Source organism: Dipteris shenzhenensis, chromosome 32 (genome assembly GCF_047967505.1).
Source record: "Dipteris shenzhenensis isolate YYH24624 ecotype China chromosome 32, Dip_SZ_1.0, whole genome shotgun sequence".
Classification (NCBI taxonomy): domain Eukaryota; kingdom Viridiplantae; phylum Streptophyta; class Polypodiopsida; order Gleicheniales; family Dipteridaceae; genus Dipteris; species Dipteris shenzhenensis.
The window spans coordinates 31,324,203-31,396,291 of record NC_141627.1 but is presented as its reverse complement, the minus strand read 5'-3'; the positions used below and the strand labels follow the sequence as shown (position 1 = coordinate 31,396,291).

Here is a 72,089-nt window from a genome sequence, read left to right as displayed (position 1 = left end):
AAATGTTGTCTCTGTTTTACCCAAGTGCAAGTTCCGAGGGTGTTGGTCACCTACAATTGTGTCATTGCTCATTGTAGCATAGGTGTTCACAAGTGTAGCATAGGTCCTCCGGTCGTGTTCTGGTGAGAGGTGTAGGCTAAAGTGTGGAAAGCAGATCTCATGAGAAAGAGGGCTTGATTATAACGATTGATGGAGGCTCTCACCTCCACATGAGTTCAAGGGTTTAGAAGGGGATTTTAGGGTTTAAAAGGGGGACAGGGTTGAGAGAGCTAACTAGGAGTTCCAAGGTTCAGAGGGGTTGCAAGGTTTAGGATTCCAAGATTGAGGAGTGGAGAGCTAGTCTCCTCCGCGGATTCGAGGGGTAAGGGTTGAGGAGGATGGAGGGAGGAGGAGGAGGAGGGAGGAGGAGGGAGGAGGAGGAGAAGGAAGGAGGAGGAGGAGGGAGGAGGAGGGAGGAGGAGGACAAGGGAGGAGCAGGGAGGAAGAGGAGAAGGGAGGAGGAGGAGGAGGAGGGAGGAAGGACGAGGAAAGAGAAGGAGATGGGAGGAGGAGGAGGAAGGAAGAGGAGGAGGAGGGAGGGGGAGGAGGAGGGGGGAGGAGGAGGTAGAGGGAGGAAGAGGGAGGAAGGAGGAGGAGGAGGCAGTACAAGGGTAGAGAGTGTAAGGATAAGGGCATGCTAGAACACGATAGTGTAAGAGAGCATGGACGCAATGGAGATCAATCACATTACCACAATAGTGAGCTTGAACACTGAACCCCAAAGAGTGGGAGCTTCATTCCATTAAGATATATTTATATATGTTGGTCTCTACACAATCCGTAGGTACCTCCGTGGTGGGACCTCTTTTGTAGGAGACCTTTTGGATAGGAGTCCCTCCACTTTTGGGGGGGACCTTTTGGGTCTCTACACAAAGTGGAGGGACCTCTGAAAGTGTAGGCTTTCAGTCTTTCTCTCTCTAGATTTAGTATTTCTCTCTCTGGATCTTGATTTTGCAAGTATGATTGGATCTTTTCTAGAGAGGATTTTTGATATCCTCATCCTTTAAGATTTAGCATACTAGCTTTCAGGCTCAAGACATTACAAGCGGAGCTTTGCCACTACTCTACATACACAATGCTCTCATAGTTGTTGTCCTAGACTGCACTTCTGGCCCTTGTTGCCATAGGGTTAACATGAATCTACAACCATTTTTGGGCCTCTACAGCTATTTTTGGGCAACAAAAAAAGAGGTTGTAGACAAGGTCTCCACCCCATTCTCGAGCCCAAAAGAAAAGTAATTTGGCCCAAAATGTTTTAGAACAAAAATGGTGTTGGAGTCCCTTGGAGTCATGTTCAAAAAATAAATTGTATTAGATTCACAAGATCATGACATGTGGCAAGGAGACTTTAGGATGGAATCCATAGGAGGTTGACAGCTTTCATATCACAAGATGAAGGTAGCTTCACCGTAGTACATGGAAAGTTTATTGGACAAAGTATTTAGATCTGCTTGATGTTTAATTAATAATTTATTGTAGCACGCAATGTCATATATGACCTTTTCGGAAAATTTATTTAGTCATATCTCAAAAATTTGGCAAGCTTCTCAAAGAATAATTTTGCTCAGTAAATGGTATATCTCTTCATTTCATACCTCCACACCATTATTACGAAAAAACACTAAAACAATGCAACAATTCTAATAATTGGTGACTTCAATATATATGTGTCGACAAACTCCAGAATCAACAAATATGCATAGAATGATGCAAAGTTTTAACTTACACTTGCAATTCAAAGAACTTAGATTGATGTATGGGATTCAATTATACCAGAAGACAACACCATTGCTAGAACTAGGTTTGCATATTCAATTGATTACTCGATTGTGTACATACACATATAGATACCATTCCTTCATCACATCTCTTTTAAAAACCAAGGCCATAGTCTCACCATAGTGGAATTTCCACCTTGTTTAATTTGCTTCCGCCCAAAAGTCTCTATTCTGCCCACATCAAAGATTCAAAACTCAGAGCCAAGTTGCTCTAGCTTGTGATAGTATCTACTCTTTTTTTCTTCCTTTCTTCTTTGTTTTGTACTAACATTTAAAGTGCCAAAGACTTCGTGACCTAGATAAAGCATTGACCTACCCCTAGGGATTAAAATTAGGACACACACATACACACCTACATGTTTTAGTCTAAACATTGTTGGTTGATATCTACTCTCCATCCATGAGAGTTCTATAGTCTAGCAAACAGATGTGGGGGTTAAAGGTCACTGTGCCTTAACCCCGGTTATGTACAATACTCAAACACATATATAAATGAATGAAAAAGAAGATTAGGGTGGTTCTGCACCCACCAAACTTGTGTGGCTCTCTGTCTCTCTCTCCTTCTTCCATTCTTGCTTCCGTTGAGAGCACTCTCAACTGGTATCAGAGCCCGGGTGATCTAGCTGAGCGTGCGTGAATGCTTGGAAGCTCAGCAGCTCTGTGGGAGGAAGGAGAAGCTCTGTGGGAAGCTTTGTGGGTGACTTTACTTGCATCTGAGTGTGCAGAGATCTTGGAGGAACCTTTGGAAAAGTCACTTTGGCTTTGCGAAGTGGTTTTGAGAGCCTGTTAAGAGCTTTCAAAGAAAAAGTCGTTTTTTGAGCTTTTCCTTGTTCCGTTCGATGACAGAGACTCCGTATTGACTTGTAGAGGCAACTATTGCTTGCTTTTGGTGTCCACATTACTTCAGGAGCTTGGAAACACCTTCATTCTTGAATCTGGGATCATTTCAGTGGATTTCTGACTCACTGTATCAGTTCCTGCGTTTTTTGCCCGGGTGTTGGAACTCAAGTTTGGAGCAACCATTTGCAGATCTGTCAGTTCCGGTGGACTCAGGAGGTCCTAAAACTTCTATGTTGCTCATCATTCGCACTCCGGTGGAGTTTACAGATAGCTCTGTTTCAAAAAACGTTTTTCAGTCCGTGTGTTGGACCCAGTGATTGAGACCACGGTTTCCAAAACCGTCTGTCCCATTGCGTTTCGGACGCCCAAAAACCCCTATCTATCAGTTCTTGCGTGATTCGGTGGAGGATTTTCAGAGTTATAGATCTCTGTGTATTCGATTTCGTCTCTCTGTTATGCATTTTTCATACTAAGGTTTTGAAACCTTAGATTTATGCCACATGGCAGTGGATAAGTATTGACTCCCATTTCTCACTCATCGGTTGGGATTTTGGAGTTCTGGCAGAAGAGAGATATTTGCAGATTTTCTTGCTGAGTCCGATTATGCAATGGCGCCCATGTTTTGAAGCATCTCAGGTTCTATTTTCAGTAGCGCTCATCACTGTGGGACTATGATTTCTTGAGCATACCTTATGCAGATCACTCTGGTTGCAGTTTGAGCAGTGTGCGCTCATTCGTGGTATGCATTGGGTTGCAATGGATGATTTATAGGCCATTTGGATGCATTGCGATCCTTGTTGGATGCGCTGATAGGCCCAAATTGCCTTGTGGGATGCTATTTTTTATGGACGCTTTGCACATAGATGCTATTTTATGCTGAGGGACAGCTTTGAAATATTGCAGGTGATGCACTGATAGTGCTATGCTCTCTTGGATGAGACATTATTGATGCATATGCCAGTGGACAGTGTTTATGCTTGAGTCATTTGGCACTTATTGGCATTTTCTTTTGGACCAGATTTGCTCATATGGATGCATAGTATATGCACATGAGTCAGATGCTTTGAGTTTTGAGTTTTGGTGATATTTCACTCTATTGTGGCATACACATTTGGGTGCACCTGGTATTTGGTGTGATTCTCTCTTGCAGGCACTAGCATTTGGGATTTTGCTTTATTTGCATCATGGCATCCTCTTCCATGTCTGAAAAGGAGTTTTTTAGCATTAAAAAGTTTGATGGGACAAACTTTTCTTTGTGGAAAGAACAAATAAGGGATGTGCTTATTTAAAAGAAGCAGATTAAACCCTTGGCAGGTATTGAAGCTAAGCCTGCGGATATGTCTGAGGATGATTGGAATGAGTTGGATGCATTAGCAAAGTCTACTATTAGACTTCATCTTGCAGAGTCAGTTTATTTCACAGTAGTAAATGAGCAGACTACGGAAGATTTGTGGAAGAAACTGTGTACCACTTATGAAAAGGAAACTGCCTCTAATAAAGTTTACCTCATCAAGAGGTTGTTTGAGCTGCAGATGAAGGAAGGGGTCTCCATTGCTTCTCACTTGAATGAATTCAATATTATTTTCAGCCAACTTCAGGCTCAGAAAATGAATTTTGATGCGGAGACTAAGGCAATATTTCTCTTATGTTCATTGCCATCCTCATGGGATACCTTCCGTACAGCTGTCAGTAACTCTGCACCTGGTGGAGTACTGAAATTTGATGATGTTGTGGGTAGCTTGTTGGCCGAGGAGATTAGACGGAAGTCTATGGATGGCAACAAGCAGGATGCAGCCTTAAATGTGCAAAGGGGCAGATCACAGTTCAGGGGGAAGTCCCAAGAAAGAGGGAAGTCTCGTAGCAAATCCAGGGCACGGAACATTGAGTGTTACCACTGTGGCAAGAAGGGCCATATGAAAAAGGATTGCTACAAGCTGAAAAGAGAGCAAAAGGATAAGAAAAAAAATGCAAATTGGGGTGCAAATCAAAAGGAAGAGAGTCCAAGGGAGGACAAAGGAAAAGTGAAGATCGAGGAGATCAATGCAGTCACACATGATAGTGACAATGATGTTCTCTTCATGTCTAGTTTATCTGCAGAGTTGCTTACCACTTCAGATGATGCATATTCCCAGGATTGGATTTTGGATTCTGGTGCTTCATTCCATGTTACTCCCCATAGGGAATGGTTCTCCACTTATGATAGTGGAAAGACAGGTTGTGTGCATCTTGGAAATGACTATGCATGTGACATAGTGGGAGCAGGTGACATAAAGTTTTCTTTTGCAAATGGGTCTGCATTTGTTTTGAAACATGTGAGACATGTGCCTAAGTTGACCAAGAGTCTTATTTCAGTGGGTCAGCTAGATGATGCTGGTTTTCACACCACTTTTGGCTTTCAGAGTTGGAAAATTCAAAAGGGCTCTATGCTTTTGGCTAGGGGTGCCAAGTGTGGGACTTTGTATCCCTTACATGTATCAGGGGTATTTGATCATGTTGTTGCAATAACCGAGCAGCCAAGCACTTCTTTGTGGCATTGCAGGTTGGGGCACATGAGCCAGAATGGAATGAAACTCTTATGCCATTTGGGTTATGTACCGCATTTGAGTTTCTCTGATTTTGAATTTTGTGAGCACTGTCTCTATGGGAAGCAGACTAAATCAGCCCATAAAAGAAGGGGAAAGAAAGAGTTTGAAATGCTTGATTTGGTGCATTCAGACGTATGTGGTCCCATGCCTACACGGTCATTAGGCGGGGCTGAATACTATGTGACATTCATTGATGATGCAACTAGGAAAGTGTGGGCTTATGCTATAGCTCGGAAGAGTGATGTGTTCCAGGTATTTCAGAAATGGCTGGCCTTGGTTGAGAATCAGTCAGGTAGAACGCTTAAATGCCTACGGACTGATAATGGTGGAGAGTATCTCTCTCATGACTTTCAGCATTTCTGTGATACACGTGGGATTAAGAGGGAGCTCACATCCCCTCGTACTCCAGAGCAAAATCTAGTTGCGGAAAAGATGAACCGTACCATTCAAGAAAGGTTGCAATGCATGCTTTCCAATGCAAGTCTTTCTGGTGGTTTTTGGGCTGAGGCAATGAAGACTGCAGTGCATGTGATCAATAGATCACCTAGTAAGAGTTTGGATGGTGGTATTCCTGAAGAGGCATGGAGTGGCAAGAAGCCCTCTTACTCTCATTTGCGTATATTTGGGTGTGAGGCATATGCACATGTGCCAAAAGAGCTTCGAAAGAAGCTAGATCCTAAGTCTAGGAAATGCATCTTTCTAGGTTATGGTGAAAGTGGAGAGATGGGCTATCGTCTCTGGGATCCAGAAGCAAAGAAGATCATACGCAGCCATGATGTGGTCTTCAATGAGAAGAAGATGCATAAGGCACCCATGAGGGATGTGGAAATGAGGAGAATCACTTTCCAGGATGTGAATCCACCTGCATATGTTGATAGGCAGCAAGCTGTCCATGCACCAAATGTGCAAGAAATGGTACAACCAAGTACTCCCACAGGTATACAATCAAGGGTAGATGATGGATCATCTATTGGTGGAAATGATGAGCCAAATGTGGCTGATATGCAAGTGGGACAGCAAGCTGAAATGCCCTTGAGAAGATCATCTAGAGTGTCTAGACCGCCTGATAGGTTTGTTCCAAGGGTAGACTATGTGATGCTTACTGATTGCGGGGAGCCTTCTTGCTATAGAGAGGCTATGATGCGTGAGGATCAACGCAAGTGGGAGTATGCTATGCAATCAGAGATGAGTTCACTTATGAAGAATAAGACTTGGGACTTGGTTTCTTTGCCACATGGAAAGAAAGCATTGCCATGTAAATGGGTCTACAAAATGAAGGTCACAGGTGATGATGTGCCTAGGTACAAGGCCCGTTTGGTTGCTAAAGGGTTCAAGCAAGAGAAGGGTGTGGACTTTGATGAGATATTCTCTCCGGTTGTGAAGATGACCACACTTAGATGCATGCTTGGACTAGTGGCAGTAGAGGATATGGAGCTTATGCAAATGGATGTCAAGACAGCTTTCTTGCATGGGGATTTGCATGAGGACATTTACATGGTGCCCCCGGAAGGCTTTGAAGAAAAGGGCAAAGAGCATTTAGTTTGCAAGCTGAAAAAGAGTCTCTATGGTCTTAAGCAAGCACCTAGAGAATGGTATCAGAAGTTTGATGCTTTCATTCGGTCCCAGGGTTTTAGAAGGAGTGAAATTGATCACTGCCTCTACACTAAAAGGGCTAAGGATAATAGCCTGATAATCCTGGCACTATATGTGGATGATATGCTATTGGCTAGCAAGAATACTTATGAGCTAGATGCATTAAAGGCCAAGTTGCATGAGGCCTTTGATATGAAGGATTTGGGACTTGCAGGTCATATTCTTGGTATGCGCATCACGCGTGATCGGAGTAGGAAACTCCTTTGGCTTTCACAAAAAGAGTATGTTACAAAAGTATTGCAGCGTTTCAATATGGAAGGGGGGAAGGCAGTGAGTACTCCATTGCCTCCATATGTGAAACTGAGTCATACAGATAATCCCAAATCAGATGAGGAAAGGGCCATGATGGCCAAGGTTCCTTATGCATCAGCAGTTGGGAGTCTTATGTATGCTATGATAGCTACTAGACCAGACATTGCATTTGCAGTGGAAGTTGTTAGCCGGTATATGGCTAATCCAGGAAAGAGGCATTGGGAGGCAGTTAAGTGCATCATGAGGTACATGAAGGGTACCAAGGAGATGTGCATTTGCTTTGGTAAAGGAGACATGCGTGTACTTGGGTACACAGATTCAGACTATGCAGGGCATGTGGATAGTAGGAGATCCACTTCTGGTTATGTGTTCACCTTTGCAGGTGGTGCAGTGTCGTGGATGTCTCGTGCACAGAAGTGTGTTGCTTTGTCTACCACAGAGGCTGAGTATGTTGCAGCCACAGAGGGTTGCAAGGAGGCTATATGGCTTGATCGGCTAGTGGGAGATTTGGGGATTCATACAGGTGTACCGACATTGCATAGTGATTCCATGAGTGCTATTCAGCTAGCACGGAATCCGGTCTTTCATGCAAAGACCAAACACATTGAGGTCAGGTACCATTTCATCAGGGAGGTACTTGAGGACAAGCGCATAGAGCTTGTCAAGGTTCATACAGATGATAACCCTGCAGATATGCTGACGAAGAGTCTACCTAGTCAGCGGTTTGAGTATTGTCGTGTATTGATGGGCATTGGATAGTATGCTCACTAGTTATTCTCCCTTAAAGGCACATTGTCCTTTAAGTGGGAGGTTGTGGGGGTTAAAGGTCACTGTGCCTTAACCCCGGTTATGTACAATACTCAAACACATATATAAATGAATGAAAAAGAAGATTAGGGTGGTTCTGCACCCACCAAACTTGTGTGGCTCTCTGTCTCTCTCTCCTTCTTCCATTCTTGCTTCCGTTGAGAGCACTCTCAACAGATGGCCTTGAGAATACTTTTTTTGGACAATGATCTTCGTGAAGGCAATCAAAAGGTATTTGGTGAGGACATGGCAATTCTTGCTCGAGATGCCAGGTATCTCCACATAGCTACATCATTGTTCCATTGGCTAGGAATTTTGGCCCAAAGAGCACCAAGTATCTTTGAGTACCATGAGGGGATGCAAGCTTTTCGAGACAATATCATTGCTAGAAGTGAGCATGAAGGAATGAGTGGTGCAATCGTGCTAGAGGGTTTGATTATTGAGGTCATTTCGACAGATGCCATTTGGGAGTTTGATGATGTAGCATCCAATGTCAGTTCTATCTAGCAAGGATGGGCATAGGATGCCAGTGCCAAAGGGGGTGATGGTGGTATGCATGGATGCGATGCTTGTATTATCGCTAAGGGGAGTGAATTATGCAAGGAAACGATGCCTCAAATCTAGTACTTCATGCTGGATCGATGAGGGAAGGAGGAAGGCATGGCTAGCAAGCCAACTTTCTTGTTCTCCCAATTCTGTCAACTAAATTGATGTCTAACTAGAAGCATGCTTGTTGATAAGAGAAGAGTGGAGGGTGTACTGGACTGTTTTGGAGATGTGGTTGAAGACTCAAGGAAATCCTTGATGACATGCTTAGAAGAGAATGGAGACACTGAAATGACGTGATCTACGAACTTGTTTGTCAATGTAGCTAGGTTTTCAAGAAGCGTAATTGACCTGGTGGAATTGGTATGTTTGAAAAAGTATCTCTAAAAGATTAATATCAGGAAGCGATAGTCCATGCATGGAATGGCACTAAGCCCAAGAGGGTACTATGGTTGTCAATCGATATCATACTAGGGCTACTTTGCAAAGAATATATGATAACTCAAGATTGTGGTTTGTTCATTGTTTTTCTAGGAAGGGTCCCTCCTATCAAATTAAGTGTAGCCTAGTGGATTATTGGTCCATCGGCAAAGGTTTCTATCAAGTGTTAGTTAAGAATGTGGGTGAAAGGGACTGGTTGGTTTCTAGCTTGGTTGGTTACAGAGGTAATTTGGTGTATGCCATACTCTGGAGTGTGGACTTCACTCTTAAGGAGGTTTTGTAGCCGGAATGCTCACTATGGGTTCATTTTCCTAACATTAACAAACTTTTTGTCTTTGAGCTGGAGAAGATTTCCTCGCTTCTTGGGAGAGTGTTATATGAGCCACCAGTTCAAGTGAAAAAGTCTTCCCTGAGAGTTTGTTCTTGTGGGATAAGAGGAAGGAACCTCCTAAAGGTTTGGAGTTGCTACCTCCAAATGGATGGGAGCCATTTGTAGAAGTTTGTTTTAGTAAGTTTCCTAATGCTTGTTATTTGTGTAGATCATCGGGCTACTTTGTGAGGGAGTGTCCAACTTGAAATGCAGAAGTATATGAGAGGTTGTCAGCACTAGAGAATGTTTGCATGCAAGAGGAAATCAAGGGCACTGTGCATGAGGGAGTTGTGATCATATCATTACATAAATGTGTACTCTCTATAGGAACAATTGGTTTTGGAGATAGACCTATGAAAAAATATTTTCTAGACCATCAATGATGATGGAATCTTAAGGTAATTTTGTAGATGTAAAATACTTCTTGTAATCCAATAAAAAGACACGTGTTTTGATGAAGACATTCATGTGTGGTTAGGCATGAAAATCTAACTAAACGTATTTAGTCTACTTTAAAAAATTTCATTACATGAATTTGCACTCTCTTATAAAATCGATTATTTTTAGAGATATTATGAAAAATAAAGTAACTTTTAAAAAGGCCAATAGTCTAAATATTTTAAATGCAATCTATTTTTGATAACCCATGCAAGATTCTCACTTCATCCACTATTGAAATATACCTAGCCACCTCTGCCTATACAACCTATTCCACCAAACCCAGGTGCTCATGGATGGTTGAGAGAAGATATGGTTGCCAGGAGGTATGGTTTGTCAAGTTCACAACGAACGATAATGTAGAGGCTCTTAAGAAACATTAGAAATGAGTGGCCAAGTAATGTGGTCTGTATGGATAGAGGGGACTTTATTAGATTCGTGAATGCTATTGGCAAAGAGATCACTAAGTGCTCTTTAAAAGATCTAGTTATGCCAAGGGGAAGCTGGGTAGTAGAGTAGATTTTTGTTTGAGGTGGAAGAAGGAAGCCCCCATGGTCAGAGTGAATGCATGGAAGAGAAGATTGGATAGATTTTGGGTAGCCACTCTCTCTTTCAGGTCTATTTTGCTACTGTGGAGAGTTCTAATAGGAAAGTTGCCTATGAAAAATAGAGTTTCCAAATGGAATGCCAAAATATCTTCTTTCCATGTGTGCTATAAGTCTAGTAAGGAAAGTGTAGAACATGTGCTATGGGATTGCATGGCAGCCTTTTTGTTATGGAGAAGAACAATTTGGTGGGGTTTAGTATGACGCAGATTTTCTTTCGCTTCAATTGGAAGGTAGCACTTTTAGGTGATAAGGGCAGTATGAATGAAGAGGTATGGAAGGTGTGGCAAGTCATCAAGTCTACACTTATTAATTGCATATGGAGAGGGAGAAATAAGCTGAATTTTGACTACAAGTATAGACATGGGAATTGTTTTCAAGAAGTGGAAGTTTCTTTGAGATTAGCTCTCAAAGCCATTAGATCGAAAAGCATGCAGGTCATAGATCATCATTTTAACTGTCTCTTATGAGACTGATCTTGTTTATTCCCCATTATATCAATATATAGAAAGTATTTCTACAAAAAAAAAGTACATGCTAGAGTAAATATTGTCTTCAAGCCCACTATTATCAATCAAAATACTCCAACCTGCTTCCTTGCCCACAAAGAATCATGGCTAAGCAAAGAACAGAAAAGTCACTGGGTTCCCCCACTTATTCTAATTTCTAGAGTAGCTTTGCACCTTTGTTCAACAGGATGGCCATGCTTTGGGACCATCGTTTTTGCATCTACTATTGGGCATAGATGCCAAGCTCTTGACAGGATTTTAGGCCTTAGGGAGAGGACCCATTGCACTTGAATTTAGTCACGAACATATAATCCACGATACCCACATTTTATACTACATTAACAAGCTCCACAATGTCCAACTAGAATATTCCCATTCTGTTAATGGACACGAGTTCTCTTGGTTGTTTCCTTTGGATACGAGTGCTTTCATTCAAATTTTTACAAAAAAGGAACGGAAAGAACCTATCGCGATTACCATCACAGTAAATGCGAGTACTGATCCTTGTAAATATTAGACCTACATGGGATTATGTTCACAACAACAAACACAATTACGGTTTCTTCTAGGTTAGTAACTACTTTTGATGTAGAGGTACTATAGTTAATAATTCTATTTCTACATACCTCTAGCTCTATATATCTCTATTTTAAATTTAATAGAGTATCCTCTATCAACTAGTTTGATGCTACCCTAATCAAGGAGTGACATAATATTTGGGATGTTGAATCCCTAACATGGATGGGAGGAAAAGCCAAGCCTTTGATCAGAGAGTTTAGATGGGCAGGGCAAAAACAAATCTGCCCAATTCCTATCATTTAGGAGCACCAAGAGGACCTAATTGCACATCTCAATCGAAATGGATAAGACAAAAGACTTGGCAAAGTGGGAAAGGAGTTTTGAGAAGATGTGGGATAAGGAAATCTGGAGAAACAATCTTGCTTGCTATGGCTCATTGTTCACAGAGGAGTTTGGACAACCAACAAAGCCCAAAGAATTGGGTGTGGGGATGGAAAATGTGCACCTTGCAAAAGGGAGATAGAGGATATTCCCCATCTGTTCATGAACTGTACACACTCAACCAAAGTATGGAACCTTACGAGAAGCCAAATAATGGGTGTCCCTATGCATTATGCATACCTGCTCTTGGGAGACACTCCATCCAAAGCATCGAGGCACTGGCAAGTAGTGAGAGCGCAAGCACTATGGCTATGGCATCAGGGTGTTCTATTATTTTCAAAATGATTTCATTGATTCTTCTCTCATGTTAGTAGTTTGGTGGCTGAATATAAGAATAAAGACAAAATTGGGAGGCACTTGATAGGATGACGAAGGAGATAAAGGTGGGCCTTGAAAATGACCAGACACTCATGGACCAACAAGACCAGCTTATGAGGAAGGAATGAGGCTTCATGGCAACTATGCACACAAGTAATAGGAGAGAGAGAAAGCGCAGGAACTCTCTCAAACATGACACACGACCCCCCCTCCCCACAAAGCCAACAGCAGCCCCCCAGCCAACTGTACCACAACTGGACCAACCCCCTCCCCCATCACTCCAGAAGGAAACATCCATACATGTAGTACAAGTGACCTGTGGCTTTTGATCCGATCCAAGAAGTGCTACCTACAAAGTTGGAATGAAAGTAACCTACAGAGCCAACATCTACTCAATGCATCGGCTCAAGAGATGCCTCAGAGATAAAGTGAACCCCAGCACAATGCAAGGTTAAGAAATGCACAGTAGATACACCGCCCTTCTGACACTATTGTTGTATCTGTTACCATTCGTCTTGGCAGGTTTGTCCCAAAGGAAGAATACTAGATTCTCTAAGCACTGATGGTCATAGTTTCTAAAGGGAACAGTTGTATCTTCAATAATAGTTCACTTGACTTATTAATATAAAACCCTCATTTTTTATGAAAAAAAAGAGTATCCTCTAAATTTTTGTAGATGTTGAGGGAAAACTTGCTATATTTCTATTTTTAATTTAATAGGGCATTCTCTAATTTTTTTGTAAAGGTTGACTGGACATCTGCCTCCCAGCCCTTTTTAGTGCTTCTTGCCCCTACCTCCTATTATGTTCTTTGACCTCCCATTCCTTGCCCTCTCCATCTCCCTAGCCTCCTCCCCTCTCATCTCTTATAAACCCTTGGAATAGAGTGCTTCAAGTTTTATTTTAATAGACTACTCTAACTTTTATTTAATAGAGTGCTCTATCTTAATTTAGTAGTGGCATCCATTTTGGGTAATTCTAGAGGTACTTTTGTGCAGAGTCTCCTTTCACCATCTTGATGGCTCCATCTACAATGGAACATCTAGCTACTAGCTTGTTTGCACCCAAGAGGTCTTCAAGCAAGGGTAAGCAACTGAGGTTGCAAAGGAAAATCATGGACTGGCCTCTCAAGAATGACAACTCAAAGGTCCCTTGCCTAAGGTTGCAACATCCCAAATAGAGCTAGAGCCACCCCATCTCTCATACAATGCACGATGCAAGATTAAAGTTTATTATGGTTTGAATGTATGGGCAATCAAAAGTGTAGTATGGATTAACTGTAACAATGCTTTTTTTTAAAATAAAAAACTCATTTGCACATATTATTATCTTTATGCTTTTTTATACATATGTCCACATAAATGAGTACTTGTATATATGCACAATTCACTCACCTTAGCAATTACAGAGATTAACTAACCTGGTTGTTGTCATTGTAGAGCCATATAAGAGGTTGCGAGGTTCGTTGATGGTGGCTGGGCTATTGAAGCCGCTGAGTGTCTAGTAGTGGCATATCAAAATCGAGAGTTTGACGAGCTCATCCCAAAACCTTAAGCTTACCAATGCTTTGCCCATAGTTATCATGTGGATGTGCCTTGAGTTCTCTCTCCTTTTGTGTTTCCTTACTACACCTTTGCTTGCAAAAACCACTGTCCTTCCATGGCTGCTCTGTTGCTATGCAGCTTCTTGATTTAACATGAGCGATAATGGCATACTACAATAGAAGGCGGCTCCTTGTATTTGTCTCTTTCTCAATGTAGAGAACTATCCCTATAAATCTAAGCTTTTAAAGATCTCTTTTGCTCTGTCAAAAACGTCACTTGAAGAACTCTCTCTCTCTCTCTCACACACAATAGATATATCTCAAGACTTTCAAGCTATGAAAGGAGACGAATGATGAAGACAATGACGAAAAGATCTATCAAAAACTTCTCTTTCATCAATGGAATGATAGAACACTAAATCTCTCTCAATCTCTCGATCTCTCACACTCTCACAGGAAGGATGGCGCCTCAGCGGAAGGTACATCCATGCTCTGATACCATGACAAAATATGAAGAGGGGAGAGGAGAAGAGTGGAGATGAGGAGAGAGGGCACAGCTAGAGAGCACACCACAAATGACTAACTATACACTAGATTTAGTTGAAAATGTAGACTATATCTAAACCCTTTTAGGATTAGGGTTAGGACATCTAACCCTTTCCTTTATAGCACTCTATTGGGTTAGTGCTATGCACATATCATCACATGATATTGAGATGGTTTCTCAACACACAAACCATTCATCGTCCTCGACGAATTGAGCATGGGGTAGTTCCATTACACAAAAATATGACTAAAATTAAAGAGATACAATATGTCCCACCGTGATTGCCAAAAATTGGTGGAATTGTAGTCCACTTTGTTAGTCTCTTGGTGACGATGAGTATCAAGAGACATAAAGGAGAGAAGGTGTCCTCTTGGTGACAATATGTCAAGAGCGAGCGAACACACAATCAATGGTAATTCAACACAAAACCAATGTCCTATGATGAAACACACATCAATAGATAGTATCACCTCATAGAAGAAAGATATCAATGTAATACCACAGAAGAAATATGCCAACATACACAGGAACTCCCACACTACTTGAGACAAGAGGAAGAACCTCGATAAGAAAAGAGTTAAGCTCCATTGTTGCCAACAAGAATACAACAAGCTCTAAGGCACTCATGCTTGTTGAATGCACAGATGAGTCAAAAGCACACAACTACACTCCCTTACTGTCACTAACCAACACCCTTTATTCCTCGAGCCTCTGCAATTTCCCTCACAAGTCTAAACTCAAGCTCTAAGAAGAGGGATTCTCTCCCTTGCTCACACACTTTCAAATTCTGCTTAATGGAAACCTCCACATCCGTATCAAGGTTTCTCCCTCCACTCTCCTTGACCATTGCAATCTCAATCTTGCACTTGGGGAGTTGGGGAGGGCACCTGAACAACCTAGGATGTGGGCACATGGTATAGCATGGTATATATACATGTGTGTGTGTGTGTGTGTGTGTGTGTGTAAATATATATATATACTCAACCAAGATGTGCACATATGGGCCTCAACCATTTCTTCAAACATGTACAATGGCCTCAAACATGTACAAGATGATATCATCTAAGGAGAATTCCTCTAAACCCATGTACAAGCATGTTTGGCTCCTCGCATTTGCAATGGTATCCTATATTGGACCCATAAAACATGTATAATGCCACAAGAAAAGCCTAATTTTAGTTAAAAGGGTCAATTACTTCCTTCAAGGTAAGGAAAATATAGCCAATGCTCCTATCAAGTTCAATATCTACTCAAGAAAGCATAACAACAATAACAAACACTCACAACAAAGTTCAAGGTCTACTCAAGAGCAAGCATAACAACAACAACAAACACTCACAAAACAAAGTTCAAAGATGACTCGGACATTGAAGGTCATGTATGTCAAGATTTCTTGGACCCTTTGCAAACTAATTTGTGCATACTTGAAAGTGGCTTAGAGGAACTTATTTGCTCCACCACTATCATACATTAGATATCTAGGTACTAGTGTGGCTTTGGACTAGAGGACAAGCAAGCAATCTCTCACCTAGTCTTGGACATGGAGAACCATCGTTCATCAGGGAAAGGAAGTTGTCCACGGGCCTCTAGTGGTGACCACTCTCTTGGGTGTAGGTGCCATTTCATAGTACAATGCTTATTTCATTTCCCCACATCACATCCATCACATATGTAGAAATGCAACATGTAAATAAAAAAGGTGAAATCACCATAGAGTGCACTATGAAGCTGAAAGTCCTAGAGCCACCAATCCTAACTATGCCCTTTGGTTGTCTTGTCAAATGAAGTATGGTCCCTTTAAAGATCTAGCTAGGGGTTTTACACCTTAATAATTTTGGGACCAACACATTCAATTACTGAAAACAATCCTGGAGTTCCAACGAGGGAATCGGAACCAAAGGCGAAAGCATACAAGTGATTTGGTGCCACAAAGTACGATAATGAGAACCCAAACCATATTGTGTGGCTGCCAAAGAAAAGGGAAGCATAGAGCCAGTATTGATCCCTTTAAAAGAAATAAAGTAAGAACAGCAAGGTTCTTGTAAAGCAAGCGGAGGCCGAAAAAATTTTAGACCAGTGAATGCTTTCAGCCCACAAAGAATTACCCATCAGAGACTATCGACCATGCCATTCCAGGTGATACAGAATATGCTTCCAGTCAAGAAGCAAGTTGGAGACCATAGGGCAGCCATGCAAAGTGTCATCAATGCATCCAAACAAGAAATCCCACTAATGGGTTGCCAATGACCAAAAGTAGGAGTACTAATGTGTGTGACAACATGGGGCACATGTGTCATATATTAATCATTTATGAGGTAGGTACATATGTACAGACACTTAACCAAATGCAATGAAAGCTCATATGTAAGTACATATTTGTGTGTAAGTACTTGTGTGAGTACATATGCTTATGTACATATGTGTGCATCTTATAATTGAAAACATCAATCAATCCAATAGCAAGTACATATGTATGTGTTTGTAAGTGTTAGTACATATACGTAAGCGTGTGTGTGTGTGTGTGTGTGTACAAATGCGCATGTGCCTGTGTGAAAGTACATATGTATGTGTGCATACGTGTTAGTACATAGTAGATGATCCTAATATTAAAAGAATACATATAATAAAGCAAAAATGCAATCAAATAAATTTAGCTACATGAGAAAAACAACTAAATTGAAATGAAATCTCAATAACACATAAGGATTGGTTACATAAGTCAAATAAATCTAAACATATGAGAGAAGTGAAGGACTTCAAATGAAATCTCAAAACATCATTAACAATGCGGGGCATATGTACATAATACCTATATTCATTGTTGCTGACATGGGACATTTGTATGTGCATACATATGAAAATGCATAAGTACATATGTGTAGTTACATATGTATGTGTACATAGTGTGAGTGCATACATATCTGTTAGTACATACTATAACTACATATATATATGTATGTGCATTGCCTATGTGAAAGTACATATGTATGTGTACATACGTGTAATTACATATGGATGTGTGTATCCGTGTTAGTGCATAGTACATAGTACATGATCCTAATATTAAAAGAATACATATAATAAAGTGAGAAAGCAAACTAATAAATTTAACTACATGAGACAAACAAATGAATTGAAATGATATCTCAATAACACATAAAAATTGTTCACATAAGTCAAATGAATCTAATTGCATGAGAGAAGTATACATCAGGATTGTTTACATAATATGAATAAATCCAGTTACATGAGAGAAACAAATGAATTGAAATGAAAGTCTTAATTATAATACATCAAGATAGTTTACATAAGTCAATCATCTTCAAAGCTCTCCTCCTCAAGATTGAGACCTCTTTTTCTTTTAGGAGGCAAAGCCTTTCATCTCTTCTCTTCTCCACTCATTCCACAATCTTTCTCATTGTCTCCTCTTTACATACATACCATTTTTGCATTTATATCTCCACCCTTTCTACAATCCAAGAGTCTCTCTCAAACTCGTGCTTGTCAAGAAGAGCCTCCCATGTCACTATCTCTAAGCCATGCTTGGTGGCAAGAATTTTTATAGCTAAGCTTTGCACTTTGAGTGGAGTGCTCCTGACGTCTAGGATTAACTACATAACCTGAAATGTCCAACCTTAGGGATGGGTCCTCTTGGGAGATCTTGCATGCGACATAACATATGTTTTTGTGCCCTGTGATTATTAAATGGGTGCTGATCATGAATCTCAACACTCTTCATGGAGCATTTTTGAACCAAACATGTATACCCTATCAAAGGCATCATGATGCACCTTAAACTCCTTTGTTTTAAGAATGAACTATGTAAACATAGACATGAATCAATTGCAAAAACTCAAATCTAGTCATAAAATTACAATATAAATATTGATTTGTTTCTATGTAGCAAAACTTTATGACATTTGTGAAGTAGATTAAAGATGTATATATTAAAAGAGCATTGTTATTCTCATGTCTTTACATCCTTCACACGTATAAAACCTAAGGTAAGATTACGACCATGTAGGAGAACTACCAAACTTGAAAAAACTCAATAACCATTAGCAAGAGCAAAATACGAACATCAAATGTCAACCTTTTATCATATATGAAAACTATTTTAAAAATGTATTCCACCATAAAAAGATGCTTTTGACTTTGCACAAAAAAGATAACTAAAAGACATTTAATTTCTTTAAAATTAAGCTCAAATGATGGTACTCTCAAGGTGCACATATAGAGGTATACATTCAAAGAGCACATTATTATCACACATCTTTACATCTTCTTTAATCAGTTTCATCAAATTGAAAATAAAAATAAGATAACACGTTACGCAGTTTGCTTTTCTCGGTATGAAAGTAATCAAGAGTGGATCTTCTTCATTAAAGCATGGTACAAAGGGTGTCTCTCAAACTGAACTCCATATTCATGCATTGCACATAAAAAATCTCATGCAAATTAGTCAAGCTATGCATAGGTAACATGCACTCGAGTCCGTAATGCAATGCTCTCAAAGGTGATGCATTACGCTTCCTCCCATGCATGTGCATCTCGATATCCTTTGGATTGTAGGTCAACTTGGGAGAGTGTGAGTAGTGTATGTCACCTATTCCCATGAGGCATAGTGACATGTGTACTTCCATTATATCGGTACTCTCTTGTGGTGCTCTAGCCCCAAGGGAAAGTGGGTCGAATCTCTCAATTGAGCAAGAGAATGGAAAGACATGCACCAATGTAAGAGAAAATGACTTAACCCACCACTGAGGTGCCATTTGAAGATGTGTCTCCTTGTCATAGTTGGATGCAAACAATAAGGAGACTGGAAATGAATAACAAAAACATATAGATATTTATGCACAATAGAAAACAAGGTAAGGTAGTAAAGAATGAGTACTTGGAGCCACAATATCAATTTCCTTGCATGGGGACTCGCAAATCCAACTCTACCATAATACTTGCACAGCTTTCCACATATGGTCCCAATGGTGTTTCCCTAAAGTTTCCTCATTAAGCTTTATTTTTTAAATTCTAGATGGAACAACATCAACCTCCTACATTTATGATTGTTGACTAATACTATGAGCATGTTTCTCTGGTGTCAAATCATTTTTTGGTTTGAGTGTTGGTATAATCTCTCCCAACAAATTTCTTGGAGACGCACGATCAAATATTATTTGGAGGGTAGGTTTGGATGATAAGGTCTCAATCATCTACATCCTTAAGCCACCCCTAGCCTTAGTTGAATATTGATTACGTAACATATGTCATTGGGATACCTAGAATCAACTTGAACAACTTTGAAGAGAGGTACTAGACAACCTTCAAACCTCAGGATGACCTTCTCAATATCCTCAATGAGGAAGGGATCAAGATTGCCCAGTACAATCTAGAGTGACCAAGTTGTTGGATGGTGTATCTAAGTCCATGCATTGTCAAAAAGTTTCAAACTCAAGGCAAAAGGCACTCACCATGTCGATTATTTGATGACTTCTTCTTTTTAGAAGGCACATCCTTATCAATATCTTGATCGTCCTTTCTAATGGTCATCTTGTTCGAACATCCTTTTGGACCAATTGGAACTAGAGGCAGTTTGTGTGCAACCTTCCTATGGTTATCCATTTTTGGTTTTACAGGTCGGCAATGCTCCACATTGCTTTCGACATGACCATAACTTGCAAATCCATGTCTCTAGCATGCCTATCCTTGCAAGCCCTCTCCTATGCTCTTGCAAGCCTTCTCCCTCATCTCCACTCTAGCTTCTCCCATGCAGCATGTGGCACTCTCCTACAATCTCCTATGCACATCTTCCTCCACTCCAACTTCTCCTTCACTTCTCCTCCACACAACAACTGGCACATCTCCTCCTCCTACCACATGGCAACCCTCCCTTAGAAATAAAATCGATGTCTTCAGTATTCAAGACCTCCACCATGAGACTTTGATGAGATCTTCTCTCCAGTTGTGAAGATGACCACACTTAGATGTGTACTTATACTTGTGGCAGCAGAGGATATGGAGCTTATGCAGATGGATGTCAAGACAACTTTCTCGCATGGGGATTTGCATGAGGAAATTTACATGGTATAGCCAGAAGGCTTTGAAGAAAAGGGCAAAGAGCATTTGGTTTCCAAGCTGAAAAAGAGTCTCTATGGCCTTGATAAGCAAGCACCTACATTAAAAGGGCTAAGGATAATAGTCTGATACTCTTGGCACTTTATGTGGATGATATGCTATTGGCTAGCAAGAACACTTATGAGCTGGATACATTGAAGGCCAAGTTGTAGGAGGCCTTTGACATGAAGGATTTGGGACCTACAGGTCATATTCTTGGTATGCCCATCACGCGTTAGGAAACTCCTTTGGCTTTCATAGAAGGACTATGTTACAAAAGTTTTGCAGCTTTCAATATGGAGGGGGGGAAGGTTGTAAGTACTCCATTGCCTCCATATGTGAAACTGAGTCAGGCAGATAGTCCCAAATCAGATGAGGATGGGTCCAAGGTTCCTTATGCATCAGCGGTTGGGAGTCTTATGTATGCTATGATAGCTACTAGACTGGACATTGCCTTTGCAGTGGGAGTTATTAGCCAGTATATAGCTAATCTAGGAAAGAGGCATTGGGAGGCAGTTAAGTGCATCATGAGGTACATGAAGGGTACCAAGTAGATGTGCATCTACTTTGACAGAGGAGAGATACGTGTACTTGGGTACACAAATTCAGACTATGCAGGGCATGTTAATGATAGGAGATCCACTTCTGATTATGTATTCACCTTTGCGGGTGGTGCAATGTCGTGGATGTCTCATGCACACAAGTGTATTTCTTTGTCTACCACATAGGCCGAGTATGTTGCAACCATAGAGGGTTGCAAGGAGGCTATATGGCTTGATAGGCTAGTGGGAGATTTGGGGATTCATACAGGTGTACATGAGTGCTATTTAGCTAGGACAGAATTTAGTCTTTCATGCAAAGACCAAACACATTGAGGTTAGGTACCATTTCATCAGGAAGGTGCTTGAGGACAAGCGTATAGAGCTTGTTAAGGTTCATACAGATGATAACCCTGTAGATATGCTAACGAAGAGTCTATCTAGTCAACGGTTTGAGTATTGTCCTGTATTGATGGGCCTTGGATAGTATGTCCACTAGTTGTTCTCCCTTAAAGGAACATTGGCCTTTAAGTGGGAGGTTGTGGGGGTTAAAGGTGACTGTGCCTTAACCTCGGTTATGTACAATACTCAAACACATATATATATGGATGACATAGAAGTTTAGGGTGTTCTGCACCCACCAAAACTTGTGTGGCTCTCTCTTCGGGCTCTCCCTCTTTATCACATTCTTCTGTTCTGCTTCTGTTGCTGAGATCTCTGAAACTTTTCTCTCATTCCAAGTCAAGGGTGTTGGTCACCTATAGTTATATCATTGCTTGTTGTAACATGGCCATTCACAAATGTAGCATAGGTCATCGAGTCGTATTCTCATGAGAGGTGTAAGCTAAAGCATGGAAATGAGTTCTAGTATATGCTTAGGTTGAAAAATAAGGATTGATCACAAGTATTTACGGAGGTTCTCTCCTCCATGGGAGTTCAAGAATTTAGGATAGGTTTGTAGGGTTTATAAGCGGGTAGGGTTGAGAAAGCTAACTAGGGCTTCTAAACTTGAGAAAGAGTCGCAGGGTTGAGAATGGGGATTCAAGGTTGATGAGTGGAAAGCGTCTCCTTCATGGGGTGAAGGGTTGAGAAGGAGGAACAAGGTTGAGGGGGAGGAGGGAGGAGGAAGAAGAAGGAGAAGGGAGGAGGGAGGAGGAGGAGGAGGAGATGGGAGGAGGGATTGCAGGGTATTGCAAGGGTAAGAGCATGCTAGAACACGATAGTGTAAGGAAGCATGGACACTAGGAGATCAAGCACATGAATACAAAAGTGAAATGAACATTGAGCCCCCAAGAGTGAGAGCTTCTTTGCTTTGAGTCGTCTTTGACCAAAAGCGTGGATGTGTATGGAGTTTGTCTCTAAAACACGAAGTGTGGATGCTTCTCTCTCCCACAAAAAGTGTGGATGTTTCTCTCTTTGCCGACACGAATTGTATGGAGTTTTCTGTCTCCAACACAAAGTGTGGATATTTCATTGCCAGACCACTATCCCACTTTGCCCAACCAATCTGCATGCCCCACCCTAGCATATGACGCCCTTGGTCTCATACAACATACTACCATATGTGGGCTCCGACCTCCTCTTGGGCTTCCAAGATTTGCGGGGTCTTTCCTAAATTTGAAAGAGATGCTAGTAGAATAAGGTAGCCATCTCCATTTGCGAAGTCCTCAACTTGAAAGAGTTGTTGGTATAAGGAGGTAGTCATCTCTAGGATCTCTTGTGGATGCGAGTGCATCTAGTCCCCCTCATCTCTCAACCATTGTAATTGGTTCCCTGTTGACCTAGGACTCATCGTGGCTCGGAAGAACTATTGTGTCATTGTATCGCCCTATTGCACTCACCTTGCTTTGGAGAGGCAACATAAGTTCTCTGCATATTTTGTCATTTGTAGGGCAAGTCTAGCACCCTTGTATCTATCAATTAGCTATTGAGAAGCTAGCTCCTTCTATTTGAGCCTCTCAATAGAGGCTAGGTCCCTCTTGAAACATGAGACATAGCTGTGCATTACTCCTCTGAATAATGGCATCATCCAACCATCTGGCCCACCCATCCTATAAGAGGGAATTGGCCCATCCATCCTATGAGGGGACATCCTCCACTCGTCATATCTATGCCATGCCCTATTGGACCTCCTCCTCCTGAAACACTACATTTGGAATCATCGTTTCTTTTTGGGGGAGCCCTTGACATGGTTGTTCCATTTGTAATACCATGAGGGAGTGCTCCAACAAATTCTAATACACTACATGTTCCACTACGTGATCACCATGCTCAAACACCTCAGAGGCCATGGCCTAACCCACAACGATGTAAACACCCTCACTCTATCCCACTATCAGGGACCAAATTTCCAAGCCCTTTCTTGGAAGAATTTTCCTTCTCTATGAAAATTCAAGGTTGTAAACTTGTGCTCTTGAAGCATGAGAATATCAACCATACACCCAACAAGGGCTCTTTGCACTTCTTGATATAAGATCAAGTGTTATAGATTACTGACATGCACAATCATGGAGACCGTGCACATTCCAACTCAATAATGTTTTAACTCATGTACAAGATGGGGCATTGACAAACCAGGCCTTTTGATGCCTTAGAAGCTTGTGTGGCCAATTTTGAGCAAGTGAGCTGTGGTGGAGGCTTAGAAGGGCACGTACAAGATCTATGCGGCAACATGCAATAGGCATCACTAGCTCCAGATCTAAATTGAGGACCCAAGACATTGGGGCATGCTCTCACCCGAGAAAACGAAAAGCAAAGTCTAGCCCTTAGGTCGGCAAAATGGCAAAAACCTACACAAGGATAGGAGGGGAGGGGCAGTAATGGACAAGGTTGAAGCAGCTTTGCCATGGCAAGAGACAAAGAAGGGATACAAAGGGGAACAAAGGGCCATTTGTGAGAAGGGAAAATGAAGAGAGGGCATAAACACAGGGGCATGGGAGAAGGAAGGAGGATGATGAGGAGAGGTTGGTTAGCAATCAAGAGGGCATGGACAAGGGGGCGTGGGAGAGGGAAGGAGGATGATGGTGAGAGGTTGAACAAGGGGGCATGGGAGATGGAAGGAGGAGGATGGGGCTCTGAGGTTGGTGGGTAACGGTCAAGAGGTGATTAGCTAGAAGATGGAATCCTCCCTAGAATGCAACAATGAAAATGAAGTACAAGTCATGTGCTTGCACACTTAACTTTCAGATTTGATTCTTGATTTCCCTTCCAGGTTCTTGATCACCTCATCACCTCTTGATATTGCTTGATCTTTTTAGTACTAAAGTTGCTTTGCCTTGGTTCTGCTGAATATGAATGATTAAAATCCCCCTAGGTTCTTTGGCAGTTTCTTGGCATGCGCAGCTATTCTTTTTGTCATGGTGAGCATTGGATACTATTGCTTCCATGTCGTTCGCGAAGTCCTATACTAAAATGACTAACATGCAAGCAATATTGTCAAACTAGGAGCCTGATCTTTTTAAGATGAGCACCACCCACATATGCATGGTTTGTGGTCATTGGAGAGGTGTCTCCATTTGTAGCATATCCAATCTCACACTATCAAAGACATTGGGTCACTTTTAGTGACATGCTAGTAGGTCATCACCTCTACACACCCCAATTTAAGGTGTGCAAGGAAAAATGGGTATCGGTCAACTTCATGAAAACTCCCTCACATTGCAAGTCGTCCCTTTTCAAAAATTACCCACCCGATCCCCCCCACAGATCATCTCTTTGTGTTATCATCACATATTTATAGAGCATCTTGGAGATAAGTGCCTCCCAAGCTGCCTATACAAGTCACAGAATGATAAAGGGTATCGGATCTTGTTAACACTGTGGCAACAAGGGTCAAAAGCACAGTTCAAAGCAGACAATGTGAAATCAATGTGCGTGTGGAGTAGCGGCAACATTTCACTTGTAATATCTTGAGCTCAAAAGTAGGTTTGGTAGTATCTAATAGGATAGGGATAGCCAAAGTACTCTCTAGAGGAGATCTAAATATACTTGCAAAATCATGATCTAGAGAGAGAAATACACATCCACCCCTTATGTCTCAGAGAGAAACATCCACACTTTTGTGTTGGAGAGAGAGACATTCGCACTTTGTCAGCTGCACTCAAAGAGAGCACTATATGTTGGAGCAACAACTCAAGTTACCTAAAAATAGTCCATCAGATTTTTGATATCATTTGTGACCATGTCCAACTAAGTATGAAGAATGGGAAGAAAGAAGCAAGGAGATAAGGAGCTACGCTCAAAGAGAGCACCATATGTTGGAGCAACAACTCAAGTTACCTAAAAATAGTCCATTAGATTTCTTGTATCGTTTGTGACCATGTCAAACTAAGTATGAAAAATGTGGAGAAAGCAGCGAGGAGCTGCATTTTTTTTTTTTTGTAGACCCCCCTTTGAAAACAGAGTGCCCGAGTGGGCTATCCTACCATCCTCACCCTTGAGAAATGATAGCCTAAAATCGGTGGCCATGCTCTAAACTTGGTGGAGCATTAGGAGTGAATTGTCGAATTTTGTAAAGGCCTATACTAAAATGCACACATCTAAAAAAATTAATGAGATCAAAGCGTGAAGGAACCAAGAAATGCAGTCAATGGTCATTTCTCCAAGGCTTGTCATTAAGGGATAATCCCATCTACTCCGTGTGTTACGTTTTAACCATCCAAAAAATATCATGACCTTAAAAGCCTTTACGCTAAGTAGTGCTAAAACCCTTCTACACAACGCACACTCACTTTTACGATACAATTGCTGCCAAGGGTTGTTCTGCGTACATTAATGGGCTATAAACTAACTCTCAAATTACTGCTAAGCTTGTTTGTGCTTTGACTACAGGAACACCATGCCTAACTCAAGTTTATTACTCCACAACAGCTTGAAGAAATGTGTGCAGTCAAGTATATGGGATAAACAGGTGCCTATTCGTAGTACTGGTCATGTATGCTTTGGCTATTTCTTACCTTTTGCCTTCAATCCATGCTATGTCAATTAAGTTCACAGAGCGTGCGACTTTCAATTACTCTCTTGCCTTTGAAATTCGACCTTACTATTGCAAGGATCTGACTTTGCTCTAATATTGCAAGGATCACTCTCTTGCCTTTGAAATTTGACCCTTAATTTTGCACGGATCTGTCTTTGCTCTAATTGGGCTGGCCTAGCATCCTTCGATTGATAGGCTAGGTATACAACAGTCCAGCACAACATTGTTTTTCAACTCTTGTCTTTGCAATTTATTCTTATCATCAAGATAACCTCTTTTTGGCTAATACTCAGCTCACTCCCCTGCTTCACATCCGAACGACCACAATCTTAAGGCTTTGTGCCATTCTAATCCTTACACCACCTTCAAGGTTAGGTGAATATTGAAACCCTTCCACCACCCTCTACAAGGTGTCCCCTCCATGAAGGAGTTCGTACAAAAAAAGAGCAACTTTCACATATCAGCCATGCAATGCGAGTGGCTGTGTTACATCCGGCATTATGCAGATTTACTTTACTCCAGATCTCTGAAGTTCCTCCCACAAAGTCATGCTACCATCAAGAAAGGTCCAATGGAATACTTCCTGATGGATGAACAAAAAGTGTCTCCCATTTTCAGGGTCTTCTGTTCCTTGGCATATGTTCATTTCCAAGACCTCCAAAAAATTTTCCTTCCTTGATAGTGGGTACCATCCCTCCTCTTAGTGAAAGTCCTCCCACCCAGCCAGGATACCACTGAGGAAGGTCCATTGGTATACTTCCTAACGATGTACAGAGTGTCCCATTTTAAAAAACTTCAGTTCCTTGGCAGATACCCTCCTGAGTGGGCTTCCTCTACCCTTGCAGAATGAGTTTCCTTTGAGGACCAAACCTGAACCAAATCTGACAAGTTGCTGAGCTATGACCGAGTCCTCCCAGTCAGCGACTCTGCCATCGGGGAAGGTCCAATGACATACTTCATAGCGTACAGATGATGTGTAAGTCTCCTCCATTTCTTGGCACATCTTCAGTGTTGCACTTCCTATGGAGTTTCCTTGGAAGACTAAAACTGAACCAATCTGGCCAGTGGCCATGCACATATCACATCCACATCTGTGCTTTGTAGAGTTAATCTTCCCTAATACTCGGTCTGACCCTTCCTCTGAGAGGCAGCCCTCCCACCCAGCAAGTCACCATAGGACAGTCCAAGGCCGCACATCCTTGAGTTTAACTTTAATCAAACTGTCCTCTCCCTTTAGACTGGATACCCTTGCCTCCTAGTGGAAGACGTGGAGGGCTTCAATTCCCTTCCGTTCTTCTGTACAAACTTTGTGCAGTAACACTTCTGGCAACAATACTCATATGAGAGCAAAATTTCCCTTTGCCTGCTAGGTGAATCTTTCACTGCAAAAGGCATACAGACTTGCTATTATTGATTGGCGTAGTGTCTGAAACTTACTGTGGCAAATGAAGCCACATTTCACCATTATTGCTGCTTGAACTATAGATGAAACTATTGTGCCCTAAGATTGTCGGAACAATTGTGTTCACATGAATTGATTGATTCTCCATGCAACTTTTAAGGTATTGATTCTCCATGCAACTTTTAAGGTATTTACTGCTGCAAGACGAATAGTGATAACCAAAAACCTTTATTCATCCATTTGGAGAATTCTTACATAATGGAAAGCACATGGAACACAAATTGTTCCCCTTGACTCAATACCCTTCTGGAAGTTGGAGGGTGAAAAAATCAATAAGATAGGATCAAAATTTTGCTAGCTTAAATACCTAGAAAATTGAATTCAATTCAAGGGTTGAGAAAATTTGTAAAATTCAAGCTGATATCCACTAAGACAACAAGCCCAGTCACCAATCCAAGCCAAAGCAGCACCATTCCTGTAGTAAAAAACATATGATCATTTGTTAGTTTCATAACAGACATGTAACTTCCAACTGTAGAAAGGCACATTGTAGCTCACTCAAACGAACGTTTCATTTAAGTGTTTTCACAGTTCTAATACTATTGACTTATCAAATCAACAAGCAAAGAGCTAAAGACAGGGGAAACACTCACGTGCAGTGGTCCTTTCTGATCCGCCTGTTGAAGGTGTCAGAGAATTTTTTATGCTCCCATCATCAGTTTCATTTTTCTTTCCTACCTCTGTGACTCCGAAAACTTCTACTCTCGAAGTCCCATCATTATCCATTGCTTCTACAACCTCTGTGGTATCAGAGGAATGTTCAAGAACTCCACTCTTGAATTCTGCTGTCAGAGCTGTAAGTATGTCATTAATATATTCCTTTCCCTGAACTGAATGGATGGCTTTGTTGGCCACTTCGTTGACCAAAGATAATTTGTCTGCTTTCTTATTTAGATGTGAGTAATGCTGAGTAGAGGGCAGCGCTCTGTCTCCTTTCCTGTCTTCGTCCTCATCTTCAACATAAGCGGTGTATGTCAGCCGCAACAAAATTTCTCCGGCAAACCGTGTCTGAAATGGACCCCAACTGCCTCTAAGGGTGACAACTCTGTCAGCTGGAACAGTATCTTGGAGTGTACTAAGATCCACCTGCAAAACGGCAACAAGTTAAAACAGAACATAGGTGGGATCATAACAGATGGATTAGATCTAGCAATATTCATACAAGGATAACTTAGCCCATCTAACAGGGTTCAAGTGCTTAAACTTAAGAGTTTCATGTCATCTTTAGTCCCTTAACAAAGGAGTAGGCCTTGAACATTTGAGATTCTTTTGGGGACTGATGCTGAGTCCTGTTCAACCTCTTTGCCTTGACACCTCACCTTTCATTTTCTCTCCCTAGGCACTATCTATTCAAATCTCTCTCTCTCTCTCTCTCTCTCTCTCTCTCTCTCTCTCTCTCTCTCTGTGTCTCTGTCTCTGTGCGCTCATGTGTTTACAAAAAAAAAAAGTGTGTGCGCGCGCTCGTAACATTCGATTGTACAAGCACTCTCGGTTGGATGTTATAACTTCTTCCAATCCTCCTTCCATCAATATCTCCAAGATACGCATTTCTTGGAGACCCTCTGGCCCAGTTGGAAGTCTTTTACTACTGTTTTCAGTTTAAGTAGTAGCTGTCTCATTTTGGGACATCTATGACTGTAAATTCTTTCTAATGAATACTGCTTCTTACAAAAAAAAAGTGTGTGTGTGTGTGTGTGTCTTTGGGACTGTTTCTTGTCCCTTTCTTCAGGATTGTTTCTGATAATATGATAACTGGATTTCACCCAAAAAAAAGTGTGTATGTGCAGGCAGTATGCATAATCAACATGCTTGGTCGTGCTCATATCCCTTGCTCAATGCACCTTGGTTGGAGAAGGTTGTACTCAGGATAACTACATGCACCGTACATGCATGCATGCGTGCGTGCGTGCGTGCGTGTGTGTGTGTGTGTGTCACACACACACATACATACACACACAGAGAGTTTAGACCCTGTAGACATAGCTGAATGACATTAGTTAGGCCAACCCAACTCCTAAAATCACCTGTTGTAGCCAAAAAAGTGTAATAAGTCGATAGGACTTCATTAAGACCAACCTAGGCCAATTTGGCATGAGAGAGAGAGAGAGAGAGAGCATGCATCTGTAGGCATGCTCTAGATCTGTGTGTCCCAGTGACGGAAACACTCACCTCTTACATAACTAGAGGGCTATCATTTTGTAGCACATGCTTGTCTTTCATGCAAATCAAGATACTTTCTGACTCTATATAATAGACTTAGTGATTCCTTTAATTTGGGAAGGGTATCAACATCATTTTCTCTTTGAGGCTGAGAGTCAAAGCATCACAGGCTCATAACCTAGGATTTGCAGATGATACTAACTGAGCATCGTTTCATGGGGTGATGCTTTATGGGATCACTTGGGCAATCCTTATTCTAGGAAATTGAGCATCTAATTGGAGTTTCTTCAACCAGGAAACTTTGCAGCCATGGGCTAATTTATCTCAATGTTTCAGTAATAGCCCTTTCCATCTTGATCCACCACCATTTCCTCTAAAGGCTTTTTTGTGGGAGATCAATTCCCGCAAGACACTTCAAAGGACTTGGGGTGGGTATTGCCTAACTCTCATTGGGACAGGTGTTCAAGCTCTCCAACAGGATGTCTCATGTTTGGGTTGAGTTTACTTCTGACTTTCACAGATCATGTATTCTATATGGGAAAGACTTGCTTTTTCACCTCTCCCACCCTTTTTACTTTCTTTCCCACACTGTAACATGGTTCACACTTTCAAATGCAGAGGACAACACTTATATCGCTCACAAAGATAGAAGACTGAAGAACCCAAAATCAGATACTTGCATTCTTCAGCTCCAATTCAATCTTGAGTGGATTGAGGCAGATCTGTCCTTTGCCTTGTCTCATTGATATGCTTTAAAAAGTATTTTATTGATGTCTTCCTTTTTCCCAGCTATTGGTACTTAAGCTCTTGGATCATGCCCATAATACGAGGAATTATATCCTGTTAATGAATTTTGCCATCTAGCCTTACAATTTGTTTCCCACTTGCTCTAAGTATATCTTTCATTACTTGATTAACCCTCTCATTTCGGTCATCTGAATGAGGATGATCATATGCACTTTTGCTCAATTTTGTACCCATGTTTTTAATGGAACTTTTAAAGGTACCATAGCATGTGCTCTTCTGCATGTCTAGCTCGGGCAAAGAGATTGACAAAACAGAAAGACATGCAGATTCAAAAATAAGCAGAGTATCTACAAGCAGCCATCCTGGGTCAATCGGAGACAGACTTTGTTGTGTACAAATTGTGTGTTACAAAGCAGAGCATAACTCTACCAGGAGGCCATCTAAGGCTGATTTGATTCATTATCCCTAAACGATTCTATCAAACAGTTTGGATGAATTATTTATTGGACTCTCTTAATCTAATCTAAATTTTGCTAAACACACTGATGTTAAATTTCCTATTTGACAATGCAATTCAGAGTTTCTAAGCGACCTTCAGCAGTTGCAAGTTCATGGACTAAGTCAGGAATCTTGTGCAGATACAAGCAGTACCTCACCAAAGCCCACTGTGAATGAAGTGAGTCCAAGATAATCACGAACCCGCACATCTAACCGCTGAGTCTTTGGGTCCACCACAAGTAGCTGGAAATCCTGAACAGAAGACAATGTGCAGTTACAAAATGTATCATTACTTACAATCCTTTAAAAAACAGCAGCTCACTGATTCAATAGAGATTCAAGAGCAAGAACATACTGACTTGATTCCAAATGGGACCTCCAGGGGGTCCAATTACTGATGTTTGGCTGTTCTTCTTGCTTCGAATCACCTGGTCTCCCAAACTCAAATATACATACGGATCTGTTTTGGCTGTTCACATACAAAGTCCCGTAATTGGTGAAATGACTTAGTATTTACCCTTGCTCTTCCTCAAAAATAGCATGTCTGATCCCAATATCATTTTGATGTTTTGAAAATTTGAAGCAAGTCCTGACATGTCAAAGATGATAGAAAAAACATGGAGTGCCTTATGATCCTCTGTATCCAGATCAAAAGCCACAACATGGCCAAACAATACATCGTATTCTATCCATAAGAGCCCAATTTGAGGGATCATCTCCATGAAAAGAAGTCATTGGAAAAGGGACATCAGAGCAGTGACCACTAGGTCATAGTTGATGGTGGTAGATACTTCTAAATTGCTCAACCATACTCTCAGCTACTGGCAGAACTCGCAATGTATGGAAAGACCTCACATGTGGAGGGCTATCTATGTTGCAGTACACAATTGGCCATAATCCCTCTACTCTATACTTTTGGAAAAGCGCCTTGGAGTTGCTCAAGGATGGGTGGGACGTCTGGTGTCTTGTATAAGGTGTTCATTCATAAAACATCAAGGAAGTCCAAGAAATTGGCTGGGTATCAAGCTGGGGAGGTGAACAGGGGACAATGACTACAACAAATATTGTGTAATTGTGACATACTTGCGGGTACATTCCATAGATCAGCAACGATTCACTGTAACTGCATGGGCGGAGGTTAAGACATGATTGGCTAAGATGTCTTTACACATTTGCAACGTTACTCCTTGAAGATAAATTTTATCAACCATAGGAAATATGCACAATGCAGCACACCTGCATGGCACAGCTATAGCCTACAGAGATAATAGTGCTGTATTATTGGTCAATTTTTTTGGCTGGCTTCATTGTTCTTGCACTTAGAGGCCCTAGTAGGTCAATTAACCAGTAGCTATGACAAAACTAAGAAGAAATTTGTCTATATCAACACATCATTTTAAGATGTTATAACACCTCAACAAGGCCATGAATTGGGTCCAAAATTAGAGTCCCTTTTGGTTGGCGTTATTCAACCTCCTGAGTCGACCTTTGAAATATGATTCAGAATGTATTTCTTTGTGAGTAATGCTATACCATCAATGCTATTGAAAGCAATTCCATATTCCGAGTGCTAAGACATCTCTAAGCCTTCAGACAGTAAGTTACGTTCAACAAAATTCATCTACTACATGAACATAGCTGCAACAGCCCACTCATGGTGTTTTCTCCACACTTGTACTACTTTGTCCCACCCTGCTTGTTAATGACTCATGCTCATTCCTCTCCTTACATCGGCTTCTCACAGTCGTTTCTCCTTGTGCCGCATAACCTGCTGGCCCTTCCATGGGCATTCTCTGCTGTAAGCAATTGGTTTAATTGTGTGTTCTTTGCTGCCTATAAAATAAGGCAAGGAGCCTTAGGTACCAATGCCTTTTCTACTGGACAGGTGCTTACCACAGACAGACTTTTGTCACTTTTTTCTTGCTAATATCTTCTGCAACACGGTTTGAGTCCAAGATTTGCTAGCAAGGGGCCTGCCGCATCCTTCAAATACTTCGCACTGGGATAGTCTTGCAAAATTCCCCGGGAAAATCTCACGTATCTTCTATTTGCCAAACACAGGGTGCATCTTCTGGCAGGGTGGTGTTGATCTCCCATTGCTGGCTTTCCAAACTATATCTTGCACGCTAGTTGATCACATTCCGTGTTTTGTAGTGATTTAAAATTGTGCATATACGTCTTTTTCTAACAAGGATCTACTTTATTTCGAAAACCAAAGAAACAAGCCTACTTGAAAATAGTTCTATGCAAAAGCCCCTTCTTAAGTCTAGTGTTAAAGCCATGGGGGCATAACATCCCTGAGAAAACCATGTGAGCTATTTGTGGGATCATTGTACTCACAGTAAAGTTTACGATGCGATGGTGCAGTTAGGTAGACTGCATCCTCCTGCCATGTCAACAAGAAGATAACTCAGATTCAGACGAGTTCAAGTCTCACCATATTGAGCTGTATAACCAATCATTTGTCCTTCAAAGGTTCATTGAGCATGGCATAAATCCACCAGATCTAGCTCTCATATCTTCGTAGTCCAAGGATATGGCCATTGCTTCATCCAAATGTGCAAGCGTACTTGTATCTAACCTCAATCAACAGATGGTGGTGATTATCAATCTAATCTATGAGTCTGTGAAATTGGAATCCATAACTTGAACTGTTGTACATGATTCGCCCAGACTCAAGAGCCTTAGACTAGAGACAAGCTACATGCTGATTCAAGTTGAGTTTTTTAATGTACTAAGAGCTATGCCATTTTTCCCCTGTTTAAGCCACCACTTATCCGCTTCTCCAGTTAACATATGCATAGCTCGCCCATTGTCATCATATCATTGGTCAATTCAGGAAAAATGGATGCCTCATTATATTTGTGAAGCTAGTTTTTGAGATCTGGATTTTGGTTCTTGATGCAAATCAAATCCTTATCTGACCTATAATTTGCAATGCTAAACCGTTTAAATTTTGTTTCCTCAACTATATGGACATTATACAGAGTAATACTTGTTGCCACATAGCCTAATGAAGTGCACTTTCAAGACTCTTTAAGTTTTGTAGTCAACAACTAACTCTGTGTTTCATGTACCAAGCAACACAATACATGCTATACTGGTCAAATTCCCAAAACTATGGAATCCAAGATGAAGTTTTAGCTTTGATTTCTGTTTCAAAACCATTTCCATCCCTCTTGTTTGTTTCATCTTTTCCTTTTCTTTTTTAAATACTGAAATTCCAACTATATCTACAATACAAAACCCAACGTCCTTCACAAACCAATACAGCAGGAACCCCAAAAACACTATATACCATGAAACGAACACTGAAAATTGAAACAGATATACATTTTTGTTGATTGTTCAAAATTGCTGGCCTTAAAAATTCCCACTCAATCGATGATCATAACCACAGATATTATCACCCAAAGCTTGCCCATTCATCAGCTCCATTCACGTTGTCTCTTCCGTCAGCCAAATTATTATGGATCCCATAATAAGTAGCGCAATAGCCTTGCCAACCAGAACTTCCTCACCCACCAGCCAATGCAAACTGTTAGCGACCATACAGCAGCACTGATTCCCAATCATAAGCTCTGGATTTTCCTTTTTCTTTTCTAAATCTCTAGCTGTTGCTGCAAACCGTATGTATCTTGATGCTCCAAATCATCCAAATAGATTACGGCTGATCTTCAAATGCAATGCTGATACTCATTGACAGCTAGTAGAGCCATTTCGTAGATCAGATCCAGCAAAACTACATGCACTTTCATATCAATCACACAATAACTATTGATTATGCTCTGTACATGAGTATATTCCAACGTGCTGCGTAACAGTTGACAAATCAGCAAACACTTGCCACAACTCTTAAACAAGCAAAATCACATTTACAACTGCTCATCTGCTAATATGCTTGACTCTAGACAGCTGCAATACCGAGCCATATATTTATCTAACCCGTTTGTTCAAAAACACAATAATGGGCAATCAAGAACAATCTTGTCCTCACTTCTGTGACTCCCTCATGTATTCACGACAGTTCTAATCCACCCCTTAGACCTTGCTGTTCCCTACTACATGCTTTGCAACTAGGCACTTGCTTATGCACTTACCTTCAATGACCTTTGGAATCAGCCTGCCATCAAGTCATGCATAGCTAACTTTTGAAGGCTTGACCATAGGTATCATTGGCATGATTTAGAGGACATGTAGAGCCTTCGGAACACCAAGTCCTTACCCACATCAAGACCCTCAACAACCAATCTTTGACCCTAGTTTTGACATTGCAGGCTTGTAGACATAAAATCCATGCGACATATACAAGTTTGGATCACAATAGAGCATTTTGTGATCTCCCTAAAGACAATTTGACATTTTTCATGAAAACTTGGATTCAAAAAGTGCATTATATGTAACTATACATACATACAAATGTGTGCACATGTATGTGTGGCAAGAGAAAGACGGGGGCGAGCGAGCAAGGAGAGAGAGAGAGAAAGAAAGAAAGAAAGATATATTAATGTCCTTGAGAGGCCTCCCGGGCCTATGGGACAAAGTACACCAATAGAAAATACCTCATACAAGAAACAGCGCGCGTGCGCACGCGAGAGAGAGAGAGAGAGAGATTAATTTACACAAAGGTCTTCGTATAAAGTTTCTATCAGCACTCTAGAGATGAAGGGCAGACCAACCTGTATCATTCTAGAGATTCCATTTGTCTGCAATCCTCTCCTGACTTTGAGGGTAACTCTCTATATCATATTACGGAATGCTTATATAAGATTTCATTGTTCTGACTCACTCAGGGGAAACGTCCTCTAGTTTTCGCAAGTTGTGACATCAGGTTTAAAGCTTTGCACTGTCAATATGGAATATGTCTCTTCACAAAGTGTGTATTGTGGATAGATCATCCCTCTCTTTAGGAAACTGATGAAATTTTATTATAAAGGTTAGGACATCATTCGATACTAAAGGTCACAAATTCCTAAATGTACACTCGACTTCAAAGCTATCTTACACTTCTCAATCTCTTGAGGAAGGACAATACCATTGAAGAGTCAAACTGATGTTATGGTTAAATAGACTTCAAATTTACAAGCAAATATGCTCCTGATCGTAGCCAAGCCTTCTTGCTATTTACCAATCCTTATATTTACCGTCAGGTTAAGGTGTTTGTATGATATCTTGGCTGAAGCATTACTTTGCTATCTGTGGTAGAGGGAAAAGCTAGTATGTCTCAATGCATGGGTATGAATCCTTGGATTCAAATATGCAATCGTTTGTCTTATACAAAATCTCGAGGCTCAGGTAAGTTTGAGCTAAATAAAGCATTGGCAATCGGAGTTGAATGTATAGACTAGATCAACTGTGACAGCCATTAATCATCATATTAAACAGTAGTCTCCAACCCATGATAATATATGCCTTGGGAACAGATTACACAAATTGCAGAAATTATAGAACAATTCGTTATAAACAAAGGTGCACCAAGCCATGCTCCATAGAAAGCATTGAAATTTAGGAAACGAGTAGTTTTAGTAAGCATAAGTTTCTCTCAGACATTACCATAAGGTATATAGTTGAGCTTTCTAGCATCCACCAGGGTCACGGAAAGCTCCCCTGCAAAATCCTTGTTGCCCTCAAGAGTTGCCCCCTTGAAATCTTTTGGAACAGGACCAACTGCTTTTCCTTTCAAGAAGTCTATCACATTCTTGTTGGGTCGAACAAAAAGTTGTGGGAGATCTTGTGTAAGGAGCTTTGTCAAAAATCTGCTTAAAATTGTAACTCATTAGAAAAACTAAAATGACATGCAACTTGCATCAACAGACTTGTCACTAACTATAGAGCACCAGTACTGCAAAACTCTGTTTAAAATATGATTCGAAAATCAATGCTGCGAATTTGAAAGACAATCAAAACAAATCAAGGTGGTAAGGAAAATTACGCTGAAAGAAATGGAATGGCTGCTACATGCAACTCCATGGAAGCCGAACACACAAAAACCGTGTCAGTGAGACTTCAGAAATCAATATAGTTCTGGGAATTTCTATCATACACCTTTCCATGTTCTATCCTCAAATTCTTGAATACAAACTTTTCCCTCAACTGCACTTTTTAGAAACGCATCCTCTAAACCCACTTCTAGAGAGCACTTTGGGCATCTACGCATCACATAATTACCTTAAGCAGCCACTACAAACTTGTTTACAAACAACTGACATGCAATAACACTGTTTCTCAAGAAGTGATTTTAAGCCATGCCAACACAGAACACATCACATTAAAGTTTACGAACAGAGAAAAAATGGAGGCCCTTAATGTTTGGCTGAAGAACACCTGAAACACTTTAAAGTAAGCTTGTCGAATCTCGAATCTATAGACGTTCAAATTTATTGAAGCAGAGCACCAAGATTTTGAAGTTTGGCAAGACCCATACCCATGAGATTGAAGAGACGGAATGGAGACAAATCAAGCTTGATTTTGGGTAGAGATACAAATGCCCATGTTGCAGTTCCTACCCAAGGCTCTGATGGTACAAGACGCAACTTCACCCACAGCTCTCCATCTACATCTAAACCACGGACACCAACTGGTATGGTAATGGGGAAAAATCCCCACTTCAGCTTCAGTGACAAGAGCATACGGGCTCCACCTGTGTATCGTAGACCAATATGATACCTGTCAAAATCGAATTTAACTTCTCATAAAAAATCCAGCATTTCTAACTGGTAGACTCCAAATCAAGACAACAGAAAGACCTCCAGAAAAATAAAGGTGCAAATGAGACTTTACAAACACTTCTAGTGGTTTACATAAAGTAATTCAACACAAAATCCTGACAATAAAATGTGCCAAACATAGATAGAAGTCTGCCACTAAAAATTGGAAAGCAAGACAAACATAACCATGTAGAAAAGAACCAATTATTGATGTTAACTTCACAAAACAAACAAAGACACACACAGAGGATTTGTTCAAACTTTGTACGAGACAATGTACAATGGGGAAAATGCTAAAAGAAAACTCTAAAAGCTTCTCTCACTTTCAAGAAAAAATCTAAGTACAGAGTACAATTGAAGTGTAATACAATGTAATGTGCACTATGTCTACAAATTTCAAAATGTTTCCAGACACGTTTGGAATTGAAACTTTTGGCCCTGTCTTAAACATATGCATATGCAATACAAGTAAGAGAACTAAACATATATGTTTACTGTAAATATCAAGATCTGCATGAACTTTCTAGAGGCCTTTTACTTGTGCAGCATGCAGCATTAATTAGTATCATCCCTTCACCTATCGAGACATGAGAACTCAGACAATCCAAACATTGGACTCATAATAAAAAATTTGCCTTGAGCAATGATTCACCATTCACAACTAATTGAATCATATAACTTAACACTGCGAACTAGCATTCGTGATTCATCATTAATACATGGTAAATTTTTTTGTAAGCCCAACGCCAAGATAGGAAAATATTGACATTTGGATCTTCCAAGCGTTTGCAAACATTTCCATACCGTTCAATTTCAACCAAACGCATTTTGCAATCCTGGCCGTTATCAACTATCCCAATGGGGATCGATGTGTCCACTCAAACTGCATCTGAATGCATCTCTTTGTGTATGTCAAGGATCATAGAACATAGAGCTGGTGGATTGAGTGAGGGAGGTATGTTGTATCTCTATCTTCGAAGCATATATGTGAATTTTTGTTGAAAGGCAATAATCCTGGTAGAACCCTGATGATCCCTGCCTACCAAGGCTAGCCATTGTAGCCCTAATAGCCCCTTGGATCCTAGAAGTGTGATTGGAAACACTTGTGCTTGGGTCTTAGCAAGGAAAGTGTGAGTATAGTCAACGTAGCCGCAAGAAGCCACGTATTCAAAAGGTAATACTCAAGTATGATAGAACTATCTCATCTAGTTCCCTGAAGGATATGAAGATCTCCCTCTATATGGCTGGTCTTAACATGCTTAAGATCATGATCTTCAGTTGACCTAGGCATAGCTGTCCAGTTAAAGTTTGCTAGTGTTGCATAGTTTTCCAGCTCGATCGTTGCTTGTTTGTATTGCTTTGTGTGAGAACATTGCAACTGTGAAGACATGGGAGCGAGTTCAAGTTTTCCCTTTACGTTCAAATGGAGTGACAAACAATGGAGAGACAAAAAATGACTCACCACAGTTTGGGAAGAGTTTCCTTAACCGTTGTCGCTACCTCTCGATAGAACGAGGAAGATGACCCATACTTTCTGTTGTAGTGCACACAACCTAAGCACAAGGTTGAGAAAACATTTAAGGATAATGGGGAACAACCTATGAGAAGTGGGAAAAACACAACTTAGCAAGTATTATCCCACTGGCAACACACTAGCAAATACAAAAACACAAGGGAGCTAGAATGCTCCTGCTCAAAGACATAGTACACCGATTGGCCCCAAATCAGCTGGCACCCCTTGCAGTATTTCTTTATGATTTATTTCACTAATAATAGATTACAACAAGCCCTAAATCCTTCATGTAGGCATCTAACATCATATCCTGTGCTTCCAGCAAACTCAGCCAATCATAACGATATGAGCATCCAATCCCAAGGCAAAGCCCTTCTAACAACCTGCCTCCAGCTCTCACAATGGAAATCACCCAACAATCTCAGCCCAACCTAGCTGTTACGGCATCAATCCCATTGAAAGCAAGGCCAGCACTCAGCCCTTAGCTATTACGGTGCCCCTCGACTAACAACCAGTGAATTGTAATGCGCAGCAAGGCACACTAGCTGACCAATTGCAAGTAATCTCACCGCACAATCACTTGGAACACAGCCCCAACCTGGAATCAGCCCAAAATCTCAACCACCAGACTTCTACTGCCCAGCAACAGACCAACCACGGCATCCACAGCCTGGTCTCTGTTAGAAATCAGAAAAAGACAGACCAACCAGCCAAAAACACAGCCCAGAAGGCCCAAAAAGAAACTCGTCCAGCCTGTAACAGCCCAGAACTGCCACAGATGTCTGCAAGACAGAGGCTGAACTATACCCAAATTCACTTCCACCTTAATCTAGAGGGCCTCTATAATGCCAATCCGCACTCTCCTTCTAGACATCCGCCACGTCCCATCCCTTAGAGCCAAAGCAGCATACATCACACACAAGCCCTACACACTCCTACATATCAATGTTTTTCCCACACCATGAAATCTAATCTACATAGACACTAACTCTCAAAAGAGCTAGTGGGTGAGGATTGCAAATCCTTGTGTGCAAGCTCCTTTTGAAGAAGGCTCAAGGCCTCCTCTGAAACAACCCTCGCCAGGTCTGGTCAACCCTAGACCCTAGTGGGGTATCAGGCCAAGCCTACAAGCAACCCATCCAGATCAGGGCATCTGCCCTAGACTCAACCCAAAAGGGTTGGTGCTAGCAGCTCACCTCCCAGCCGCTCAGGATCCAGACTTGGGTCCCATACCACAAACCCTTCACCCTAACTGTTGCCCTCTAGCAATAGGTCCTGGTCCTAAGGAACACATCCTCAGCACCCCTGATAATGAGCCCTTAGCCTATACTTACAGGCTAGGTATCCTGCTTTATTGGCTTTAGCCCTATTCTTAGCTAGGATACTCTAAAGCAGCATCCCTTGCTTTATGGTCAAGCCTCAACCCAACTTGGCTTACCTTCACTTGGCTAGCACTCCACTGCCAAGTATCAGGCTAGCTCACTCCTAATGATCTAGATCTCTCTATTGCTAGCTTAGGTCTATCCTTGGATTAGTCCTAACCTCAGGGCAGACCCTCTTCCGCCTCCTAGGTCTAGTCCTACACCCTTGTCAAGCTGGCCTAGCGTTTAGTGAACCGCATAACCAGTTACGTCTAGTCGTGGACGTAACATTCTCCTTCCCTTAAAATAAGACTTATACTGATATAAGTCACGGGAGGAAAACAAACTCGAGCTGCAACTAATTTACAGCCCTCAACTTTCTATCCGAAAGTTGTCAGTGACCCACTTGCTCATCAGCAAGTCTATGGTCATCTACTACCCAGTTACTTTAGAGTAACAAACAATAGCTCATTGGGTACGTTTGGCCACACCCACTCACCAATGACTGAGTGCCCGATACTCCATGGTATCTAGCAACTAGGAGTTACTACCCTGAACTCCTCATCACCAAAGAATGAACCTTCATCTACCAAATGCGGGCCCAATGGTAGAGATGCTGAATTTCTTACCACTAAGGAATTCTAATGCACCCACAATAGCATCTACAACATCCCATACTACTGCAGACCACCCATCTGAATGTTAGTATTCAGGTCATCTATGATGTAGGCCTTGGTAGGATACAAACATTCAAGTTAAGGTCTATTGAATCCCCTAAGAGATTCCAGCAAAGCATCTGCTAGATTTTCTTCTCTCTCCTTCTCCTTTGAAAAGGGATCCCAGACCTGTCTTTGGTGGAAACTCAGTCAAGTACCCACTGGGCTGATTGATGTCATCCAACATCTCAAAACCATGTCCATAAGGATAACTCTATCCAGAGTTTTCCCATAAGCCCCCCAGAAGAAATCCTCATTCCAAGGATTGTACTTCTTGTATTGCTTCTCTATTAATCATGAATTCTCTCTTTCAGAACCCAAAATTGCTATGTGTTCACGGGAACATAGAGTCTTAGATTGTGTTTCCTTCTCGTGCTCAATCCAAGCACAAGATCAACTTGCTGAGTTCCTTTATCAGATTGCCAATAAGCAAGTGAATCCTCATTTTAGGATATCAATCTCATCCGAGTCATAAAAAGTAACATGATCAATCATACAATATTCCTTCAGAACAGTAGGTTGTCCAACCATTTACTGTTCAAGATTAAGGTCTAAACCACTTGGATACGAGAGCCAGCCAGCCTCAGGATCCAGACTTGCATCCCATACAACAAGCTCTTCACCCTAGCTACTGCCCTCTGGCCAGCAGGTCCTAGTCATTGAGGAACACATCCTCAAGACCCTGATCATGAGCCCCTGGCCTATACTTATAGACTAGGTATCCTGCTTTATTGGCTTTAGCCCTATTCTTAGCTAGGCTAACTCTAAAGCAAAGCATCCCTTGCTTTATGGTCAAAATTTGGCTTACCCTGACTTGGCTAGCACTCCACTGCCAATTATAGCAGACTAGCTCACTCCTAGTGATCTAGATCTCTCTATTGCTAGCTTAGGTCTATCCTTAGATTCGTCCTAACCTCGGGACAGACCCTATGCCGACTCCCAGGTCTAGTCCTAGACCCTTGTCAGCCTGGCCTAGGGGGTTTAGCGACCCCATAGCCAGTTATGTCTAGTCGTGGATGTAACATCCTCTCTGTGAGACAAACGTGGATAGATTAACAGCAGCAGATTCACTGCAAAAAGAGGGCAATGATTGCCAAGAATGAAGAGGATTTGATTCACATCTCTTCCATGAGTTTTATTTTTTAATAGATGAAAGTCTTAGAGAAAAACTTGTCTTCACCTGTCACAAACCTAAACATAGGAACTTAGCATGCTTGGACATTATGTAACGTCCCCAATAAGCCAGTTCTACAACACTTCATGATTCCTAGATCAGGTGCGTCCATTGGAATCTCACATCCCATGCTTTCTTCAAAAATCGCAGAGAAAAATGCTCTACTTGGCACATCTGTTAGGAAAAGGTCCCATATACAATCTTGTTCTACCTTACTCTTGTATATGAATTGATATTAATGGTATCTCAAGATCTGCTTGGCTCAGTCCTGAGCAATGCAGATCTTTCTCCCTTCCCCCTCCACCACCTCCATTGGGAATGGAGCATATGAGACCCACAGTGGTGAAATAAATAACCTTAGCACAATACTAGGGCAAGTTCAAAAAAGTGATCCACAGCCAAAAACAGACATAACAGAGATTTCAAGGGAGCCAAGTTAGTGCTTGCACATGTAAAAGGTAGGTTGCTTGCTTAAAGCCAACACTACTCCACAGTAGAAGATTCACACCGAGATCACAAGATACTTAACAGAACACAACTTAAACACTTGTCCTTACTTAGAAGTAAAGAGGGCAACTCAGACCTGAAAGAGAACTCAGATCTGTAGCCAAAGAAGAATAGATATATAAGTAAATCTCAAGTAAATAAACTTGCCAACATATGTACAAACACCTCTAGAAACAATCCCTGAGATAAGACACCAAAACAAGGCTCTGTCTTGCTGCACCCTCTGAAGGAAACTCTTCCTCTCTGCCATGTGCCTCTGTGATAGGCTTCACTAGCTGCCCAAGGCTGAGAACTCCTGCAAAGATATGTTCCAATGGCATACTGCAGACAAAGCTCCCCTTTCTGCACCCTTATGCTCTCCTATAGTGAGTAGGTATGACACAGGTGTGCTGCAGATGTATGGACTTCTGCCCTGCAAAGAACACTCTGTGTATGTGGTACTCCAACTGCTCTGATCTGCAAGCTGAGTAGACTCCTAGGCTCCTTCTGGCTGCTCTGGATGCAGTCCAAGCTCTCTGAAGTGACATTGGCCCCCTGCCTGGGGCCTCAGCAGTAAGCCCTCCAAATTAGGCCGACCGGATACCTGACCTGGCTGATCAGATCAGCCAACCTGATCAGGTGCGTCCCCCTGAAATAGGCCGCCCTGGTCATTGCTGACCAGTCTGTTGCTGTTGTCTGCACCTACAAATAACCCTTTTGCAGGCCCCTTTGCTGGGCCTGTATCTGCTGTCTGTCTGCCCCGACCTGTACCTGCTGTACAGCCTTGCTGTTCACCTGGTCATCTCTTTCTCTTGCAGCCTTTTCCTTGCTGCCGGTGCAAACTTTTGCAGACTTTGTGTCCTCTCCTTGGGCTTATGGCTGGGTTCTTTCCTTATAGGTACTCTGTGGATGGCCCTTCGAGCTGCCACAAATATACCCTATGAAGGACGATGATCTGCTGCCCATGTGGCGGCCATGTTACTGCCCACATGGGGTCCTTCCCCCTATAGGTTTATCTACCCACAAGTATGCTGAGCTGTCACCCCCTGAGCTCTCCTCATTTGGGGGCTCACATGTGAGGCATTGACCCAATATCTCCAACAGTAAGGTCCTAAAGAAACAATGTATTGGGGAACCCTATTTCTCTCCTCGCAGTTTTCTACCACCACTCAGAAGAACCCCTGACCAACCAACTTGCAAGCCTCAAAGGAGTAGATGCCAGCTAACTCATACTTAAACTGTCTAAGAATCTCTTTGCTAGATAGGGGTCTATCCATGAAGTATAAAAACAAGTCTCTATCCCACAGTCCCTTCCAACCTTGCACAACTTTTTGACATGACAGCTCACCTGCTCAGCTGGTGACCTAGGTACATAGTAGACATTGTAAGAGCTAGGGAAAAGTGATTGGGTCCAGGTGGTAGGGTAAAGATGTGGAGATATGAAACAGAAGATACAAAGCGGGGGACCCAATGAGATAATCCACTACCTGATGTGTGTGTGTATGTCTCTCTCTCTCTCTCTCTCTCTCATGCCAATGGTATATGTGACACGCCTCTTTAAAGAAAGTAGGTTGTTATTAGTTTTTAATGTATTTGTAGGATCGGAAGAATTTGTACGATTGGATATATTGTAGTCTTACATAGGTATATACCCTTTTTTGATACTATGTGCATGTCCTGTATCCAAATTGTCTTATAGATCTATTGCTATGACTGTTAAGTTTCGTCCCATTTATTCAGACCAATTTCCACCATGTGTCAGCGGAATGCATATTTCCTCTGCAGTGCCTTAACACTCCCATTCTGTATCCTGCACGATAAAAAAGGGTATATCTATTGCATCATTCATATCTTCTTCCTACACCACATCTAATGTGTCTCATCTTTTCATGCTTTTGCCCAGAGCCTATCTTATGTCTTTTTATGCATGCTCTTGTTGCATGTGAGTATGGTTTCAGCTTACTGCACTTCAACTTACTGTGTTGTAGTTGATGTCTAAACCCATCATTTTCTTGTATGGAGCTATGCTTACTCAGGTTTGGGTTATTTTATGACATATCATTTATTTCCTTCCACCAAAGTCAAAACCCAAACACACACACACACAGAAAGAAAGATGGATTTACGTCTTCAGGAGACCTCGCAGCCTATGAAACAAAGCACAATTAAAAAAAGTAACTCATACAAGCCACTGTGGGCTGAGGCAAAGGGCTCGCTAGGGCCCTTGCTGAGTGCTACGCTAAGCTAAGAAGCTCAACAGCTCAAACTCTAGACTCAAAACTAGTATTCAAAATATAAAACCAAGTGCCATGGTGGCTTTGGTGAGCTGCAAAGATATCTCATATGTATGTCTGTCGAGTCGTCTCTCATTGTGGCCGGGGGCGTGGTCTCCATGGTCTCTGTAGCCTAGTGAGCCATATGAGTGCTCTGGTTAGCCTTTGTATCGTGTGTGGTCTCTACATCTCTAGCTCCACACTCCGCATCGTCTCTTCCCGTTGATCCACTCTAAACTCGTGCTCGCTAGCTCCACCCCACTATGTCTTGGAGCTAACTCAAATGCGTAGATGTGTCCATGACATGTCACTATGCTCGCACTATCCTAGTCTCCTGCGGTGCTATCATCTAGAGCTACTACTTGATCTGCCTCAACAAGGTCTCTCTATGTCGTCACATCTAGAGGCCAACGCACACTTGGTCATGAAAGTGGATCAGCCAAAAGAGTGATCCAAAGCGAGCCCCTCTTGAAAGAGGCAGTAATATCGTCCCCAGACTACACAATAAATGCTCCTCTGTCTCCACCTCTTCCAATGTGCGTAGTCTACAGATCTACTGCTCTCTGGATGTGCTTGCAGCTCTCTGTGCCTCAATCCTTAGCTAATGGGACGAGACATGCAACTCTCCAATAGCAACCTCCATGCATGTGAAACTCCTATGTCCTCTAGGAACTGGGGTCTAATGATCACTCCATCCTCTAATACTCTCAAGAAGTGGTCGCTGTAGAACTAAATCTTGGTGGGGAACTCCTCGTTCCCCCCCCAGATCCGTTGGAGTAGATCAACCATATGATACGGCTGATCTCATCTCATGGGATTAGGGGTCCGGTGCATCCAGTACGCACTAAAATGAGGGAAGTCGGTCCATTTGAATAGCTTGACTAGGGAACCATCTCGATACCTATGCATACCATGCCGTGCTACTCCCTCTATCTACTAGTCTCCCAAATGACTCTAGTGCCAACCTCAAAAATCTCTAGCTAGGAAAAGTCCAAACCCAATGAAGAAATGTAATAATCTACAAGACACATCAATCTGAAGTGGTGGCAAACTCTACCTCTACTATCTGATGAGGAGCTGAAGCTTACACCGAATCATCCGGGATCATAATCCCCTGTAGTCTCTCAAATCTCCTTCAATCGTTGAGAGATCACTCCCCTAGAAGGACGTTGCATACATGGTTGTCAGCCTCCCTAGTTATCAAATAGCCATCCCTTCATCGAAGGGTCCTGAAGTGTGCTTGAAAACCCCGTTGCTCTAAGCAGGCCACAGCTTGATGACCTCCTGTAAGCCTTGCCCTGGCTGCAAGAATCATCAAATAAGTAGGATTGCACTGGCTCCCCTTGGTAAGTGAAATTGTGTCAATGAAGTATTGCCAGTGAGGTATTGAAAATCATGACCTTGGTCTTACCAAGATTGACTGTCAAGTCTCTCTCCTTGCAAAACACCTCTAAAGCATCTAGATGTTTCTGTAGATTGTAGCTGAGGAGGATATGAGAACTATATCATCTACGTGTAGCAATATCTGTATCATCAAATCGGCTAGTAGTGATCCCTAAACCTCACAAGCAGTCAATGAAGATCATGATCTCATCGATGTAGAGTCCAATGGGGGTCTCTGAGAGGGGACATCCTTGTTTCACTCCGATCGTGCTCTCTATCCAATCTGACAAACCTTCTGGGGCACGAACTCTCCCTCTGCCTGAGTAATATAGGCTCATCACACCCCAAATCATGGACCCTCGGATCTGCATCTCCTAAAGTCTCCTGAGCATACAGGCTCGTGGAACTGTGTCAAAGCCTTCAAAAGTCTTCAAAGCAAGCGTGGACTTTCTGGGATCTCTACCTCGCCTCCTCGATGACGGCCCAAAGAGTGAAAATGTGGATGAGGGTACAGTACTGCCTCCAAACCCCAGTACTCTAGTAGCCTGTCCCAAGGCTCGCAGCCCCTGTGCCTTTGTGAAGAGCTGACCTCTCTCTCTAGCATTGATCCATAAATCTTGGCCCAATCATGAGAGAGAGAGAGAGAGAGAGAGAGAGAGAGAAGAGCTTTTTGCATGATCAATCCCAAGGAGCCAAACCAATGTCAATCATAGGAACAAACTCACGCACACACATACAAAAGTTAAGGAGCCAAACATGACTCATCCAATGTCAACCATAGGATCGAATTCACAAACACGCATACAAATCTGCTTGCAGTGAATGGCAGAAGCGGTAGCCATGATGTGCCTATGTGTGTGTGTGTGTGTGTGTGCGCGCGCGTGTGTGTGTGTGTTCGAATGTGAAGAGCTGACCTCTCTCTCTAGCATTGATCCATAAATCTTGGCCCAATCATGAGAGAGAGAGAGAGAGAGAGAAGAGCTTTTTGCATGATCAATCCCAAGGAGCCAAACCAATGTCAATCATAGGAACAAACTCACACACACACATACAAAAGTTAAGGAGCCAAACATGACTCATCCAATGTCAACCATAGGATCGAATTCACAAACACGCATACAAATCTGCTTGCAGTGAATGGCAGAAGCGGTAGCCATGATGTGCCTGTGTGTGTGTGTGTGTGTGTGTGTGCGCGCGCGTGTGTGTGTGTGTTCGAATGTACATTTTCTCTTGATGATATACTCCTTTTACAAAAAATATGTATGTATGTATACATATACATACATAATACACACACACACACACACAAATATGTATGTATGTGTATGTATGTATGTATCCATGTATGTATGTGTGTGTGTGTGTGTGCACGCGCGCGCGCAAGCGCACAGAGAGAGAGAGAGAGAGAGAGAATGAAAAATATGTTGTCCTTGGAAGCACAACATAATTGATGATACAACAAGTAATATAAAATCACCATCCAGGAACAATAGCTGCTTTGATGTTTTAAGAATTATATGCCTGCAAAAACAAAAGAAACTGGAAGCTTCCTTTGACTCTACTTCGCTCAAAACTTGAAAATAATTAGCTGCCAATTAGCTTTGGGGGCCACTAACAAGGATAGAAAGAGTAAGATGGTGTATGTGAAAAACATTAAACTTCATTGCAAAATGCGCATATCTACTGCAACAAAGCTGCACACTTTCTCCTTCCCTCAACCCTTAGCTCCAAGGCATGGGCACAAAAACAACACAAGGAAAAGCAGCTTGTACATGATGAAATGCAGGAGGGCAAACAGAACCAAAAGCATAGGACAGAACACAGACAGGGGTCAGTCTACGGACGAAGCTAATGAATTAACTACTTGACTCTGAAAATCAAACCTTCCTTGAAGCTAAAAACAGCGGTTTCATCCTAGTGTAGCACTTGCGTTGAAAGCTCAACATGAAACTTAAGCAAGTGGACAAAAGCATGAGAAACAGAGGAAATTCCACTACAAAACATTCAACTATTACAACTCAAGACTTTGCTAAAAACAGAACTCTACATTTTTGTCTAGACGCTCCCATTGTATGAATGCACTTACTGAAGGTCATTAGCCCGGCGCGAAGCTCTTCTCTCCACACTTCTGACAGACATAGGCTCATCGCCCAAATAAAATTGCTTAATCTGCACCCTCTTCACATAATCTGGTTTTTGAAGGTCGTCAATGAGAGGTTGAAGCAAGCCAACCAGCCAGCTCTCTAGACCAAGCCTATAAACCTTCCATAGCTTCCCAATCACCATGTTGACCCATTCTACAGATTCTTTCTTTTTCAGGTCGCTTTCCAAAAACACAGCAATTCCTGTTGGAGCCTTCAGCTGGCCAGAAGTTTCTACTTCCCCACTACTTGATTTTGACCGTTGAACCCCACTTGATGCCCCTTCTATCCATTTGCCAAGGATGACCCCGACGATGAGCACAAATCCAAGAAATGTGAAAAGACTTCCGGTAAAAGGTGGAATGGGAGCTGAAGGTGTAGCCTCAAAACCGTTCAATTCAGTTCTTATACTCGTCCAAATACTTCTCTTCCGAGCCGGGAAAAGAATTGGGCGCTTGGCTGAATCTAGAACAAGCCTATCTGTTTTAAGATGTGATCCTGACTCCTTTCCTCCATGCCCAGTCTGTGTCCGAGATTGTTCGCAATCTTCTATGTCTGTTTCGATATGCTTACCTCTGTTAGATGTCTTATATGAAGCTGGGACCAACAAATTCGTACTCGAATTTGCAAAAAGATTCGCAGCCTTCCTGGCAAACTCTAACAGATCTGGTGCCTTCTTGTTTTCCGAGACAATAAAAATCCTACGTTGGAAACTTGGGAGGTTCCTCCTTTCAGTGTGAGAGTACACCTGGAATCTTAAAAGGCCCCTTTTGTTTGAAGAAAAAGCTTCCAATTCTCCAAACGTGTCTAGGCAACCGTCTGCAATGGCCAACGTAGAACCTTCAGAGAAGACCCTAGCAGTTGCTGAGGCAGGAACCAGTGGGCAAACCATTTACAATCCCCTTAAAGGAGAACGAGCCCGTGACAAGTCGAGTAAAACATCTGCATTCACAATACATAGTGTGAATAAATTTTGCAAACATTACGCATTGCAAGACAACCAGGTGTCTTCGACAGAACATATTGCAAGACGACCATGTGTTGGTCTAGAGTTATTACTGAAGGATGGGGAGCATTTACAAACCCTTTCAGGCGTCCGACGACTCCGTTACGGTTGAGAAAAGGATTGGCATGTACAGAACCTCATCGTGTTCCAACGATTGACGAAGTCTTGAGGTGCACATGCTGGATCTCCATCCAAATGAGCGAGCAGAAGAGGGGATGCCCAAAAAATGCCTTGCAATCGGATACAGAAAGAAAAACGAGCGAGCTGATTGAGCTGTTGGGAACGAGCGAAATCGAAGCCTCCTTGCCTCCTTGGACAGAAATCGAAGCCTCCTTGAACAGAAATAGATGAACAGAAATCGAAACCTCCTTGAACAGAAATCGATGAACAGAAATCGAAGCCTTCTTAAACAGAAACCGAAGCCTCCTTGCACAGAAATCGATGAACAGAAAAACGCAGATTGAACTTGTTGCAATCCAACAAATTCTTTCGAAAATGGTGTCCAAATTTCAAAAGCTCCACACTTTGTTGACCTTCCACGTGGCCTATCCAGCTCTCCAGAATCTCACGGCCACGTGCCCTCTTTACAATTCGCCATTTGGATTGGCGTTCCACATGGCAACGTGTCACCTTCAAGCTCATATTATCTGCTTTATACTCAATATTCTGCATCTCCATTTTTTAGCACCTATTTTAATACCCTCCCTCCCTCACAATTTTGTGGTTTGAGGAGCGGGCTACAAGCCCCCCTCACTACTGCTTGGCTTGGTTGTACGCGCAGTTAACTCAATCATTCAGCTAGATGAGTGGCCATTTGATGTTGATGAGAGGCGAATCATTTGCCTACAAACCCACTTGGGTCAAGTATTGACTCAAGCAACTAAATAATAATCTCACAGCACAATGGGTTCCATTTGATTCAATTAAGAACTCAACAAATTGTTAGTTTTCCATCTAGTTGTTGTATGCACATTTCAACAATCCAAACCCTACTTTTTACAAAACCCAAAAATCTCTTCGGGACATTTGAGTATAGAAAGTATTGTATTTTCTCATACATTCTAACAAGAAGAGGATCAAACCCAACAAATGTATATTCTCCTTGGGTACTACTATAAAACAACATGTTTGATACTTTGGACATTGGCCCAGCCCCTTGGTATTGATAGTCTTAGACTATTGCAAGACTTTTCCCATCATTATTGGCCATGCTGCGTCCAACTAGACAATTCGTGGTGTTTCTACTTGTTAGATTCTAGTTCACACACTCACATAAAATGATAGAGGAATAAGACGAGACTAAAAGCCAAACTGAAACTCTATTATTGCATGTAGATAGAAAGCTTATGAGACTTCCACCATCGAGGATCCTCCTCATCCCTACGGGGCTTGTTCGAGGATCTCACAAACTACATCTTCTCAAGGAAGGCTTACAATGTGATTAGCAACAGTCCAAGAACCTTCTATATTTCTTCCCTAAGCTATGAGCATTGTTATAAGCATGGTTTGTAAATGCAACCGAGCGAAATCAGCTCCATTGATTTCGGGTTTCCAAAGTGACTCTAGACAAAATTAGAGGCAAGAATCTCGTAGAAGAGAGCTCTCTTTATCCATGCATATTGCCACTTGTCAGCTACCTTATCTAACCATCTACTATTGCCCATGCAAAGGTTTGCCTCCTTCCAACATTTGCTAGCGCACCACATCAACTTTTTCCATCGCTTCTTTGTCCACGATGCATGTGAATACTATTTGTTCGTGTACATACACACACAGGCTTCTAAACTTTTGAGGCTTCACAATTAGCGATCAAGCCTTTACAAAGTTGAGTTTGTATGTGCATTGGTAGAGCATTTAGATCCATGAATTGGTACAACATTCAGATCCATACCTCAATGATCTGAAATGAAAGGTATTCGCTTGCTTGAAGCTGCTATCCCATTAAGGTAGCATGGAGCTACTCAAACTACCCAAAAAGATGGAGATTTGAAGGGAAAAGTAGATTGCAACTTGTTGGAGGATGAATACATTGGTTAGACAAAGCAGAGACAACACATCAAGACAAAGTCAAAAGGCATTGCATTGAAACAGGTGATTGTCATTGCCGTCAATGTCCAACTCTAGAACTTGCAAATTTATGAAGGATATTTTTAGGGAGGTTCCCATGTTGTAGGTAGGATCAATGAAGCTCTTTCATATTTTCTCTCCCAAAAGTCCTTTGTGGAGAGGGAAGAAGTGTCGTTTAGTCCCATTTGCAAGAAGAGGTCCATACCATATAGGGATCTTTTTGAATCCATTATGGATTAATTACATGGCGACCGTGTTAGCACCACATCTAGTGATATTCAAAGATTCTCCGCAATGTGGGTCCCTTGCAAATTTGTAGAACATCTATTCAATTATGACTTTTGGCCTGCCATAGGTAGGTCTAAGTGAAGGCGATTCAACAAGAAGCGAAAATGGCCATTTTTTATTTTCAAAAAATCTAGATTTTTTATTGATCCACTTGCCTTTAGAAATCAGGACTGACCACTTCATACTATACACATCTACAAATTGTAAACAAGATTATTAAAAAAAAGAAATAAAAAATGGAAACAAATAAGGATGATAATCTGGACACTCGAACAAAGAAAATACAACAAAATCATAATGTAGAAATAAAAAAGAAGGAACACCAAAAAATTCCCTCATATATTACTCTCAAATAAAATTTAAACAAAAAATATTCAAAATTGGGTAGGCCCAATGAATTTAATTCATCTTGTTATATCTACTCTCTTCCCCCTCCCCCCCCCCCCCCCCCCTCTCTCTCTCTCTCTCTCTCTCTCTCTCTCTCTCTCTGTCACACACACACACACACACACACAAACCTCAGAGTATGCTCCCTACTTAAACTTGCTACAAACCTACAACTTCCTAATAATAACAAGTAAGCATAGTTTGTACCTGTTTCTATTACGATTGTTCTGTTGTTGGTCCATATGTGATCTATTGTTGATCCATATATCATTATTGGTCCTTTGATTATTTGTTCTAATTTGTTTTCTTTCATGTATGCTTCCAAATCTATTTTATTTCTTGTATTTTTTTCGTAGTCAATGTTGAAATCCCCAATGATAAATACAATTGTTTCTTGATCAGTTGCCCTTTGATTTTTTCTAGTGTTTTTTTATTGTATTTGTTTTGTTGTCAAGTGGGTTGTAACAGTTGATCAATGTTATGTCTGTTTGCCTTTCTGTTTTAAACCTGACAACTATGCATTGAATCCTTCAATGTAATGTTCTTCATTGTTTAGTATTTGTATGTTCTCTTTGTAGTATGTAATTATTCCCACTCCTGGTGTAGATGCTATGCATTTAAATGATGGTATTTGGAATTGGTTAGGTTTTTGATGGTGTGTTTCTTGCAGGCAAAGAATTGTTGCTTGTAGTAAGTTTGTTGAAGATAATATATCTTTTGCATGTCCCTTTGTTGATCTTGCATTTAGGCTTTGTATGTTCAAGAATGTTTTGTCATGTGTATTGAATTGCTTATGTAGCAACTCCCATGGACATTCATTTTTTAATCTCATTATTTCATGTATTACTTTTTGGTCCACTCTTATGTTTTTAGCTTCGATTGGTGAGAGCAAGTAAACTTTTTCTAGTTTTCATACTCTTGATAGTGCTGTATAAACTAACCCATGGTTTTTAATTTTTGTGGGATCGAAAGCTAGTGATTGCATTGTTAAACCTTGAGCCCGATGTATTGTTCTTGCAGCTATGGGTTGAATGGGGAATTTTTTTCTAGTGATTGTGTTCAAATGGTTTTTCCCTATGTGGAATTCTCTAGTAATTTGTAGAATAGGTGTCCATTGTTTTTGTGGTTGTTTTTCATATAGTTGCCTATGTTCTAATCATGTGCGTGCTCCGACTTTTTTATCTGAAAATTCTATCCAAGCAATATAGGGCTCTCTTTCCATATTTGAGTCTTTAACGTTTCCATCCACTCCATTGACTATACCATCAAGTATGTTCAAGTTGCCCGAGCAAACTTCAACTATCATGCTTGGTTTTAATTTTAATTCGCAATGCAGACCGGCTGTTGCCTTCGGGTCTGTTGGTATTAATATGTTTTTACTACATGTTTTATGCTTAATATCAATGGCTTTTAATATATGTGGTGTTGTGCTTAGTTTGTTGAAGACATAGTTATTATGGATGTCCTTTAACGCATTCGTGTAGAAAAGATGAGGTATTGTGTGCTTTTGTAATGGCTCTCTTAAGTAAAATTTATTTAGCATATATATTTCCGTGTTGCTTTGTTCTCCGATTCTTATTTTATTCAGTATTTCCAAATATTCTATGTTTTCTTGTCTCATTGTTTTTTGCAACTCATAGTATTTTATGTATTCTCTCCAGACTCTTGATGTCATCCTTGATGCTGTTGTTTGTTTTGAAAATATCCATGCATCTTTTATTGGGCTTGCTTGGCAAAGGTCTCTACATAAAATTACATCAACTCCACTGAATGGTTGTAGATGGTTTCCTTTTATTTCACGCATTTGCATGTCTGCTGCTATAAATGTACTTAGGCCTACTAGTGAAATTTCATCTAGTACAATAAGTTCTACATCTTTATAATGCATGGACAACTCTTGCAATTTTTCTGCTGCAAGACTAGTATATGTTGATGTTAGTAAAGGTAGATGTAATGCTGCATGAATTGTTGTGCCCCCAATCTGGTATGCCGCTTTATCGGTGTATGCTAGTAGTAAGATTCTTGGTTTTTCTATATCTATTGTTAGTCCATGCAAGTAATTTCGTAAAAGTGCTTGGATAATTAACATCAGTGTGAATGTTTTTCCTGTGCCGGCGTTTCCTGAAAGGAATAGGTATAATCTGGTGTGGTTGCAATCTTTTTCGTAGCAATATGTTATCGAATATATTACGTTGCTCATCATATATATGTCTTATTCTTTCATAGAATTGCTTATTTTCAATGAGCTAGAGTTTTGACTGTATAGCATTGTTGTTTTGTGTTTTCCTTTGTTGAGTATTTATATCAAGTCCCAGGTCATATGTCTCTTTCATCTTGTTACGAATATTTTCACTAGATTTGGACGTTGAGATGGAGTTGTTGTTTGTTTCTAATATTTTGCATGATAGCATTTTATTGTAGCCTTTGCTGTTCGTTATTATTATGTCTTTGTTTGCTACATACCAATCATGCCAAGTTTGCATTTGTTCATTTAATGTGTGTTCATTTTCTTCAAATGGAAGATATAGCAAGCATAATTCTCTGTAGTGGTTTTTCGGATCTTTGTTTATGTTGTAGTTATTGAATCGTATCATTCTTCCTTTTTTTCTCAATGTAGCTGGTTTTTTTTCGAAATCGTATTTGCTTGCATAGTTTGATAGGCATATTCCCCTTAGCTCTTTTTCTCTTTTTTTGTACTTGCCTATAATGTCATCGAAGAAGATCTCATTGTTTGTGGGTTCCCTCATCTCCAATTGATGGCGTCTCTTAAGCAAATGTGTACGTTGTTCAGCTATGTTGGTGTTTATGTATATGTGTTGTCTGCTTGTGTTGTTGAGTGGAAGTGATAGAGTTAGGTATACAGCTTGTTGCGTGCTTATATGTTGTGTGTTCAATATTGCATTCCCCACATTTCTAATTCGAGCTGTGGCTGGTGCTCCAGTGTTGATGCTTTCTTTAATTACTTTTTGGACAACATTGTTAGTTTCTTTGTCTATTTTAGTTATGTATGATGTGCAATATGCTGCGGCTCCATGAGGGTTTTACAATGTATTGTATGTTCGTATTTGCTTCCCAAAACGTGGATATCGTTTCATTGAAATTGTTTGTGTATATATCATGTGGTTTCCTGCGAAGGAATATCGTTGGCTGCACTAGGTTGTTCCGGATAGCTTCAATGTAGTTTTCTTCTGTCATTGATATTTTCCCGAAGAACTCATCAATCGATAGTTGATGGGTTTGATAGAAGTGCACTTATACCTTTACATAATTTTTTGTAATGTTGTAATATTCAATGTAGTTTTCTTCTGTCATTGATATTTTCCCGAAGAACTCATCAATCGATAGTTGATGGGTCTGATAGAAGCGCACTTATATCTTTATATAACTTTGTGTAATGTTTGTGGTCATCTGGATTGGTTGTTGGTTTTAATAGCATAGTTTGTCTCATGGGTGGTTTGGGGAAACTGAACCTGCAAGCCTTGCTCTTTTTAGTGCATGTTTCCGATGTTTGTGTGTTTGTATTTGTTGCTGTTGATTTGGCAATTGACTGCTATCAATAGTGATGTATTTTTCGATGCAGCATATAATTTCTTCTTCTATAGATTGTCCATAAATGGGTGCATCTTTTATCCATAACAAACCATGGTCATGTTGACTACCTCTATTTTGAAACTCTGTAATGAAGAAGAAGTCTTCCACCTCACCTAGAATTGTAGGATCATGATTCAACAAATTCTTGATTGCTTGAAACCTATGAACATAATATTGTGCTGTTGTGACTGGATCTGAACAAAACAAATCACGATTGCTTGTTGTTATTGTTTTTGTTCCATTTAATGTATGTCTGTCTTCTAGCTCACGCAAGCATGTCGTTAATGGCAACCAAAGCTTTTCTGCTCCTAAAAAAGTAATGAAAAAAGTTGGCGTGCCCAGTTGTCTCAGCATTGCAAATGCATTCTTCTTGAGTTTTTCCTTGTAATCTGCAGATGTTCTAAGACATGTGAAATCTCTGTATACTATTTGTGATTGTAGCATTTGTTCAATATGTGTGTCTTGCATAACATCTTTCGCTTGTAAGAGACGGCCATTAAGTTGTCCTTTTCGTAGCCTAAGCCATGTTGAAGAAAGAATTTGTTTGACTAGAACCTTCATTGTTTTGAAGAATATGTTCTCTACATTCATTGCAAATCTCCTATCAATATTTTTTAACTCCCACTTAACAATACTTTGATAGTTTGTTGTTGATGGTATGTTATATTTCCTTGTGTGTCCGTAGAATAGTTTTGGGAATGCCAATTCCTCACAAAATTTATCTTTGAATAAGCTTAGTGGTGAGTATCCTTCTAATGGAGCAATCTCTATTGGTTTATCATCAAAGTGCACGACTTGTTGTGTACTATAAATTCCATGGACAAGAGTGTCCGTAGGTATGTCCTCTTCTTTGTTTTCATTTTTAGGATCATTGAATTCATTGTCATTTGATTCGAACCTTTGCATTGCTGCTATATGTTCAGTCCAAGCGATCCGGACATTGTTTTCTTTGTATAATGGTGTTTGCAAGAGCTCTTGAAGTCCACACATAGTTAGAGTGGGTCTTACTGTGCCGCTAATGTAGTTGTGATTGTACTCTAGTTTTCTCTTGATTCCTACCATCACAACATCATTATCATCTATGAACCGGGGCAATAAATTTTGTGCTCTTTCAACATTTGCAAACACATTCATTACACTACCATGAAGACCATCTTGACCCTCATATGTTAACTCCTTGATTTGTGCAAATGGAATTCTGATAGAGATTAATCGCTCGACTTTGTTTAGTTGGCTAACATGTTTGGTTGGTGCATTCATAGGTGCATTCTTTGAACCGAAAATGGGTTCTTTGCCGACTTTTATTGCACTGTAGCAGGTACCACACAGCCTCGGTTTGATGTTTGGATCATTTATGGTCAACAAATCATGTTCACGCAGGAATGAAGCAATATGTCCCTTTACTGAGTGTAGCTTCATATTGACTGTTAATATATTGCAACACAAACAATTGAATTTTGGACTGTCACTTATGACCTTCAAATATATATTTCGTGGTGACGATACACTAAGTTTTCTCTTGCATGACAAGAACCTTCAATGTCTGCTAATTATCTGGTTGTTTGATTTGTCAATGTTTGCTCATTGAATGGAAGAGGAAGAATAGTAGTGCTGTTTGTCTTTACTACATTTGCTCTCAATTCATATATCTTATTTGAGATCGCTATCAAGGAGTGTTGTGAATTAGGATGTTTGAGCCCGAGAAGATCATCAATGTGGCTACCTCGCACTTGGATCTCCACCTGTGATCCGTCTTCCAAGAGAACTCTTCCCTTCAGTGATGGTACAATAGATATTTCCTGTATAGTTGCACAGCTAAAGCAGAAAGGCTTCACTGGATCACGTGTTACTCGAGTACTTCCACAAGCACGACAGTGATATTCAACCAAAGGTGCATTCAAATTTGTGAATTGGAGAACACCAGTAACCTGTAACAGATGCAGAAAATATTATTACTGTTTCTGAACAATGGGAAGAATGACAGAGTAGGTAGTATTATTGCCTTCTGCCCATATCCAATGTAAGAAATCCTAGATTTACTATATTTAGAAATGTGCTAAGGAACAGAGAGAAGACTGAAAATAGCAGAGAACAAGGAATATTTGTATTGCTTGAGTGTTTGTAGTATGTCATCCATACAGTTGGGCCTCTCTTATATAGAGAGTGAAGAGTCACACATGAAAAGGTGTGTACTCCAAAGTGTATGTGCATGAAGAGGTGTGTACCCCTTGTGAAGGGTGTGACCCTCGATGAGAGGGTACATTACAATGGCAGTGTCTCTTCCATAGAATGTCTCTTGTGAAGGGTTGTGCCTCATAGGAAGTGTCCCATCGAAAGGGCATACCCCTCCACAAGTGTCCATTCATCAAACCATCCATAAGTCTAAGATATAGAGAAAGGAATACGTCACAGATCGTGACATCCCCTCCCACTCAAAATAAGACCCTGGTGGAGATAATGAACTGATGTAGAAAATATCACGGTAAATTCTGAAAATACTGCTGTAAAATGTCAGGGTACTGCTGTAAGTCTTCATCAAATTGCCAAGTAGCGTCGGAGTCATCCAGATCTCGCCAAAGAACAAGGAATACCATGATAAGTCGATGTCGAGTCTCTCGTTGTCGATGGTCCAAAATACACTCAGGAATAAGGAGAACATAATCATCTTCGATTTCTGGGACATAATCACCTACAGGAGGAACTGCTTCATCGCTTGGAATGTACGTCTTTAGCCAAGAAATATGAAATGTCGGATGGATTTTACCCCATGATGGTGGTAATTCCAATTTGTAACTTAAAGGTGAATTTTTCTTGACGATCCGGAAAGGTCCATAGTATCTTGGTCGCAACTTAGGAAACACACACTTAACCGTCTTATAGCGATGTGGGGCTACAAATAATAGCACCATGTCACCAATGTCAAATTCCAAGTGACGTCTATGTTTGTTCGCAGACCGTTGATACCACTCTTGCACTTTTCACATATGATCCCTGACTTAGTGTAGAATGTCTTGCATTTCTTGACCCAATTGATCAGCTAGGGCCACTCGATGTTGAAGTACAAAATTCGTTGGTACAATCGGAGTGTGTCCATAAGTTGCTTGGAATGGAGTCATGCTGATGGCACTATGAAAAGAGTTATTGTAAGCAAACTCAAGGAGTGGTAGATACTCTTCCCAAAGTGCTAGGCGTGACTGAATATAATGTCAAAGTATTTCTTCCAGAACTTGGTTGACTCTTTCAATCTAGCCATCCGATTCTGGGTGGTAGGCTGAACTGAACAGTAGAGTCGTATCCAAAGATTCGAACAGTGAAATCCAAAAGTGACTGGTAAACTTAGGATCTCTGTCGGATATGATATTCTTGGGCAATCCATGGTGTCGGAAGATGTGTTGTATGAAGAGTTTGGCGATGTCCGGAGCCTGTGCACTTCTTTTGCAAGCAACAAAGTGTGCCATTTTGGACAATCGATCAACAATTACCATAATCCGAGTGTTACCTCGGAAGGATCGTGGTAGTGTTGTAATGAAATCCATGGAAATACTTTTCCATCTTTTAGTTGGAACTGGAAGAGACTGAAGAAGTCCTGTTGGAAGTCGTCGGCTTGCTTTCATTTGTTGACAAGATAAGCAAGATGTAACCATTTTGATGACATCACTTTTCATCTGAGGCCAGTAGTATGTTGCACTGAGTAACCTATAAGTCTTGTTGATGCCTGGATGGGCAGCATAAGGAACTACATGATGCTCTTTTAACAAAAGACGTCGAACATCCTTGTCATGTGGTACACAGACGCAATCTTGATAATACAAAAGGTCGTCCGTATAAGAATAGGATGAAAAAATCTTCTGTTCGAAGTCGAAGGTCGATCTTTTGAAAGAACTTGTATTGCTGTGCCGAAGTCTTTATCATTGAAATACTTCCCTTTGAATGAATTCGGAACATCCACAGATAATGTAGAGATTACCATAGCTGATGCTAGAGTTAACCTGCTGAGAGCATCTGCAACTACATTGCGTCGTCCTAGAATGTATTCAATGGTCATGTGAAAGTTGGCCAGAAACTCAACCCAGCGTGCTTGTCGAGCGTTCATGGCTGGCTGAGTAAAGATATACTTTAGAGAGTGATGGTCTGTCTTGACCACAGAGTCGGCTCCCATGAAATAATGTTTCCAAGAGCGATAAGCATGTACAACGGCAAGAAACTCCTTATCATAAACAGGGTATCGGGTTTGGATATCGGAATGTTTATGGCTGTCAAAAGCAATAACTCTGCCTTCTTGCATCAAGACTGCTCCTGTAGCGATGTCGGAAGCGTCGGTCATGACCTCAAATGGAAGGTTTGGGTCAGCAATAGCCATAGTTGGTGTGGTAGTGAGTGCTTGCTTGAGTTGTTGGAAACTATACTCTGTTTCAGGAAGCCACTGAAAAAACCGATGTACTTTTCAATAATTCGGACATAGAAGCTACGATTTCGAAAAACTGATAGACCTTTCTATGGTAGAAGTTTGCCAATCCGAGAAAACAACGGACATCATGAACATTCTTAGGAGTAGGCCAGTTTAGGATTACCTCGACCTTCTTGGGATCCAAAGAGATGCCTTGAGCTGAAATAACATGTCCCAAATATTCGAGTTGGGTCTTGAAGAACTCACTCTTCTCAACGTTGATGTAGAGAGAATTTGCGCGGAGAACTTCAAAAACTTGGTGAAGATGTTGTTTGTGCTCATGTAGGAATCTGCCGAAAACGAGGATGTCATCGAGATAAACGATGACGAACTTATCAAGGAAAGGCCTGAAGATGTTCATTAGTGTCATGAATGTGGCTGGGGCATTGTTTAACCCAAAAGGCATGACCAAACATTCATAGTGTCCATACTTTGTTCAAAAAGCTGTCTTGTACTCATCGCCTTCTCATATGCGAATTTGATGATAACCTGAATGAAGATCAATCTTTGAAAATTTTATTGCGTGTAGAAGTTGATCGAAGAGATCATCGATGCGAGGCAATGGATACTTGTTTTTGATAGTGAGCTTGTTAAGGGCTCGGTAGTCGATGCAAAGACGCATTGACTTATTCTTTTTCTCCACAAGTAGTACAGGAGATCCGAAAGAGCTGCGACTGGGCCGAATGTGACCTTTGTCGAGTAGTTCGGTCACATGTCTTTGGATTTCTTCATTTTGAGTGTAAGAAACCCGATAAGGAGATTTCAACAGTGGATTACTGCCGGGAATAAGTTCGATTGGGTGATCCACTGGTCGTCGAGGTGGTAACTGCTTTGGCAATTCCTGTGGAAAAATATCCAGGTAGGGCTGGAAAAAAGGTTGGTTGAGGTATTCATGAGGATCCTTTGTTGGTGTCTCCTCTACTGCCGTAACCAACAGAAGTGAAGTCTTTACTTGACGTTTACGAACCCACTTCTTTACTTGTAAGGCAGAGGCAACTGGGGTTGAAGGAGAGTCCCTAGAATCAGTTAGCTCAATAAGTTTTCCCTGGTGGACAAACTGGATAGTATGGCTGCGTAGAGCCACTGTTGTCCAAGTATGACATCGTACCGAGAAAGAGGCATGATGTCGAAGTTCAACTTGTCCATATAATGTTGGATGCGAAAAGACAAGTTTTTGATCATGGTGTTGCACAAGAAGGTAGTTGCATTTGCGAGTTCAATCTGATAGTCCATGGGACTAGGACTGGTGGTCAACCGAAGTTTGTCGACCATAGAACTAGCTAGGAAGTTATGAGAGCAGCCACTGTCGATGAGGATAGTGACCGTTGTTCCACAAATCGATCCTTGGACACAAAGTACTTGAGTGGCCAGGGAAGGTTCGAAGTTGTTGGCAAGGCTCATGTGGATGGTATTTGCCATTCGAACAGCTTTGCATTTCTTTTCTTGTGCTGGGGTAGCATCTTCTGTTTGGGAAGTGCTAGGCTTCATATTGGAATTTTGCTTTGGTCGCTTGGGACAATCGAACCATCTATGGTCGCCTGTACAGATGGTACAAAGTCCTTTTGTGCTGGAGTTGTTCTTCTTGTCAGTGGTTGCACCTTTATATTGGGAATGACGGTCATGACTTTGTGAAGAAGAAGAGGCGCGATCCTTGGAGGAGTGCTTCTGTTGGGATCCAGAATACGATTTCTGAGGCTTGTGGGGATCTTGAGATTGTTGCTGACCTTGATTACCCGAGTTTTTTCTAAACTTGGCCTTATCTTGAGGACGAGCACCTTTGGCCATAGTAGAGTTCTGTGTTCTATTAGCACTCTGCTTCCCTGTGTTTTCAAAATCGGTAATGCGCTTTGCGTAAACAATAGCGCCAACTGTGGTGGTGATGTTTGCTTTGAAGACATCAATGCGTACGAGGGATTTAGGCCTGAGATGAAAGCATGAAGGCAATCATCATCAGTTAAACCATCAATCTCCAGTACCAATGTGGTGAACTGAGAGATGTAGGAAGACAGGGAGCCTGTTTGCTCCAACTGTCTGAGTTTTGAACGTGCTTGGAAGTCCGCATTGGCAGGTATAAACTGCTTACGGAGCACGTTCAAAACGTTCCCAAGTTAACACACTTTTGCCGTCCTTTAGGCGTCGTTGCCACCATAGGAAAGCTGTATCCTTGAGAAGGGAGGCTGCCAAGGCAATCTTTTTGCCTTAAGTGAGGTCAACAGTATCAAAGTACATGCACAATTTTGCGAGCCATTGGTCAACTATTCGGCGATTTCGTTGACCAGTGTAGGCTTCCGAAAGTTTAATGTCAAGTCTTTTAGTTTTGGAAGCTTGGAGTAAGCGGTAGAGGGCATACCTCAGGTGAAAACGAGTCCACATAGTCGTCCGATGGCGTCACGTCATCCTCTATATGTGTGGTACTGCGAGAATCTTGGAGATGTTGGACTTTCTAGACCAAGTCGGAGATGTTGTCCTGAAGCTGGGAAATTTGAAGTTGAAGTAGTGCTTCGCCTTGTAAGTTGACTTCAGGGGTCTTTTTTAGACTTGAGTCGCTGATCTCCGGAGAGGTTGCACGCGAGCGTTGTGACATATCTGAGGTCCCTGTGAAGAGAACACGAACCTACACTCTAGTTTGTACCATTCTTGGAAGAAGATCCGAGCTGCTCCCTGAGGTTGCTCATGTTGGAGGGGACAGGCGAGGCAGGATGAAACCACCCATGGAAATCTGGTAAAGGAGGACCTATCTGAGGTAACACTGGTGATGCCGAAGTGGGTGTTACTGCTGGTGAGAATACATGGGTAGGTTGCAGAGTCCACGGATCTGAGAAGGGATAAGGAGCTGCTGTCGGGAGTGGAGGATATCCAGGAGCAGGAGTACCTTCAGAGTGTAAATACTGTCTTGGGAAAGGTACAACCTGTGCAAGAGGATATCTAGGAGCTGAAAGAGGTGGAGAATACCATGGAGATGCTGAAGCTGAGGGATAAAAGTCTCTCCAAAGATGGACAGCAAACTCGTGAGGAATATCGGGTTCTGGGTATCTACGTGTCTCGTGAAACACAACCTGGACTGTGCTGAGGAAGTAATGTAATTGAGGTGCCTCACACAGAAGATACAGGATGTGGTCGAAGTCACTAGAAGGGCACGTGACACAGAAGACCCACGATGCAAAAGCTCCGAAATGGGCTGGTTGTGCAATCTGAACACGATATTGTGTGATGTATGATGCCTGAGGTGTCCTTGAAGGACGGGACTAGGGCATTACCAGGGGTTTCCATGCCTTAAGGAGGCGGCTTTCATTTGCTGTAATTTGATAATGAGCGGCAAATAACGATATGAAAGAGAATCCTTGGAAATAGAATGGAAAGAATCCAACTGGAATAGATTAGATCTGCCCGATTGTGCTAAAAAGCGTGTACCAGCGGTGGGCTTCGGGCTGAAAAAAGTACAGTATCGATTGCGAGTTGAAGGAGGTCTTGATGTTACGCTTCAAATTTCAAAATTAGGGTTTGCTGTAGAGGGAGGCGATTCAGCGACCAAACAGTCCGGTTGTGGGTAGAAAGATGTTGCCAGCAAAACCACGAACCACACAGGATCTCGATCTGTTGTGTAGAGGCGAGGTTTTCTTGTACAAGAGGGGCTGGTTGAGGGAAATTTACTGAACAACAAGGCCTCTGTTAGCAGGCTGAGATGGCGAGGTGAAGAGATCTAGCAGGCTGTCCAGAGGTGGGCGTCAGGCTGTCACTCTTCAGGGCGATGGAACGCATCCATGGCTAAGCAGAGGCTGGCAAACAGATAGAAGGCTGAGGGCATGATTGGCGTGACTATGGAAGGCCGCCAAAGGCTCAGCACAAGGCTGCAAAGAGAAAACAGCAAGCTTGAATTGGGCTTGGCATGGGCTGCCAAGCAGGCTTGGCGTGGGCTGGCAAGAAGAAATCGGCAAGGGAGGGGCAGAATCGACATGAATAGACTGTACGGAACAGCAGGCACGACTTTCGAGAAGAAGGTGCGACTTACGAGATGCCAAAAACCGATTTACGAAGGTTGCAATAACTACTAGGCATTGCTTCTCCCAAAAATTAAAGGTTGGGTTACTTGAACGTAAGGTTAGTCTTGAGTTGGGCCTTAGGTTTAGGGCTGGTTGCCCTTTTTAGGCCCTCTAGGTACCCTTTTGTAGCGTGGTGCTTGGTGCCAAAGGGTGTGCCTATTCTAAGGGGTGTGACCCTTGGAATAGATGTACCTTTTTATGAAGGGGTGTGACCGTGTTTTAAAAAGGGGTGTCCCCACATGAAAAGATGTCCTTTTTTCCACGATGGGGTGTGTCCCTTGGGTGAGGAGTCAAAAACTCTTCATCAAAAGGTGTGTCTGATGGTGGAAAAAGTGTGTCCCTTGGTTTTGGAACAGCCCAAGCACATCAAAAGACACGATTTTTGTCGTGTCCATTCACATCAACTCGTGATGTGAGGGAGACGGAGAGGCCACTGATAACTTTAGGTGGGGTTGGCGCTAAAAAATTTTATGCTCATTCTCTCCATCTCTTCCATGCACAACGTGCGTGGATATCCTTCTAGCGGAAAAAGATGTATCAGATAGGCGCTAGAAGGTGGGGGGCATTTCCTCCAGGCAGGAGCGAAATTTGCTCTGATACCACTGTAAGAAATCCTAGATTTACTATATTTAGAAATGTGCTAAGGAACAGAAAGAAGACTAAAAATAGCAGAGAACAAGGAATATTTGTATTGCTTGAGTGTTTGTAGTATGTCATCCATACAGTTGGGCCTCTCTTATATAGAGAGTGAAGAGTCACACATGAAAAGGTGTGTACTCCAAAGTGTATGTGCATGAAGAGGTGTGTACCCCTTGTGAAGGGTGTGACCCTTGATGAGAGGGTACATTACAATGGGAGTGTCTCTTCCATAGAATGTCTCTTGTGAAGGGTTGTGTCTCATAGGAAGTGTCCTATCGAAAGGGCATACCCTTCCACAAGTGTCCATTCATCAAACCATGCATAAGTCTAAGATATAGAGAAAGGAATACGTCACAGATCGTGACATCCAAGATCTGCAACTTGACGGTTGAAGGCTTCTTGCAAAGACTGGTGCAAACTACCCTCAGGAACAGCAGCCAGGATTGTAAAATCAAAGACCCCTAATGAATGACGACCACGCATAAAAGATATATTATTTGCGACATACATGACGATCCCGTCATCAATAAATTCTTGGATCAATCATGAAAGAGTACTTCTGTTATCAGCAAAACAAAAGACAATTGCAGAGCACAAAATATGTTAGATGTCTGCTGTTTTGAAATATACTGCATTGTATGTATTCATATTATCTTCATACCGTGGCACGATCTTCTGGATTTGGCCCATCAGCTACAATAAGTTGATTAGAGCAAGGTCCATCAAAGTTCACTTTTACCACAAGGCAATTGTGTCCATAACAGAGGAGAAGCTGGAGGCTGCAGACTACATTTGATTTGGTGCCCATAGTACATAAGCACTAATGGATGTATCTGGATGGAAACAAACTTCACCATCAAACGGTTCTCCCTTTATAACAGAAGTTGTTGCGTCTATACGCAAAGACACGTTACAAGTGTCTCCCTCGCCAGGACCTTTCTTGCTGATAGCCTGCAGGGCCTTCTATTTTATAAAAACTGTCAACTTTTACAATATCCTTTAGCTGTGCCATATATGTGTGTGGGACATGGAGTGTTATCGTTTGACAGCGATCAATATCCGTAAGGTCCACTCTTATGTAAACAACGTATGATACATTATTGGCCTTGAACGCACCATACTTACAAAGGACCTTTCCCTCGAATGCAAAGCGATAACTTATGCACTCGCACAAATTATCAATTCAAAGAATGGGAAGTGCATTTGGATTTGAGGCTCTAAAGTTGGCTGGAACCAATGCTCTGGAACCCTCTATGACATTATTATAAAGTGCTGAATTGTTCAGTGTCTCACTTGTGTGCACTGAAAGAATATTGATTACTTTCAGTATGGACAAATATAACTCAATATCAAAAGATTTAAATAGAAAATGTTCCAGCAAATATCCACACAAATTCATCCACAATTCAATGATATGAAATCATTTATTAGATAAAAAAACAACTTCCACATTCATACAGAAGAATGTTCCTTAAAGGAAATTGAACCAGAAAAGCTATGTCATTACAAAAGTTCAGTAGATCTACCAAAAATTTATCTGTTTGTATAAACAGAATACAAAATTATGTCAAACTAATCATACTCAATCTAAGTTCTAGTTCAGCAGTGTCCACAGTGCAGGACATCAATGCATCTAAATTTCTTCTGCGTATGAGTGTCAGGGCCGATAGAGAATGTAATCTGCACTGATATTTCTCCTACCTTCTTTCATTCACGTAATATTTTATCGACTGGAAAACAGTAATGGAAAGGTGGTTAAATAAATATCAAGAACACAAGCAAAATGAGATTTATATTCGGATAGTAACAGTCCACTCACCCTCTCCATAAGCCTCACGTGCTACAGCCTCAAATGCTCTCTTCAATGACGGCTTGGATGACTCTCCCATAACTAGACACTTGTTCGAAGACATATCCTTCTCATGTGAAGCCTTGTCCACCATACGTGCAGGAAAAGACATTTCCTTTCAGGTTTCGTTGTTCTAATGCAGCAAGTTGCAGAAGTAGCTACGACGTGATGTTCTCTGGAAGCACCTAGATCTATTACATAAAACAAATTATAAACATTATTTCCTTCGAAAGCAGCTGCAGGTGACAGGGAACGAAAATCTGCATCACCTGAGTCGGTAAAGTTGCATCAAAGAAGCAGCTGCAAGTGACAAGAAAATTGAGGACAGGGGAGCTGTTAGAAGTGACGCAGAAACTGACGCACATGCAACTTACCAAGTCAGGAAGAGAAGCGTGACCTGAGTTGTGAAAGCTGCATCAGGGGAAAGGTTCAATAGGTGGAGTGGCAGGTGGAGAGATGTCATGACCGGAGAATTTGAATAGATACTTGTGAACAGGAATGGAGCAGGGACGGTAAGCAAGGGAGAGGCTTTAAGGAGAAAGATTGCGTATCTCATTTCCATGTGATACGGCACCTAATTATCTGACTGTAGGAGTTAATGAATACTTCGACCTTGCCAAGGTGAGTAAACATCAATCGCATGTGACAGGGCACATTATCTGGCTACAGGTGTTAATGAATGTGGTTGCAGAGAGAAGACAATTGGACACGCAGATTTAAACGAAATCTGTAAACAGGAATGGAACAGGGACGGTGACCAAGGCAGAGGGTATATCGAAACAGATTGTGTATGGAAGAGGAGATATGAGAGAACAGAGGAGATATGCCAGGACAGATTGCGTACACACAGGCTTTCGAGTCGTCACAAAAGCATAAGTTTAACGTACTGCAGAGAGACTACAGGCTAAGGATAGAAGGAAGAACTTACAAATTGAATTTCTATCTTCCTCAATGGGTTCTTTACCCTTTCCTTTCGACTCTTTCACTACAATAACTTCCTGCATCAAGGTTTTGTCGTCTCGATACCCGTCTTCTCAGCGTCTACACCCGCATCTAATGTAGATGCCGCATCATCAACCAACTCCAGTTTCTTCTCAGCAAACTTCAACAATTCTACAACAACAAAATCACATTATCAACCACCAAATGCGAACAAAAAATGAATAAAAGGAATGGAATAAGAATTATAATAAGAAGAAGAAAACCAAAAAACCTCTCTGAAGAGCAGAACTTCCGGTGTCCATGGAGTCAGAGCAACCTTCAACCTCACGTTCTGGAATTCCGGCCATTCTGTCTTTCGATAAGCAGGTCAACAAACAGATACTTGTCACAATGAAGAACGAGAAAGTGTATATAATATATGTCTTCACCGTCTCCATTCAACACCAAAATGGAAATCACAGAAGAAGGAGCATTACTGCCCGAAGCACATGGTCTTGCATGAGTGCTGTGTAGAGAAAATGCAGAAGGAACCCATCAAAAGAAACCTTCGAAGAAATCGGCCATGCAAAGGCCAACAAACCTCCCATGCACTCAAACAAAAAAAAACCCATGATCACTCCAAAAGAAAGGGGAGGATGCGCTCACTAACAACAAGCATAGCAGAAATTCAGCTTGAATTTAAGCATGTTCCTTTTCCATTTGCACCCAAAACTTGTCGGCGATGGTAACACCAGGTTGTCTCTGCTCTGCACTGAAATCCATCACCTTCTTGCTAACCCAAAATTTCAAATCATTCATGTCGTGGGTCAGCATTCATGTGTTGAGGACCCATTTAGCAGCCGTGCTTATTAGTCTGCCCGTGCCTGTGCCATGCGCCACATCACCATGCCTGGCTCCTATGCGCCTCGTTGGCCAGCCACCCTGCCACGTGTCGCCAAGGGATCGCTCCATCCTCCGAACCTCCTGCGAAGCTCCCTCCTCTCTTCGCAAGCCTCTCGAAAAACTACCACGTGGCTAGTTCGATAAACCTCTCCTTTATATATAGAGAGAGAAGAGATAGAGATATAACATAGAGAGAGAGAGAAATATAGAGATAGAGATAGAGAGAGAGAGAGAGAGTGTGTGTGTGTGTGAAGAGAAGAGAAGCAAAGAAAAGGGACAATATTTTGTGTCTACATTTTTTAGCACCCCTTTTAATACCCTCCCTCTCTCACAGTTTTGTGGTTTGGGCAGCCACACGGGAGAACAAGGCGAAACTAGCAAATTTGCCTTTAGCCCCTGGCAATCAGCAACCTTGGTTCCCACGAATTCAAGAATACCCTGCTTGCAGGTTTTCATAGGTAAGGGATCCTTTTTGTAGGATGAGGCTGGGCTTGGGAAGCTATGAATGGATAAATCTGGGATAGCCGCACAATGCCCGAGTGGAGAGGCCCAAAATCCGTCTCCACCGGGCCACAGATTTGCCAAGAACTGGCACCTACGGTCACAAGGTTGACAGGGGAACAATTTGGAGTGTGGCATTTCGTGGCATTCCGTGGCAAATATGCCGACTTCGCAACTCATGGGAAAGCGCTCTTATAAGGCAATCTCAAAATAGACACCATGGAAGGAGCACAATGTGTTAAGTGCATAAAGTGTCTCATTAAGTGGCAAATATGCTGACTTCGCAACTCATGGGAAAGCGCTCTTACAAGGCAATCTCAAAATAGACACAATGGAAGGAGCACAATATGTTAAGTGCATAAAGTGTCTCATTATCCTCTGTCATAATCACTCTCCCCTGTCATAATCTGTCATTATCCTCTGTCATAATCACTTTCCCCTCTCCACCTTTTTCCCCATTTATATTTTAACTCCTAATGTATCTCGTATCCTTGCTTACTCTGCTTCACATCCATTTGTATTTATGTGTAAAAGAGTGAAGCAAGGTCACTCATGTATTGGGTGGAAAAATCCTTGAAATTTCGACAACTCGCAAATGGATACATGTCAAAGTCCACCTCGATTAGCATAGTAGTGAACACGTAATTGATCCGAATAAACTACCTCACTTGTTTTGAAACCACAAAACATACTAATAATGAGCCTGCAGTTCATACAATTTGCAATCATCTTCTTGAAGAAACCTGCAAGTTGTGCATGGAAGCATGAAATGACTTAAACGCAACAAGCATGCTGGTTTTCATTCCTGGAGGCTTCAATATTTGAGGCTACTAACATTTGGTCTTTTAGTTCTCATCACTAGAGCATCATCTAGTCCTCAAACTCAGAATGTAAGCTTGCCTTGCATCCAAGGACACTTGACTAAAAGGGTTTGAGAGATCCGTTAAGAATTGGAAGAGCTAACACCCTTAGTACTTCTTGTAGTATGATGTAGCCACTCAGATGTTCAAACTTCCTCTCTTCCAATGTTCCTCCACTCAAGAGCAAACACAAATCCACTAAAAGACTCAGAGAATCTCTCTCTCTCTCTCTCTCTCTCTCTCTCTCTCTCTCTCTCTCTCTCTCACAAACACACACACACACACACAGAGGCTACATACACAAACACATGCTCACACACATGTTCACACACACGCGTGCACACACACACACACTTATGGTATGTTTTCATGAGAACACTTACACACTGTCACCCCTGATATAATACACATTTTATTAACATATTCGGTATGCTGCAGCTTACCTAGAGGTTATGGTATCAGCAGTGCTTGGTACGGAGAATAATGCCATATGCAAATGTCAATGTAACTGCCAGCTTCTTTTGATTGGATTATTTTTGTAATTACCGTTAATTTTTCAACCCTAATGCTGTACATATGGTGCCTTGAATTTATTTATTTTGCAAATGCAAGAACTTATGCAATTGAATTTTTAACCCCATCATGGGCTTGCAAAATGTTCTACCTACAAATGCTCCTCTATTTAATCATAGGATAAGGGTTGATCTACCTACTTTTCAGTGTCCTTACTATTATATGCTTTATAGCTAACTATTTAGCTATATCCTACTAAGCCTCTATCCTCCTCGGCTGTGACTACTCCATCTATCGCTTTGTTCTACCTTTCCTCCCTCGCTTCCTAATCTCTGCTTTTACTCCTCCCTTTAAGACTCAACTAACGTCTTGCTACGCTATGGCGTCGAATCAGGTGCATGTCCTTCACTCTCTCAGTTCAGTCACTTCATGCTCTTTTTCCCACACAGTCACGACTCGCTATTCATTGTGGGCATTTTCCCTTGCATGCTTTTTTGCTCTTTATCATTTAGGAGCTGGAGTATTGGTCGAACGTTGTTCCGCCTTGAGTTCTCAACTGTGTCGCCTTTGATTACTAGCTTGGCTGCTGGCTATAGTAGTTTGAGCGCAACGCTATAGTAATGCATGGCTAAGTTCTATGCTTGCATTAAGACGTACTTACCTTTTTTCGAGCATCGCTTATTACCACTTAGTATTGTCGACTCGTGTATACATTGGCATATTGCTCACAAAGCATTTCCGCGTTCTTCAAGCTTAGTTCCTTGTTACTTCCCTTTAGAGTCCTGGCTATGGTTGGTTTTATGCATGTATCTTCTTGGTTATTTCGTGTACGCTTAGCCTAACTGTATTGCATGAGTATGTGGTTCACTTGCACTATTCCTTGCTTTCTCTCACGTTGCAATGTGCATTGTTGGCTGACCTTACCTACTGCCGCGTGATTCCCTTCCCCTTGTACTGCATGCTTCTCTTGTATGTAGTGTTTGTATTTGGTTTAGTTTGTGGATTATCTATGTGTGGGTTTGTCCCTGGCTGCATGGCATTCTTGCTTTACTTTGTGAAGACTATGAGTGATTTACTTTGCTCAATGCCCGTAGCTTGCTGCCCTTACCTTGCTATCTCTTTGTTGATTGTGCGAAGTATATCTATGTACCTCTTGCATGCTTCATAAGTACATACTGCCCTTCTGTACTTTCCTTTGTACTAACTATACACACTAATCCATTTACTAACCTTTTTTCCCTATTAGGTAACCCTACAGGATTAACTAACTACATGAGTGATTAACCCCACCTATTGTTATCTAGTTAGAGCCCCTTTCGTCTCCCTTGTGATTTCTTATGGATTTGTATATAGATATTAATGATAGTATGATTTCTTAGGCCATTATTAACTTAATGTATGCCCTCCTTGTAATAATGGTCGTGGAGATCTTTTGTATTTAATTCAAAATGATGTCTAGGTTCCTTTAGTTTGATATAAGTTGATTTCTTTTTACTTCATTTAATTTTTAATTCTTTTTACTCATGATACAAAAGACTAGTTTTCTGTTTGTAACTTTCAAAATTGTATTGTGCCTCCCTAATTAAAGGCTAATGTAGCAG

The 72,089-nt window shown here is 41.4% G+C and overlaps 1 protein-coding gene and 1 long non-coding RNA gene across 4 annotated transcripts; both read right to left on the bottom strand.

The window, feature by feature from the left end:
* Positions 1-27,523: 27,523 nt before the first annotated feature.
* On the bottom strand, positions 27,524-49,982 carry LOC147880605 (synaptotagmin-2-like). Of its 3 annotated transcripts, none has more exons than XM_087371060.1 (9): positions 49,536-49,982; positions 48,422-49,418; positions 37,147-37,388; positions 36,655-36,676; positions 36,276-36,478; positions 31,082-31,191; positions 30,876-30,974; positions 27,911-28,403; positions 27,524-27,732 (listed from the first exon to the last, which is right to left on the bottom strand). In XM_087371060.1, exons 2-9 carry the CDS (start codon positions 49,366-49,368, stop codon positions 27,644-27,646), a joined length of 2,205 nt encoding a protein of 734 aa, XP_087227186.1. In that variant the 5' UTR covers positions 49,369-49,418; positions 49,536-49,982; the 3' UTR covers positions 27,524-27,643. The 3 variants fall into 3 exon arrangements, with proteins under 3 accessions (XP_087227186.1, XP_087227188.1, XP_087227187.1); XM_087371062.1 differs by having other exon boundaries at positions 36,655-36,673; XM_087371061.1 differs by having other exon boundaries at positions 49,561-49,982.
* Positions 49,983-57,522: 7,540 nt separating this feature from the next.
* Positions 57,523-68,110, bottom strand: LOC147880604 (uncharacterized). Its single transcript, XR_015540585.1, has 3 exons — positions 68,004-68,110; positions 67,719-67,903; positions 57,523-57,743 (listed from the first exon to the last, which is right to left on the bottom strand). It is a non-coding gene; the product is annotated as an uncharacterized LOC147880604 (long non-coding RNA).
* Between the last annotated feature and the right edge of the window lie 3,979 nt (positions 68,111-72,089).

Coding starts and splice junctions, on each gene's coding strand:
- LOC147880605 (XM_087371060.1), bottom strand. CDS start 49,368: ATGGTTTGCCCACTGGTTCCTGCCTCAGCAACTGCTAGGGTCTTCTCT. Junction 36,677..37,146: donor CCGTCTCTTCAATCTCATGG/GTATGGGTCTTG, acceptor AGTTGCATGTAG/CAGCCATTCCATTTCTTTCA. Junction 31,192..36,275: donor GCTCAACTATATACCTTATG/GTAATGTCTGAG, acceptor GTATGTGAACAG/CCAAAACAGATCCGTATGTA.